General features: G+C 47.3%; 2 protein-coding genes and 2 pseudogenes across 2 annotated transcripts; 3 read left to right on the top strand and 1 right to left on the bottom strand.

The window, feature by feature from the left end:
• The first annotated feature begins 25,257 nt into the window (after positions 1-25,257).
• On the top strand, positions 25,258-42,139 carry LOC132250338 (olfactory receptor 51E2-like). The gene is made up of 2 exons (XM_059726989.1): positions 25,258-25,365; positions 39,503-42,139. The coding sequence occupies exon 2, from the start codon at positions 39,551-39,553 to the stop codon at positions 40,505-40,507; it is 957 nt and encodes a 318-aa protein (XP_059582972.1). The 5' UTR covers positions 25,258-25,365; positions 39,503-39,550; the 3' UTR covers positions 40,508-42,139.
• A 12,535-nt stretch (positions 42,140-54,674) lies between these two features.
• Positions 54,675-55,661, top strand: LOC132249597 (olfactory receptor 51E1-like). Its single transcript, XM_059725066.1, has one exon. The coding sequence runs from the start codon at positions 54,675-54,677 to the stop codon at positions 55,659-55,661; it is 987 nt and encodes a 328-aa protein (XP_059581049.1).
• Positions 55,662-59,642: 3,981 nt separating this feature from the next.
• Positions 59,643-60,605, bottom strand: LOC132249595 (olfactory receptor 52N4-like; annotated as a pseudogene).
• A 9,911-nt stretch (positions 60,606-70,516) lies between these two features.
• Positions 70,517-71,479, top strand: LOC132249592 (olfactory receptor 52N2-like; annotated as a pseudogene).
• Positions 71,480-71,901: the final 422 nt, after the last annotated feature.

Genomic DNA, 71,901 nt, shown 5'->3' with positions numbered 1-71,901 from the left:
GCAGTGCCCGGGGCTACTGCAGAGTTTCACGCAGCCGCTTGCTGCGGAGCTCTTTCAATCCTCTTAGAGGCCAGATGCTCATCTGGGTTGAACTCACAATGCTGCATGGACTTCGATCGCACCGTGTTGGTGTACATCCGTGGATGCTCTGGCCCTGAGAGTTAAAAGACCTGCCTTTTACAAGCTTCTCCAGCCTGTGCAGCAAAGGTCCTGGCTGTGCGTGTCTAACCCCAAGGCAGGGGTCTCCCCCACGCCCCCCAAGAGAGCATGCCCTTGGCTCACAAAGCATCTGTGTGATACCGAAACCTCGGCTTTGCCTTTTGGGGGGTCATTTCAGGGAATCCTCAAGGATCAACCCCTGTGCGAATGCCCATGTTGATCCTGCCTCCTGTGGGAAACCTCTGCTTTAAAACTGTTTTAAAAATCAAAACAAGGAATAATTTACTTGCTAAACTGCACTTGGGGTGCCCAGGCCTCCACGCTGTGGTCATCTGCTTTTGCACTACATTATTCAGTTGCTGAATATGGTGCTCGTTCACCATACAGCAAACTAATGGACGCCCAACGGCATGCTACAATGCATCTTGTGTCAGGCACGTTGCGCCCCGCTCCACTCCCGTGGCTACCGGTCCTCAGTAACATTGCTCCCCCTTATCTCTGCTGCACAAATGCTGTCATAAACTCACTTGATAAACTTTGTGATAATCCTAGACTGCCAGTAGGAGCTTCCACCCACCCATTGCTCAGCTCTCCTCAAGACCTCCAATATGGTCCACCCTTTCAAAACCCTTTGACTTTTCCTTACTTAATGACATGAAGAATGGTCATCACAAGCACCAGTCCATCACCCCATCATCTCTGACCCTGCAATCAGCCAACCAGGATTTAACTGGCCACACTATTATGGGGCACTTCTCACTGTTTTCAAACTGGACGGGGTCCCTATGCCTCAAAGCTATAGCAATGGGGCCTTTGCAATGACGGCAAATGCTCTTGTGGACAACTTCAAACTATATCTCACACACTTGTGGCCATTTACTATGCGACCTGGTGGTCTACAAGCTCTTCATACTGGAGATGACATCTCCAAGCTAAATGTGCCTAGTTCTCTCAGCCTTTCTGCATATGGCAGAAAGCACATTGCTTTCCCCCATCTTTATCATTTCTGTTGCCCTACTCACCTGCTCCTCATCCTTCTTTCAAGGTGGAGCCCAGACATGCACAAAATAGTGTGCGCCCATGCATGTGCCCTAGTTATGCCCATGTGCATCTCCCTTGAAAAAACCCTCTTCCCCGCTGCTGCTTGCACCTTTGGGACCTCTGCGGACTCTTGGCTTAGGTTTGGGACAAGATATGGCAAAGCCCAGCTGGCAGCTGCTTTGTTTTTTTAACAAAGCAAGTTACCCTGAGCACTGGCTTGTTCCTGAGTCATCTCTGGGTCATGGTTCACCATCAGCATCACTGAGGGAGTGATACGACCTAAGGGCTGGCTGAGGATGGCCGTTTTCTGTCCCGTTGTTTGCTTTTCCATCCGTGGCGCAGAAAGCAATGAGCGCTGCGCTCTTTCCATGAAGTGTCTCTCTGTTACCCATTGCAGCTCACCTCTGCACCCAACGTACCATAGCTGTTATCACAAATAGACACATCTGTCAATAAAGGGTCTGCTTCCTAGCACAAGACTGCAATTTTAGATTGAGGCAGCTCCAGTGATGAAGTAACTCCTGGATAAAGGCTGTAGTGATGCAGTAGTGACATACATCCGGGCATTACACTGTTATGCCACCCATTTCTCACTCCTGGGGCTGGTTTGCAGACAGCATTTGTTGAGTTTGATATTGTTCCAATGATAAATCTCCCTTTTTCCCTTAGGAAAAAAAAATGCACTTGTTCCATGTGCAGAATCAACCTAGGACTGAACCTCTGACAGCCCTGACTTCTGGACTTGCAGGTTTTTGTGCATTCAATAAAAAGGCCTCGACGGGCATGTTTTTTGCTGCAGTTTTTATTTCAGTGTCTTTAGTGCATTTAACCCTTTCAAGCCTTTTCTTGATTAGCTGATTCTTCTTTGATTCCTCTAAGGACAATAGCAAATGAGGACCCTTGTCTGTAGTTGCCAATTTCTGTTCAGGGAGAGAAAAAAAAAACTGAGTTTTTCGTGTGTGTTTGTTGTTTTGTTATTTGCACGTTTAGTTTTAGCGGGAATACATTGGATTCATGCAGAGTCTACTTATACCTGGAGCATGGTGGTGCTTAGTTCAGGGGTGTGATATTTTTTCACAAAGTGGTACAGCCTCACCCAAGGACACCATTATATCCAAGGTGGTTTATAGACGTTGAACCTAATGTGATTTGGGATTTCCCAGTGTGCCTTTAGCTGTTTTAGGAAATCAGGGTTTGTTTGATTTTTTATTTATTTATTTATTTTTGGTTACAGAGACTGATCCTAGAGGAGAAATCTGGAAACAAACCTTGTTTTACATCTAAACATCCTCTAAAAATGAAGCCTGGTCAGGGCTGGAGTTCTTCCTTTGGAGCCCTCCCTTGATTACTTTGTAAAGCAGAACTGTCTGATAAAAATGTTTTGGTTGCCAAGTTTAATTTAAGGAATGGTGCTTTAAATGAAAGAAATTGGTGTATGTTATATTGTATACATATACATACATATATACATATATACATACACACACATATATATGTGTGTGTATATATGAATATATATATGTATGTGTACATATATGTATGTATATGTATACGTATACATACACACACACACACATATTTATACACATATATATGTGTGTGTATATATATGTGTATAATATATATGTATATGTACACACACAATGTATAGTATCCAGGCTGTTGACATTATAACAGGGTTGCTGCATCTCTTCAGAGCTCCTTTCTCATGGACTGGTTTTTGATACTAAGACACTGAAGTATGTAGAGAATTTGGATGATCCCTGGAAATCTCACCAAGTGTAAAACATCTCTTGATCCTCTATTATTGCTATTCATTATCTGAAATAACACAGCAGCATGAAACCAGAGCTGAGGGGCAAGGACCTGCCCTGCACAAAAGCAGAACAACCCCCCTGAGCCCTCACACCAAAGGCCTACCAGTCAGTCGATAAAGGTGATATGGTACATTTTGACCCTATAAAACGAGTCTATTTTGACCTTTTCAAAGCAGACCATTATGATAAGGGCAAAGCAAAGGGTCATTTTAATATTTTCAAAGCAGAGGTTTGGAGTTTTGTTCTGTGAGAAATTGTAATCTGTTAGTATATACTCGACCTTATCCTTTTGTGGCCTGCACCTTGCTTTTCTATGCATCTTAATATCCAGAAAAGGAAGCAATAGAGATTTTATCCAGTGCATCTTAATAAGCACTGGATAAAATCTCCATTGCTTCCTTTCCTCTATTTTTCTTCATATGGAGAGAATTCAAGAAGCAGCTTCAAAGAGCAATGCAGGTTTCTACAGAATTATTTCAGGACAAGAAAGTAATAACTCAGCAGCACATCAAGTCCTATATAATATTAAACAATGCTGTTGAGACCAGCACAGCCAGACCTCAGTCAGGGCAGAGATGCTTCAGTAAGGGTAGAGATGCCTGTGGATTATCAGAGAGAGAAATATTCATAGATTCATAGACGTTAGGGTCGGAAGGGACCTCAATAGATCATCGAGTCCGACCCCCTGCATAGGCAGGAAAGAGTGCTGGGTCTAGATGACCCCAGCTAGATACTCATCTAACCTCCTCTTGAAGACCCCCAGGGTAGGGGAGAGCACCACCTCCCTTGGGAGCCCGTTCCAGACCTTGGCCACTCGAACTGTGAAGAAGTTCTTCCTAATGTCCAATCTAAATCTGCTCTCTGCTAGCTTGTGGCCATTATTTCTTGTAACCCCCAGGGGTGCCTTGGTGAATAAATCCTCACCAATTCCCTTCTGTGCCCCCGTGATGAACTTATAGGCAGCCACAAGGTCGCCTCTCAACCTTCTCTTGCGGAGGCTGAAAAGGTCCAGTTTCTCTAGTCTCTCTTCATAGGGCTTGGTCTGCAGGCCCTTGACCATACGAGTGGCTCTTCTCTGAACCCTCTCCAGGTTATCTGCATCCCTCTTGAATTGCGGTGCCCAGAATTGCACGCAGTACTCCAACTGCGGTCTGACCAGCGCCCGATAGAGGGGAAGTATCACCTCCTTGGACCTATTCATCATGCATCTGCTGATGCATGATAAAGTGCCGTTAGCTTTTCTGATGGCTTCGTCACACTGCCGGCTCATGTTCATCTTGGAGTCCACTAGGACTCCAAGATCCCTTTCCACCTCTGTGCCACCCAGCAGGTCATTCCCTAGGCTGTAGGTGTGCTGGACATTTTTCCTCCCTAGGTGCAGCACTTTGCATTTCTCCTTGTTGAACTGCATCCTGTTGTTTTCTGCCCACTTGTCCAACCTATCTAGGTCTGCTTGCAGCTGTTCCCTGCCCTCCGGCGTGTCCACTTCTCCCCATAGCTTTGTGTCATCTGCAAACTTGGACAGAGTACACTTCACTCCCTCGTCCAGGTCGCTGCTGAAGACATTAAAGAGTATCGGTCCAAGGACCGAGCCCTGCGGGACCCCACTGCCCACACCCTTCCAGGTCGAGACCGACCCATCCACCACAACTCTTTGGGTGCGACCCTCTAGCCAATTCGCCACCCACCGGACTGTGTCGTCATCCAAGTCACAGCCTCTTAACTTGTTCCCCAGTATGGGGTGGGATACCGTATCGAAGGCCTTCCTGAAGTCTAAGTATACGACATCCACCCCTCCTCCTGTGTCCAGGCGTTTCGTAACCTGGTCATAAAAAGAGACTAGATTGGTCAGGCACGATCTGCCTGCCACGAACCCGTGCTGGCTTCCCCTCAGCATAATTTGTCCTGCCGGGCTCTCGCAAATGTGAGCCTTGATAATTTTTTCAAAGACTTTGCCAAGGATGGAGGTGAGACTGACTGGCCTATAGTTGCCTGGGTCCTCCTTCCTCCCCTTCTTGAAAATGGGGACCACGCTGGCCCTTTTCCCGTCCTCCAAGACTTGGCCCGCGCACCACAAGTGTTCAAATATTCCTGCCATATTACCAGAGCTGTTACCAAAAACATGAACTTCCTAGACATATATCATCCCAGCCAAGGCTTTGTCTAACCAGGTCTTCAAAACCTCCAAGAATGGAGATTTCACCACCTCTCTAACCTGTTTCAGTACGTCATCACCCTCCTAGTGAGAAAGTGGATGACTTTCCCAAACCATGAGCATCCAATAATATTTATGGAAGGGAGAAAAAAAACCTTTCCTGCTCCGTACTTGCAAGCAGGAAAAGCCCTGAAGCCTGGGGTTTACCAGACATCAGCCTCACAGCAAGATCTATACCAGCATCCATCACTGTGAGGATTGTTAATAGTTGATACCACATATAATGCATACTTTTTACCAAAGTGAGCATGAATAAACCAAGTTTTAACTGGAAGGATGAAGAAAAGTAGGTCAGCAAACAAGGCCCTTGATTTCTAAAGGTAAACTTGGATAAGCAAGGGGAATTATTTAGTGAATCAGCTGGACCGAGGAGCTCAAAAGTTTAGGCATAACTCAAAGTTTTCTTTGAGTCCAAGGTGCAAAACCTGTCTGGGGCTTTTATCCCAAATCTAGATGAATACTTTGCCCCAACTTTCAATAAAGGAGATAACATTGAACCTGGGGCAAAGGGAAAAAAATGACTGATAGGAATGAAAGCATGGAAATGAAACCTAAAATAGCTGGGGTGGAAGCAAACCTTGGAGAGCTTAAAACATTATCTGGGACCCAGCTATTCTCTGGTCCTGGATTCTGGGAGAAGTGGTACAGAAGTGTTCGTGTGCACTGAGACCTGAATCGCGGGTCTGGTAGCAAGGATTGGGAACAAAGCTATCAGGTCATGAGTGTCACCACGCAAACAGACGATAGCAAACACAGTATCTCTGTTTAATAAGTAGGCCAGGCAATGTACGTGTTAGATTGACCTCAATAACACACAAGGTTAGATAACAGCTGCTGAAGGAAAAAATAATTAAAGGCAGGGAGATAAATAGAAAATGCAGTATCCTGTAACTGCAGTTGACACAACGTAGACCAGGTTGGATTAAAAACAAGCTTTTTTTTGCTAAGCAAAGGAAAGCAATAGCTCTAAACCAGTGATTTTCAACCAGGGGGTGCTTTGAGATCCTTTCAGGAGTACTGTGCAATGCCATACAGTGACAGGTGTGCAAACATCGTCAACAAGATACACCTAAGGATTTCAAATAAAAATAATCCACAGTTTAAATATATATATATATATATATATATATATATATATATATATATATATATATATATATATATTCTGAGCCTGTTGTAGGCTCTCTGGGTTCTTTGCAATGGAGAAGTTCCCACAGTCAAAAAATGAGGGAAAGCTTGTAAAAAAATGATTGAAAACTAAGAGCTGGCATTTTCCAAGGAGTGTCTTGAGCCTAACAAGGAGTACTTTGAGTCTCAAAACATTGAGAAACACTGATCTAAACTATCTGGACTTCCTTAAGGCATTTGTGCTTTTGAGGGTAGTGATGCTGAAGAACAGGGGGATTGGTACAAGTAAGGGGGTGGCTGGAGGAAGGTGAATGGGAAGTCTTGGGAACGAACCTGCTTCACATTTTCATGAATGACCTTGGCTCGGAGGGTAGGGGAATGCTGCAGAAAAAGGATGATGGTAACAAAGATGGGAGGCATTTGCTCTGCAGAGTGGGTTTCAGAAAACCTGGCTCACAATCTTCTCTTACCTTGTGCTGGAGGCTTAGGGCATCAGGAGCAAAGCGTCTCTGCTCCCTACATGCATGGGTGCAGTTGAAATGGCAACCAGGTCTGCTACCTGCAGCAGGTGGCTTTATTTCAGAAACTTCTACCAAAGAGATAAAGAAACCTGAAGTCAGGGGTCTTATTTAATCACTTGGTTGTGAAGGTGCCTCAGGCTAGACACATTTCTTCTTTTTTTTTTTGTTTTCCTCCTTTCTTTAGTCTGAAAGGAAATTTTACAAGTGAGCATTTCAGGACCCATGATTTTTTTTCCTTTCTTAATTCAGTTTGCAAGCCCCCAAAAGCAAGATGCTTACAATGCCTCAAACTACTCGCCAATTGTTTGTCCCTGCATGAGCTCATCAATAGACCAGTCTGACCAACAGAGAAATATTTAGAAGCAGATATATACCCTGTGTACATTTGCTGTGACTAATGTCTAGGCACAGATTTAAATTTGAAAAATAAAACTCTGGCAAAACATCAGGTTCAAAAGGCAAAGTGAGCTCAGTCACATGACAGGGGGCAGCTTGGAAAGCTACACTATTCCAAATTCTTATAATATAATATAATATAATATAATATAATATAATATAATATAATATAGATTCATAGATGTAGATTCATAGATTCATAGTACTATACTAGTATAATATACTATATACTATAGTATAATACAATGAAATATAATACTACACTACACTACACTATACTTGACTATAATATAGTAGGTATAATAAAAGGTGGGTGAGAAGCTGGCTGCAGGATAGGACCTAGAGAGTAGTAGGGAAAGGATTGGTGTCGTCCTGGCGAGAAGAAGTGGGCAGCATTGTCCCACAGGTGTTGGTGCTTGGTCCAGTACGTTTCAATATCTTTGTTAAGGATTTGGATGTGGGGGTGAACAGCTCCCTGGCCAAGTTTGCGGAAGACACCAAGTTATGGGGAAGCGTGAACCCACCTTGCTGGGGGTCAGGTGAGCCCACCTTGCTGGGCTCACCTGACCCCCATTTGTCTTTCCTGCTTCGTGCAGGGGAGCTGGACCCGATGATCTTCTGGGGGTCTCTGAAGATGAATCTATGAATCTATAATACAATACAATATAATACTACACTACACTACGACACAATACAACATGATACAATACAATACAGTATTTATTAACTGTATTTGTTGATCTTCCATCACCAGTGCACCTTTAACCATAGAGCAGAGTCATGTGCTCTTTTCTTCTCTTCCTTTCAGTCCCTGACACCTTTGAATTTCACAGTCCATCCTAAGCTTGTGTTTCTTCATCTCTATATGTAACCTGCTTAATAATTCACTCCTCTTGTGCTCAGAACGCTGCATAATGCAGAACCCACTATCTTCGACCCATCTCTTCTTTAAGGTTTCAAATCTATTCCAAATTTATTCTTAACTATTAGCTCTCACAGCTTGCACTCTCCTTCAATACGCAGCAAAGGTTTGGCAACAGGGGAAGAGATAGGGAAAGATCCTTTTTGAGCATATTCTAAGAACTTCCACCAAATTTCTAAGCAACCATCTGTTTTTTTACTAGTCCATATATGATGGACTAGTATCTGAATGGACATCATATATAGTGGAATTTGCCCAACTGATGGCATTCCCTCCAACACTTACCTGTTCCTGTACCATACCTATGCTGAACTGAGGTGAGATATGATGGATATAGGAGTTATAAATAATTGTCTTTTATTGTCTTGCATACAGATGTGTCAGGACCATTGATCCAGATGATCTCTCATTCTTCAGCTCAAATTTCTGAGCCAATGTCAATAGCCCATTTTGTCATAAACCATGTTTCCTTTACCCCCGTCCACCGCTTATGGCAAATTAAATATCGCTTAATATAGTACAGACAATAGGCCCATGCATTTTTATGGGTGTGATCAAATTCTGTCAAATTTCTCCTGAGGCTTACCTTTCTTTTGGGATGAGTTGAGAAGTCTCTCATTTGCGGGTATTGGGAAAAAATGGGTTTTTTTATTGTCTCTTGTAGTAAACTAATTTTTTTAAAGAGACAATATATACTTATTTTCAATAAATGTGTACATTTGATGATGCTGATATGTTCTCAGACGTCTCTTCAGTTGCGGTAATATATTAACTATGATTGTTGGACAGTGTGTTTGCTCTACCTTTACCCAGTGCTTACTGTGAATTGGTGTTATCCCATACACCACATTTCTGTGTTGCCTGGCTTGCTAGGAAGACTTAATATTTGGAAGAACCTGTCTCCTACAACCTTTGTAGGAAGGATTTTCAAGTCTAGTTTTCTTATTACCACAAAGAAATTGATTTATCATGACCTGTCGCTCATCTAAGAGATTCATTAGAACAAATCAAGTCTGGAACAGGAAATAAATTTAAGCCAAAATATTAATTTTAACTGATGCATTTCTACCTGCAATCACCTACTCTGGACTCTTTTAAGAAATGTTTGGATGTTTATCTTGCTGGGATCCTTTGACCCTAGCTGACTGCCTGCCCCTGGGACAGGGGACTGGACTCGATGATCTTCTGAGGTCTCCTCCAGCCTTAATGTCTATGACATCTATGAAGTCTAAGAAATCTACCTAACCATGACATAGAATAATACAAAATGAGGGTCTGAAGGTACCTCAGGAGGTCTCATCTAGTCCAGCCTCCTGCTCAAAGTAGGACTGGCCCCAACTGCATCATCCCAGCCAAGGCTTTGTTGAGCCAGGTCTTCAAAACCTCCAAGGATAGAGATTCAACCACCCATTCCAGTGTTTTACTAACTTCCTTGTGAGACCGTTTTCCCTAATACCAACCTCAATTTTCCTTACTGCAACTTGAGCCCATTGCTCCTTGTCCTGACATCTGCCAGACACGTTATATTTCGATTCTAGTTTCATTCTTTCAATCAGATGAGCACGACTGGAGCAGTACAAGTCCCACCATTTTATAAAGCATTCAGCCTAAATATTCTACTGAAATAGTTACCTACTGCTAGTTATACATTTTATCTCCTTCTGTGTGCTGTGTCTTACGCTGATATCTAATAGTTCTGATTTTTCACAGTTAATTCGAAACTTTGCCATGCTTTATGTTTTGTAGTTCAGATAATCTGTTAAGCGGTTTAGTGATGAATAGATTATTCTGATCTCAACTATGCCAAGGACTTCACTTGTGGATCAACATCCAGGCACTGCCAGATGAAATTCTGTAGTTCACACTTTCATGTTGGTAAGCCAAGGAGAGTTTCATAATATAGACCTTTCTAGTGTCCAGATCTATATGATCCCTACTGATGCCCAAATCTATAAGGCCTCAATGGCTAATGAGCACTTCTATGCACATCTGAGGAATTACAGTTCGATCCCATGGAGAGTGTATTGTAGTAGCACAGATAGAGATGCTTCTTCCTTTCTTTTTTAATTTTTTTAAAATTTTACCTGGGCTCTTTCTCTTTCAAGTCACACATACTGGCCAAATGTGACCCCCTCTAATAGCTGGTGATCAAGGAGGACAGCAGCTTACTACTGCTGACGGACAAAGTGGAAAGAGCCTGTGCTTTGGCACTGAAGGTCCAAGGGTTAAACCCTACTGAGGATGGGCTTTGAGGGCTGTCACAAAGGCTTTATGGGACAATAGTTGCACCAGGTTTCCTGCCCACCCTGCAGTGGAACAACCCCCAGATTTTCCTCTGAATCGCTCTGGTTCTCACACTGTAGATGATGGGGTTCAGCATGGGAGGGACCAGGAAGTGGAGATTGGCCAGGAGGACATAGACTTGTGGGGACACGTCCTTCCCAAATCAGTGGACCATGGACAAGCAAATCATGGGAGTGAAAAACAGCAAGACAGCACAAATTTATAGTTTCATAGGCATTAGGGAAAGAAGGGACCTCGGAAGATCATTGAGTCCAGCCCCCCGCCCAAAGGGCAGGATGTCAGCTGGGGTCATAGGATCCCAGCAAGATAAGCATCCAGTTTCATCTTGAAGGTGTTCAATGAAGGCGCTTGAACAACCTCCGGTGGCAGGCTGTTCCAGACCTTGGGGGCTCGGACAGTAAAGAAAGTCTTCCTTATGTCCAGCCTGAAACGATCTTGTAGTAGTTTGTGACCATTCGACCTCGTCATCCTTTGGGGCGCTCTGGTGAACAAACGTTCCCCCAGATACTGGTGGTCACCCCTGATAAACTTGTAGGTGGCCATCAGATCACCCCTGAGCCTGCGCTTTTCCAGGCTAAAGAGCCCCAGGGCTCTCAGTCTGTCATCGTAGGGTCTGCTTCCCTGACCTCTGATCATGCGTGTGGCTCTTCTCTGGACTCTCTCAAGCTTCTCCACATCCTTTTTGAATTGTGGAGCCCAAAACTGGATGCAGTACTCCAGCTGCGGCCTCACTAAGGCCGAGTACAGGGGGAGAATGACATCCCAGGATTTGCTTGAGAAGCATCTATGGATGCAAGCCAGCGTTTTCGTTGCTTTACTAGCCGCAGCATCGCATTGCAGGCTCACGTTCATCTTGTGGTCAATGATGACCCCCAAGTCTCTTTCTTCCATAGTGCTAACCAACATAGCACTGCCGAGCCTATAAGGATGCTGCGGGTTTTTTTCCCCAAGGTGGAGAACCTTGCATTTATCGGCGTTGAACACCATCAGATTCTCATCTGCCCACTTGCTGAGCCTGTCCAGGTCAGCCTGGATCATCCTCCTGTCTTCTGGTGTGGATGCTTTGCCCCAAAGTTTGGTGTCATCGGCGAACTTGGCCAGTCCGCTTCTGACTCCAGTGTCCACATCATTAATGAAGATGTTGAACAGTATGGGTCCAAGGACAGAGCCCTGGGGGACCCCACTGGTCACAGGACACCACGATGAGTGACTTCCATCAATTACTACCCTCTGTGTCCGACCACGGAGCCAATTTTCCAGCCAGTGGATCGTGGGGGACCCAAGGCGACAATTGGCCAGTTTCTCCAAGAGACGATCATGGGACACCAGATCAAAGGCTTTTTTGAAGTCAAGATATATGACATCAATCTCATCTCCCTTGTCCAGGTGATAGGTCACCTGGTCGTAGAAGGAAATGAGATTGGTCAAGCAAGACCTACCCACAACAAACCCGTGCTGGCTATCCCTTAAGATGTTGGCGTTGGCCAGTCCATTAAGGATGGCCTCCTTAATAAACTTTTCTAAGATCTTCCCCGGGATAGAAGTCAGGCTGATGGGCCTATAGTTAGCCGGATCCACTTTCCTCCCTTTCTTGAAGATAGGCACCACATTGGCCTTCTTCCAGTCTTCGGGCACTACACCAGAGCGCCAAGAGTTTTCAAAGATCCGCGCTAGAGGCTGGGCTATGATGCTCGCCAGCTCCTTGAGTACCCTGGGGTGAAGATTGTCAGGGCCAGCTGACTTGAAGGTATCCAGCTTCTCAAGATGTTCCTTCACAAAGTCAGCATTAATGGAGGGCAGGGGATCACCCTCACCCAGACTTCCTGGCCCTGTAGCGGGCACGGGCGTCCCATGGGGCTGATGAAAGCCTCCTGAGCTTGTCAAAGTCGGCTTTCCTGAAGTCAAGGACTTGCGTGTTGCTGACCGACTTGCCAGCTTTTCGGCAGATGGTGAAGGTGATCAGCTCGTGGTCGCTGTCACCCAGCTTCCCATCGATCACTAGGTCGCCGACTAGGTCATCCCCAGTAGCCAGTACCAGGTTGAGCAGCGCTTTGCCTCTCGTTGGCCCATAGACTTCTTGAGTCAGGTAGAGGTCATCCACGCACGAGAGGAAGCTCTACGATCGCTCAGATTTTGCTGAGCGATCCTACCATGAGATGTCTGGGTAATTGAAGTCACCCATGACAACCATGGTCCTGGAGCAAGCTGCCTCAGCCAGTTCCTGGGCAAACTCCTGGTCTAGCTCAGGACTTTGGGTGGGAGGTCTGTAATAGACTCCCACCATTGTGTCCCCAGTGCCGTGTTCCCCACGGATTTTGACCCAGAGGGTCTCCAGCCGTCCACCTTGGTCGCCAATATCGGCTTGCAGGGATGTGTAGCTTTCCTTAACATAGAGAGCTACACCCCGCCCCTTTTCTCTACACGATCCCTCCTGTACAGGGTATAGCCATCTATCCCCGTGGTCCAGTCATGGGTGGAGTCCCACCAGGTCTCCGTGATCCCTATGACATCGTAATTGTTTGCACTGAGCAGGAGGATGAGCTCCTCCTGCTTATTCCCCGGGCTCATGGCATTAGTGTACAGGCAGGCAAGTGTCCCCTGGGGGGCTCCTTCCTTGCCCACAGATTTTACCAGGGCTGGGGCTGGGGTGGGCTCCCTTGAGTGCCGTGATCCGCTGGCTTTGCAAGGATTGTTCAGCGGGCCAGCAGTGGCGGTAGTCCCCCCGTCCCCCAGCGGGCTAGTTTAAAGCCCGGTGGAGCAGGTCAGCCAGTCTGGCTGAGAAGAGCCTCCTCCCTAGGGGAGAGAGGTGGAGACCATCTCTTCCCAGCAGCTCACTGCCTCTCTCGCCAAAGAGCGGGCTGTGGTCATGAAAGCCAAAGCCTTCCTTATGACACCAGCGCCGCAGTCTTTGGTTGACCACATAGATCCTCCTGTAAAAATAGTGATGGGTTCACATTGTAGAGATTTTGGTCTGTCTTCCTTCTATGTGCACATATAGACACCTACTCCTATGTGCGCACACACACTCATGCTGAAAGCAGCATATAATGGTGGTTAACTGGGTCATCTCACGCAAAGGGCTTTGATGATGAGCTAATCCAAGTGGTGCAACCGTTATAAAAGGCAATGAGATATTTGGCTCTAAAAGGGGAGCTGGGGAATAATAGAAAAGCAAGGCTGGAAGGGACCTTGGGAGGTCATCCAGTCCAACCCCCTGCTTCAAGGAGGATCATCTCTGCCCAAACCATCCCAGCCAAGTGCTTGTCTAACCTACTCTTAAAATGACACAGTCCACCCTACCATTCAACTACAAGGCATATTGCCCCAAAATACCAAGAGCGCTTCAATACACCATGCAGGGTGAGGGATGTCATTGTCCTGCCACTGCAATGATTGTTATAATGCACTCAAACAATCCAAGGGAGAAGAAGAGAGACATACCTCCACTACTGAGGAAGGCAAAACCCATTATATCTAAGCCTATCTGAGGTTTAGGAGGAGAAACACTTTCTAATCCCAGCTGACCCTGAAAGAACAGGCAAGACACTCAAGCCAGAAACCTCCAGGTTGAGGTCCTTGCAGGACCATTGGCACAGCCCCATCAAAAACCCCATCTTGGCTGCAGTCAACACCCAATGTTGCTGAGGAAGGGTTAAAAACAAAACCCAGACCCCTGTAGCAACAGGGCAGAGGGAAAAAATCCTTCCCAACCCCATGTAGCAACCAGCAAAGCCCCAAAGCTTGGAGAAAAGCAAACACCTTCCAGTCTGTTCTTCAGCTCAGGGACCAGCAACACACCTTCATGCATTGCATCCTAACAGGAGAGCCTCAAGTCCCCTTTCTGGCCTCCTGCCACATCCACAAAGCCATCCCTTCATCATCTTCCTCACCATGTTGGTGGTGGAGCTTTCTTGCATTGCCCTCCTGCATATCACCAGACTCAGGCTGCTGAGCATGTCTCCTTACCTTAGTCTCAGGTCCTGCCTCTGGCAGCAAAGGAGAGGAGTCGTGCAGCTTTAAGGCAGCCTCTCCAGTACTTGAGAACTGCTCTCATACCCTTCCCTGCTTAATCTCCTTTTCTCCAAGCCTCATTTTCTCAGCTTCTCCTCATATGCCTCCCTCCCTTATCAGCCTGAGGCTCATCACCTGACTCTGCACCTTCAGCTTCTGCTTGTCCTTTGGGAAATAAAGAGCCCAGAGCTGCATATGGTAATAAACTGAGGCTATCTAAAAGATGGTTGCAAAAAAGGATGGAGCTGGACTATTCTCAGTGGTGGCAGGTGACAGAAGGAGCAATGGGCTCAAGCTGCACCAAGGGAAATTGAGATTGGATATTAGGAAAAACTTTCTCACTAGGAGGGTAGTAAAACACTGGAGCAGGCTATCTAGACAGGTGGTGGAGTCTCCATCCTTGGAGCTGTTTAAGACCTGGTTATACAAAGCCCTGCCTGGGATGATACAGTTGAGGCTGGTCCTGCTTGGAGCAGGGGGTTGCACTAGATGGGACCTGCTCAGGTCCCTGCCCACCCTCAGTCTCTATGATTTTATGATGCCCTGGCTTGGATTCAAGTTGAGGTTGCTGCAGGCACAAGGCAGGGTCCTGACCAAATCCGTACTGGAGCTGCTTTAGCCTAGAGGTCCTTCCCCCTCCATCTCTGGGGCAGGAGATCAGAGCAGCATCCCAGCCCCAGCCCTGCAGTGCCAGCGGGCTCCCACCTCCCCATGAACGGGTGCTTGGAGCCCCCAGTACCTGAGCTGGATTCAGCCATGTGTCTCTGACAGCAGGGGCTATCTGCTCTCTCCAGACAGGCCTGCAGAAAGGCTGCATGCTGAGCTCATCACCACGAGCACTTATAGAGGCTCCTGATGAGTCCAGTTGCCTATGAGAGCAGGGGTGCATGTGGGAGGGAGAAGGAAGGGGTTGAGGGAGGCTTCATCACCCTGGGGATCTCTGTTCCTCCTAACCATTCAGGGAAAAGCATTAACCCCCACAAGTGCATCACTCTCTGCTGCAGCTCTGGAGCATTTTCCAGCAATGGCTCAAGAGAGGTTTTGTAACTGCTTTTGCTCATGGCAGCAGCATCCAGGAGTGGAAGTAGGGTAGGCTGCATGTAATAAGGTGCCTTATTGATGAACAGTTCCTCTCGTATTGACAGGAGCTATATGGACTGTGTGGGTTGATATGGACTGGGAGGGCGGGGGGAGTTGGCTTCCTCTGTAGCCGGGGCATGGCCTCTGCCTGGGATCTCTTGAGCATCTATGAACAACCATTGCAGCTGCAGGACATTGGCCACCATGGTCCACCTGTTTTCCCTGTAGCAAATTCAGGTGTGATGCCTGGTGTTGTGTCAGGGGTGACTGTATCATCTTGCTAAGAGGTTGCACGATGCCTGTGCCTGGGCTGGTTTGGACAGGGATGATCCTTCTTCAGGCAGGGGGTTGCACTAGTTGTGACCTCTGGAGGTCCCTTCCAGCTCCATTGCTCTAGGATTTCTATGACTGTATGAGCAAAGAGGCAGGCCAGACTGCCCTGCTCTTGAGAAACATGCACACCACACTCATGCATGCAGCCTTGGAGCACCTACGTTAACCAACCAAAGGAAGCAGATAGTGCAGGTGAGACAGCATGGCTGTGCTGGCTCCCTGGGAACAGCCCAGCCCTGGGCTCAGCACAGTGTCTGGCACAGACAAGGTTTAACTTTGGTGTGGAGGCACCCATGGTACCAGAGAAGGTGAAATGGAGACCACACTCTGTGTCCAGGGACTTCAAACTCTATCAGCTACACTGGGCCAAGGCCACAGAGTACCTTGTCCTTGATCTTGGGGAACTAGTATAGGGAGATGAGGACATGTCCATTTGTGACTAGCTGGGGGTTGATGGCCATGCCCCACAGTCCCCATCCTGGACCCATAGGATCGGGCCTTCCCAGACAAGCAGCAGCATGGCTAGGGACGGCCAGGGCAAGGCACTAGGTTTAAGGCTGAGTCTCCATCTTCTGCAGAAGGAGCTGACGGGAGGACCATTGCTCCAACAAAACAAGTGTGAGATGTCGCTCGGGGTCTCTGGGACCGGGAGCTCACACAGCAGTGGTGGGTGAGAGAAACACCAACTCACTGCAGGAAAAAAAAAATGAGATGAAGGGGACTGAAGCTGGTGTTTTCCTTGAATTGTATGTGAAAATGTGAGGTAAATCACTGAAATGGGGGAAATCCCTCATTTTAAATGTTTTTTTTTTAACTTAATTTTTTCATACATCCAATTCAGAAAATAACAGATCCAGCATTCAAAAACACATCCAGTGCCCCAAGATATTGACAGATATTCATCTCCCACCAACCAACCCAAATCAATGTCCATAGTCCTTTCCCATCCCCACCGAGTCCCTGGCAGCTACACCTCCATCAATGCAAGTGTTTGTGTTTCTTCATCGCTATATAATCATGCACCCTCCGCCTCCCCAGAAATCCACTCAATACGAACCCCACTCCCCTCCACTCATGTCTATCCTCAAACTTCATGTGCACTCCCAACTCCTTCCCAAGGACTAGCTCGTGGAGCATGCACTGCAATTTTCCAAAAAGCTTCTCAAATTTCCAGGTCTGGAGGCAGGAGGAGATGCTTTTTTAGCAAACTCCACCAGATGTCCACATCAGCATCGGGCTGCCCACACCAATCTCTCTGCTGTCCTTGGGGTCTCTGCCATATGCCATCCCCATATCGCTGTTCCCAATCCCATACTCATGGAAGCTTGTTGCAACCTCCGTGTGCAGGGTTGAATTCAGGGGGCAGCACAAGGCCCCGCACCCTGCAGTACTCAAAGCAATAAATTAAACAGGGTTTAATCAGAGCAGACTGTACTGAGCTCACCTATTGGCTGCAGAGCAGGAAACAACCCTGCAGCATGGGGTAGGGTGATTCTGGGGTTCAAACCCTGGTGTAGACTCTGTGAGAGCTGGGCTGGAGATTCAGCTTTGCACAGGAGGCCGTTGTAGCCTTGGGCCAGGTCTTGGGTCTTGTTGGTGCTCCGTGCTATATAGTTGGTGTCCAGGTGAAGCACAAAATGATTTTGAGACTTCACACAAGGCACCACTGAGCCTCATTGTATGGAAATGGAGCTGGTGAAGCCATTATGGGGTCACTTAGTCCAAGCCCCCGCTCAAGGCAGGATCATCCCTAGCTAAACACTTCCAATGTTTGTCTAACCTGCTCTTATAAACAGGCACTGGTGGGAATTTCCCAGGTTTTGTGCGTAGCTGATGACAATAGTTAACTACAGTCATCATGAGACTGTGCACCACATTCATTGTGTGCCATTATTGCTTCTTAGTCATAATATCATAAGGTAGCAAGTCAAGGGCGATGCAGATATTTATTCTGCATTAATAGTGTGTCAATAAAATGAAAAGCCTGACAGGGGATTTGATAGCAGCCTTCAACTCCTTGCAGCGGGGTTGCAAAGAGGATGGAGCTGGGCTGTTCTTAGTGGGCGAAGATGACAGAAGGAGCAATGGGCTCAGGTTGCAGCCAGAGAAGTTGAAGTTAAATATTAGGAGAAACTTTCTCACTAGGAGGGAAGTTAACACTAAAACAGGTTACCCAGACAGGTAGTGCAGTCTCCATCCTTAGCAGTTTTTAAGCCCTGGCTCAACAAAGCCCTGGCTGAGATGATGTAGTTGGGGCTGGTCCTGCTTTGAGCAGGGGGTTGGACTAGATGTGACCCCCTGAGGTCCCTTCCAATCCTCATTTTCTGTATTTCTAATATGACATTAACAGTAATACCATCCACAACCAATCCTGTCATTGCTTAAAAAAAAATTGATATGGCATTGGTTAACAAGATCAATTTTTCCGAAGTCTGTATTCATCGGCATTACTTATATTAGTATTTTACCCTCCTTCAATTCCTTCTTAGTCAAGTTCTTTCAAAGAACGGTCATCAACAGCTCAGGGCCTAATTGCAATAAGGTATCATATGGGATTACTCAGCAGTCAGCCGTAGATCTCCTACTGTTCCAAACCTTCTTCAATGATGTGGAAGATGGGATGCAGTGCACATGTAGCACATTTGCAGGTGACACCAAACTGGGCAGAGTTGGAGACATCCTGGAAGGTAGGGCGAGGCTTCACAATGACCTGGATAATGTGGAAAAAGCATCTGAAATTATCTGTAAGACACTCAGTAAAGCAAGTGCAGATGCACAGAGTCTGCACCCTGAACCTTTCCTATTGTGGGGCACAGAACTGGCCTTCCGGCTCTTTTGCAATTGCACCTACTCATCCTGGTGCCCGACACCTGAGCTCTTCTCAGCCTTTTGCTGTGAAGGAAACTTCTGCCTGGCACATGGATGGTCAGAAATGCCCATGTGCTTCTGCCATGTTCCCTACCCCATGCCTGATAGCGCTTACCTGAGTCACGGCCACAGAGGCAAGGCAATTTCCCCAGGTGTGACAGAGCTCAGAGGCAGTCCCCCTGAACCCCATCCTGCCTGACTCTGCCAGAGCTTCTGCTTTAATGCAACCACATCCACCCTGGGGAAAACACTTACACTGCCATTTTTTAATTGAACACCCTGTGACAGCTCTGGTATAATGTATGGGGGTCTCCAAGGAGCTCTACAAGCATTGTCAGTGCATGATGAACCCATGCAAGTATTGTGCATACAGGAGCTGGAGCTAATGGTGAAGCCTAGTCTAGTTAAACTACAGGTAAAGAGATATCTGTGCATCTCTATGTAGCGGGCTTGCCATTTGGAGCTTGTGGTTGAGTCCCAGGCTTGAAATCTTGCTGTTTTGATTGGCGGAGCTCATCCCCCAATCAGGAGGCAGCAAGAGGAGTTCAGTCATGCCCCTTTCCCGAGGGGAGGGAGAAAGGAGCTCCCTCCCACCCCACTGGACCTGATTGAAGACTGCAGCACTCCTGTCTGGAAGACTTGAGGGGTGGACCCCTGGGGTGTATAAAAGGACCTCCATGCCTAGCATGGAGTAAACACATCAGGGCCAGAGAAGACAGAGGAGTGGGGCTTAGAAGAGCTGAGGAGAGTTGCTCAGCAGGGCGAAGCAGTAGCCCAGAAGCCCCCCTGAACACTTCCATCAGCAGCGAATGGCAGACGGCTCCAGCAGCCAGGCTTTTGGCATGCAGCCCGGCACATGGCGTCCCGACCCTGGGAGCTGTGTGAGCCTGCTCTGGTCTGCAACCTCTGGCGTGCGGCCAGAGACATGGCGCACAGGCCGGCGCATGGAGTGCTTGGGCGGCTTAGGTCCTCAACCCCCACAATGAGACTGGGAGCTCATTGCAGGAGGTGCTGCATAGAGGGTCAAGGAGCATACCGAGCCTGGTGCTACACGAGGCAGCCCAGGCCTCCAACCCATAGCAAAAGGTTGAGTCCAGGAAGCCAGATGGTGATCGGGCTACTCGGCCAGCAGACAGGGCCAAGCCAGAGGCCCCAGAAGCCCTGCATAGAGGAGCCCTGTTCCAGGGGACAGTGACGCCCCCTCCCCCCACCCAAAGCCCACCACAGGAGGGAGAGCAGCCTGGTGCAGAGGATGAGGACCAACCTCCAGGCCTGGGAGCTGTGAGTTGCAAGGAAAAGAGAATTCCTACAGTGGAGGGGAGTCCCCCCAGGTTAGTTAAGGGCTCCTGAAAAAGGAGGGTCCCCCTAAAGTTACCAGCTTCTTTGAAGGGCTTGGGAAAAGCCCAAGGGCTTTGGGGTTTCCCCTTGGGATTGAGTTTATCTTTGGGGTTTATCTGTCTTCACATCAGATACGTACCTGTGACTTACCTGTATCTGGAGCACTGGTATAAGGTTTTATGTCATTTACCCAGAGGGTGTTGTTTATGTTACTGGTTTAGACATCTCATAACTATATATCTATACATTGTACATGTGTTTATATCCACATTCCTTTCCCTTGTGATGAGTTGGTGTAAATAAATGTGTATATAGTTCAGTCCCCTGCCTGCCCTGGCTTGGTTCTGTAGGGACGGAGGGAAACTGAGTGGTCTGCAGTTCCCACCCCACAGCACACCTGCCAGCTAACAGTCCTCTTCAATTGGAGAAGGGGAAGATATACCCAAGTTACCTGGGCTACATCTGCATGCAGGGCAATTAGCAGAGGGACCAGTATTTCAAAGCCAGCCACAGTTACAACCACAGGCCAGTTGGATCTTCAGGTGGTCACATCCAGTCCAACCCTCTGCTCAAGGCACGATCATCTCTATCTAAAACATTTCTATCACCTATTGCTAGACCCATTGAAAACAATCCCCATGCAGAACTACCAGGTACCATGACCAAATAAAAACACCCTTTAAGTCACCAAAAGTAAGAGCAGGGAGGGCAGATGAAGGGCACTGTCCTGTCACGGTACTTGATGTGCTGCAAGGAGTTGAGTGTTATCTGAAAATACTCTCAAAAGAGCCAAGGAAGTGGACCATGTCTCCTGCTACAGGAGAAGGATACCCTGTCCCCTAGCCCACACTATCTGCCCATGAATTGAGCGATTCCCCTCTTGGAAGAAGGCAGTGTTGCCTGCCAATTAAATGAATCCCTCCAGCAAAGGACCCCAGGTTAGGACCTGTCTCCAAGTCCAAAGTGAGCAAAAGTCCCCATGTATTCAACCCTCCCAATGTGGCTGTGCCTCCATCCTGCATCCCCTGCTCATGCTCTCTTATGGCAAGGGGAGATAAACTATTAGGCAAAAGATAAGGGGAGCATGGGACATTAGAAAAGAGGAAGGGGAAAGGAACAGAAGGAAAAAAGAGGGAGAAGGGTAGGGTTCATTGTGGGGACATTGAGCCTTTCTTTCTGCAGCTGAAGCTGCTAGGACTGGCCCAGCCTGCTGTGAATAAGGTTATAGGGCCCAGTTGCCCCAGTGCTGGAAGAGTCCCTTTATTTTAAAGCAGATTTAAATTAGACTGGGCATCTGCTACAGTCACCCCATGGGCCGTGGCTTTTGTAAAAGGCCCCTGCATTTGGAAATGCTCTGCACCCAGGTATCCTCCAGGCCTGGTCCTGTCTCCCGCAGGTGCCAATACAATAAGCAGCCCTGCAGCACGCAGTGATGGGACAAGCTGCCCTGCGGGATGTCTCTCTCCCACTCCCCTTTGTCAAGTCCTCAGTCTGATGGCCCTGAGGGTGTGCATTCCCCCTCCAAGTCTCTGATCCTCTCCTGAGCCCTTGGGAGGTGGCGTTATCTCCGCTCATGACTGACTGGCTTTGAAAAACACCATATCACTGTTTGGCTTGTGCTGGGCCAGTCCCTCACGCTGCTTCCTCTGCTGATGGCAACAGCCTGACCTGGTAGGGAGGAAACAGCTGAGTGCCCGTTCCTCCTTCCAGACGGTTGCATTATTTTTATCCGGCCAAATGAACTAGGTTGCTGGCTGAAGCCAAAAGAAACAAACCCACTATGAACCAGCAGCATCTATTTTTGTCCAGCATGCTAACAGGATATAACCCTGAAGCCCCAGGATGCTTATTAAAATCACAGAAAATGAGAAATGAGGGTGGAAGGGACCTCAGGAGGTCACATCTAGTCCAACCCCCTGCGCAAAGCAGGACCAGCCCCAACTACAGCATCCCAGCCAGGCCTTAAAGAGCCTCTCTGTCGTGCTTTCTCCTTTCTATAGCCCCACTGATAGGGTAGGAATGTGTGTGGGGGGGAGAAGGAGGGTGGATGAGTGTATGAACTGACTCATTATTACGTATTTTGGAGTTTTTACCATCCTTGGCGGTTTTTAAGCCTTGGGTAAACAAAGCCTTGGCTGGGAAGATGCACTTGGGGCTGGTCCTGCTTTGAGCAGGGGTTGGACTAGATGTGACCTGTGATTTTATGATTTTTTTGCAGGGGGGGTGGGGACTTGCACCACTGCCACATTCCTGGAAAAGAGGCAGGGTTGAAAGGGACATGGTGCCCTAAGGCCGGCACATGACTACCCCTTGCTCACACAGCAAGAACCTGCTGATCCCATCGACAGTCCAGGGACAGGGCTCTCGAACCAAAGCACTCTTCTCCCTGATGCAGGTACTTTGCAAGCCTAGCAAAGTGAGTTGTTTCCTGCAAATCAAGGCAAGAACCACAACCCTAGCCAGAAGAGAAAGGTCCCTTTCAGGTCACCCCAAAGGTTTGGCAGAGCATGCTATAGGTTTGGCGGGCTGCTGCATTCAGACCTATAGGCAATAAACATTGGCTTGTCTTTGCAGGTGGTGCTTTGGCCCATCCATTCAGGTGCATGGGAGAGCTGGCTCTGCACCCCAGAAATGCCTAGGAGCATCGCTGTCAGCAACAAAATTTGGCCTTGCCGCCACGAGAGCTCAGCACCACACCAGTGAAAATTTCTCCTCTGGGCTGCTCACAGAGTCGCCATTCCCCAGGGTGATACCACAAAACCATTTCCTTATATGCAGACATCCAGAGCACACGCTTTCCAAACACCTTTTTTCACAAGAAATATTAAGCCCCTTCATTTCCCATGGGAGGCTCATGCCCTCCTGATCTCACACGGACATCCTCCACACGCTTCTCAGATCTCACTAGCTAAACTCGGGGCTGCAGCAGAAATATAATGAAGACTGGCCTCATGAATACTATATAAACACTTCCAGGCAAGGAAGGGGCTGCTTCTCTTCTGTGCTCTGTGGGTGGGAAAATGCCTTTTGCTTTAAATGGGAAAGTCAGTGGAAGAATTCCCCCGTTTCTTGCTGGCCTCTCTGCTGTATGCATACCCCTGGGAAAAGCAGCTGAGCATAAATACAGGGGCATGAATTGTAAAAGTGTCACAGCAAACAACGTCAGTGCATGTGTGAATTAAAGGATAAAGGCCAAAGGGGAGTGGTGCTGTCCAGAGACGCAGGCCCAATTTCCCTCTTCAGTGTATACCACATTTACACTGTGCAGTATCACAAATGCAGCTGCAGTTAGGTCAGATTTATACTGAAACCAGCAGGAAAGGTATTACACATCCTCTGCACAAAAGGACCTGGGGGGACAGGGGACAAGAAGCTGAACAGGAGCCAGCAGTGCGCCCTTGGTGCCAAGAAGGCAAACAGCATCTGGGTCTGCATAGGTAGGAGCGGTGCCGGCAGATGGAGGGCAGTGATTCTTCCCCTCTATTCAGCACTGCGGAGGCCACATCTGGAGTCCTGTGTCCAGCTGTTGACCCCCCACTACAGAAAGGTTGTGGACACATTGGAGAGAGTCCAGTGCAGGATCAAGGATGTTAGCAATTCAGAAAGAGCCCAACACAGAGTGACAAAAATGATTTGGGGGCCTGCAAGGCACGACTGATGAGGGAAGCCTGAATGAACTTGGATTATTGAGTCTGGAGACGGGAAGGCTGAGGGGAGATGTGATAACAGCCTTCAAGTACCTGAAGGGTGGTGATAGAGAGGATGGATATGGGCTTTATTCCATGACCATAGTGGACAGGACTAGGAGCAGTGGCCTCAAGCTGGAGCAAGGGAAACTGAGGATGGAGATTAGGAAAAACTTTCTGACTCGGAGGGTGTTCAGGCACCTCAAGAAGTTTTGGACTCTCCATCCCTGGAAATATCCAGAGCAAGTTGGACAGACACTTGTCTGCGATGGTTTGGTCAGGGTTGATCCAAACTTGAACAGATAACATCATGAGGTCCCTTCCAGCCTGATTTTCCTATGATTTGTATAGTTTTAGTAATAGGTTAGAGAAGGCCTGGTCTGGGATGGTTTATACAGGGATAACCTTGCTTCAGACAGGGGGGTGGACTAGATGCCCTCCAGAGACCCCTCCCAGCCCTACTTTTTCATGCTTCTATAATTAGGTTTGTGATTCTAACTCTTTTCACTCGGTCTGTAATTATCTCCTGTTGCTCCCAGCAGAAGTTATTTTTGTACCAGTTATTTAGTTTAAGCTCTTTTTGCTTCTCCCCAAACTCTTAGGAAGGGCTGAAAGCTTGTCTGACACCTTTCTCACCCATACAGTTAGCCAAAGAAAATAGGGCCAATGCAGCATCAATGCATTTAATTGGAAGGGTGGTCTCATGGCCAAAATAAATTCAATTTGCAAATAATTTGGGTTCAGCGTCCACCTTTGCCATGGACCTGTTGTATGAGGCTGCTAATTTGGAGGCTTATCTCTTCACTATCTCTGGGGTCCCCTCCAGCTCCATGACTTAGTTGCTTTGTGTCTGCAAAAGGGGAGACATAGCCCTTCTTTACCTGGCATCTGAAGTTGTGAAGATGCGTGAGTCCATGCAAAACATTCAAATTCAGCCCTGCCACCTGCAGATACAGAGAACGAACTGTGCCTCTTAGTTCAGCTCTGTACTGTTTGGTCTGCCTTTAATTGTATTTCATATTAGGCTTTATTTGAAGGTTTTAAATTAAACTTCTGCAGCTCGCTGAATGGGGCAGGGACAGCCAGTGCTGTTCCACCTCTATTATTTTCTTGGTAGCAGCTGGCAGCCACTTTGCTCACAATTTATTATTATTTGCATTACGGATTTGTTCGCACTATAAACAGGATTTGTATCGGCAGCTTTGCCAGCCGCCCATAAATCATGGCTAGCTGTAAACAGGCTGCCTGCCCAATAAAACCAGCAGGGAAACATGGTTTTCATTGGGAGAACATCGTAAGTGGAAAAAGAGCATTTACTTCGCATAACGGTTCTCCCTTGGACATTTCACATTTGTTTACAGTCGATGTGCTGAGACTGGTGATTGGATACGTGATCTCAGCTGGGTCGTTTTCAGGATGCATTATAAATACTGCCCTCCCCACCCCAGGAGACGGATACGAGTTTTCCCTGTGGATTGTAACTGGGTTGAGCTGCTTGATCATGTATGAGCAGGCCTTATAACCCGGCCCCTTGCTGCTGAGCTGGGTAAGTCATCTTAGTCTTCGTTGTCGTGTCTTCAATCCAACTTTTCTATATGGTCCTTTCCCAGTGTTTCCGGGTAAGTAAACTGGTTGCTTGACAAACAGAGGGGCTCAGTTATTGCTGTGGGTTTTAAGTTTGGTGTAATTTTTACAGAGAGGGTGTGCACCTTTCAATGGGGAAACGTGTGTCTGAAGCAGCACCTTGCCCTGCCACATCACTCATTCGGCCCAGCTGAGGTTTTTCACGGCTGGCGAGCATTGAGATGCATGATTGCTAGTGTATGATCTGAGAAATGCACACCCAGTGTGTGTGTCTTGGGCTCTTTTTCCAAGGAGCTTGAGCCTGATGAAGTGCGTGGGGCTGGGTTTGTAGGAAGCCCTCGACACTTTGCCTTTTCTATTCTGGTGCTCAATGCAGGGACCCAAACAGAGCCCAAATCACCTGCCCACTGCCTCCAGGCCCTGCAAAGCCAGTGGGAATAGCAGACACTTAAGTTTTGCCTGTAAAGTCAGCAGAGGTGATGCTGAAGGAGAACCACTGAAAGTGCTGCTTTCACCAACTCACTTGTTAACCATGTTTGCTCCCTAAGGCAGAGGTTTGCAGTCTGTGGTCCTGAGGTTTTGCACACTATGTCTAAGGCAACAGTTCCCAAAATGTGGGTCACGACCACAAATGGGGTCACACCATGAGCGGATGGGGTGGCTGTGAGTTGGGAGTGAGGAAATGGGGCCGCCAATGGTGTCATGCTGAGGAAAAGTTTGGGAAGCACTGCTCTAAGGCGCCCCCGAAAGATGACTATGATCGATCAAACAGATGTGAATACCCGCACTTACAATTCACAGGGGTCTGCACCTCCATTTGAAATCTTTTAGGGGTCCACAAATGGGGGAAAAAAAAGGTTGAAAACCATTGCCTTAAGAAAATGGCCAAGTCCTTGCTTTTTTCATGTGATGTTCAGGTTGGCAGTGAATCGGTAGTGGAGGGAAGGAGAAACTAGCTCTCGGTGGAAGATAAGGAGACAGACACTGCTTTCTGCCAGTCTATGATTGCTTATGATGGCATTCGATTTCCTTAAAGAGCTGATATTTGTTAACGCTTTAGCAGCAAATGGGGACAAACTAGGTTGGAGTTGACTGTAGGGGCATATGATGGACAACATGTGGACTTATCCCACAGACTTTCTTCTTCTGGAGAGCACCTTGATCCAGTCTAGCTCAGTCCCCATTGAAAGCCACTCAGAAATTGCTATTGAGCTTTAAATGCACACCCTATCATGGTCCAAACTAACTTTCATGTGCCTCAATCAGTGCTTCAATGCTGTATAGAGCAGCACCTCAATTGTCTGGAGAGATGGGCAGGAGCTGTGAGGGAGGCAACACAAAGCTTTTAATGCAGGAAAGAAACAGGTTGCTTGGAGATGCTTCCCCCTTTCACACCCAGGAGTCCATCATAAAAAATGAAGGCTTGAATATCACCAATTCTGCAGCAGCTTTAATTGGGATGGAGTTGCTCAGGCTACCCAAGGGTGTTTGCTGGAAGCAGCATTGCACTATACGACTGTAAGGAAATGCTCTACAGGATCAGCCCCGTGCTGCATCTAGTCCTTTCTCCTGCCTCTGAGGGTGAAGCACCAGTTGCTTCAGTGGAAAAGGTTCACCGCCTTTCATGTAGGCTCTTTGCATTTGGGCCATGTGCTGTTTTCTTTGCATGGTTGCCTTTGCACCTGACACTGCAGAGCCTGAAGCCCTGCTTTGTATGGTTTCTAGGGGCCGGTGTAACTTAGCACTAATAATAATAGCAGGACAGCTTCTTCCCAGTCTCCATCATGAAGAGAGCAGCTTATTATACCTTAAAGATTGATGTTGCCCCTCCAGGCTTTAGGATTTATGATCTTACTTGCCAGCAAGGTTGTAGTTTAATGGAACAAGATCTTATTAACCGTGAAATCCAGGCATTGCTGTTTATCTAAAGCAAACTGTTTTGTGTTAACCAGCCCCCTCTGTCAGCGCTGTCATGATTGAGCTGGAATTTCCCCTGGCTCTTACACGTTATGCAGACGGATCATGACTGCTAAACCCCAGGGTACTCAGTTTTCATACAGAGGTTGCTTTAAAAAAAAAAAAAAATTGCATTTGGGTGTGGGGGGCTGTAGGGTATTAAGACTGCAACTGGGACCCAACCCCATCTTTGTGCACGGCACTGTGCAAAATGCAAAATAAGGATAGTTTTTGGCCTGAAGAGCTGATGGTACTCTAAACAGAGAAGATAGATGAAGGGTTTCAGCAAAAAGAAAGGCACAGGAAAGAAAATGACTCGGTCATCCGTGTCAGGTGGGTTCTCGGGACCATGCTGTAGCCTCTAGATGCTGCCACTTCTCTTCCCAGATGCTTTTTTGCCAATGGCATGTAAGACGTTTAACCAGGATGAATGTGAAAAACAGATCTGTTATCCCCAGGGACCCCAGCACTGCCCTCTCTAGCTGTTCCCAGCTAGCAATCCCAGACAAGAAGGCTGCTCTTTCCAAACAGTTTTGAATGGGGAAATGTCTGCCCACAGATAATTATATCTGGGATCTATCCCTCATTTATTTTCCTCCCCATCACTGGTTTAGAGATGCCTGTGGTTCCAGAGGTGCTACAAACGGAAGGTTTTTCTCCTTTGGAGGAACGTAAGCATTTGCCTGTTGGAGGCAATAGCTGGCTTTGCAAACATTGAGAGCATAGGAGCTTTCTGAACTAGACGGGGGATGTGGCCAGTATGCAATCACTGACAGTGGCCAGTCCCAGATGCCTCACGCCGTGCAGCTTTATAGGAGGCTGTTTCAGAAAGCACTGGAAGTTTCAAGACACAACTGTTTTGCGTGCACTGATTATTTTGCTTCTCTAAGCCATCATAAATAATGGGGGCTTTCGACGAACATCAGTGTCTGCTGCTACATCTGTAGTTTCCACGTACCGCATGCAAAATGGGTCCTCAAGGTGCTTTCAAGGGGCATGGTGCTCAATAGCTAGATGTGTATAGATCCAGCTGAGCTGCCTGAGTTTCAGAGGTGTGCACCTCCTCACTTCGGAGGCCATTGAAGGTAGTGAGCACCTCTGCAGATAGGGGTTTACCTGCTTCTGCAAGCCAGGACTGTGAACACTGGCCCTAATATCTCTGCACCTGAAGCTGAATGGGTGCAGAGCTGCCATTCATGTGCTGGTTAGCATGCATCACAGGTGCTGTGCCTATGCATCTCTCATTTGGGCCATGTCCTTCCTCTGGAGCTTTTGCCCTGCAGAATAGATACAGACAGCATGGAGATCTGCATCTGCACTCAAACAAGCCAGGATACCCTGCAGACAAATTCAGAGTTGCATGTGTCGGTGGGATGAGAGACTCGTTTGGATGGCAATCCCCATGAAAAATCTGCAGAGGCATAATTGTTACATGGTTAAGCAAGGGTGGGCAAAATCCAGCCCACGGTGAACTCAGTTTCCCACAGTGATGGCGCCTTCTGGCTGCCAGTCCCAGCCCCACTGCCCAGGCACTCCAGCCCACCCCCACTGCACCTACCGCCAAGGGTGGGCCCCGAGCAGGCAGGGCACATGGCTGGGCACCTGGGATAGGGGAGCAAGACAGGCTGGCAGGGCCGGGGAGACCTCAGGATCTTGGGATGGTGAGAGCACGGGGCCAGGGCTGGGGCCAAAGTCATGATCCGCTACGTGCATGCCCTTGCAATGAGCATGGGTTTTGTGGGCAGGGGAATGAAGGGAGTGCATTGTGGCTCTGGCTTGGCCCCATGCTGTCACCACCCCAAAATCCCAGCCCCAGCCCTAGAGCAGCAACCTGCTCAGCCACATGCCTTGTCCACACAGCTCCTGGCCAGCCTCCGTGGAGACCCTGGGATTACAAGACTGTGACAGCACAAGCCTGGAGCTGGGGCTGGGGCTGGGGCTGGGGCTGGGGCTGGGGCAGAGCCCTCCTTCCTTGGGTAGGGGCATGCGGGAAGTGCATCACAGCTCTGCAGTGGCCCCACACTATGATGGCTTCACAATCCTAGGGTCTCCATTGACACTGGCTGGGAATTGCTCAGGCTGATGGGAAATCTGCAGACTGGATCTGCCATTTTGCCAGCCCCAGCAGTACAGCACTGTAAATGTATGGGTAATCATAATAGGGTTGAATATGCTCGCTATTTAAGCATATTATTATTATTGTTGCTGTCATTTTTTGTTGTCATTTTTGCTGTCACCATATCTTCATCATCATTATTATTATAGTATAGTGCTTTATTCAATAGAGCAGGGGTTGGCAACCGATGGCCTGTGGGCCAAATCCAGGTCCAAGGGTCAGCAGAGGGTCTTTGGGGTGTTCTTGTAGCTGGGGGCTTTGGTGGCATCACACCATGGCCACGTGATGGAGAAGCTCTCTCATGTCTCAGCTGAGCTGCAGGAAGAAGTGGTGGTGATGGCAGCAGCAGAGCCAGGTCCTAACACCAAGCCTGTCTTAGACCCAAACTGAGTCATTCCAGATCAGTACCACAGAAAAGTTGCTGTAGAGCATCTAGGTTGATGAGATGTGTTGGCAGGTGTTATGTGGCCTTATGCACCATTGCATATGCAGATGGGATGGGGATGCATGGCTACATGGTAGCATGCTTCATAAAGGATTTTATGGGCTCTTTGTTGTTGTTTCAAGCCTAGGACATGCAGCAATGGGGGTGGCATGGAGCACCCCCAGCCTGCCAGGCAAACTGGGAATTCCTCTTTCCATTAGCCCTCTGCATTCCTCATAACAGACATCCCAGGCCTGGAAGACAATCACCATTGGGTCTCCATCCCATTCTGCGTGCTGTATCTTATTACCCTGTCAGGGAATGATATAATGCTGTTTCCTTCACAAAGACCCAACGTCTTCATGAGCCCATGAAGTACTTCCTCTCCATGTTGGCCATCATGGACATAGGCTCGGTTCTTTGCATACTGCCTTCAACCCTGAGGATCTTCTGGTTTAACTGCAGGAAGATTAGGTTTGAAGCCTGCCTTACCCAGATGTGTTTCATCCATATCCCATTAGTGATCGAATCCTCTGTGCTTCTAGCCATGGCTTTTGTCCACTATTTCTATCTCCTATCCACTGAGATACTCATCCATGTTAAACAAGCCAACTGTCATAAAAATAAGGCTAACAATCATCATCAGAGCAGTGGTATCTCTCTCCCCTTTTCCCTTTCTGGTCAAAAGGCTAATTTAATGCAGGGACAACATGTTTTCCCATTCATTTTGCTTTCACCCAGATATCATGAACCTGGCTTGTGCTGATATCAACGTAATGTCTTCTATGGTTTAAATGTCCTCTTTTCAATGGTGGGCATGGACTCCTTGTTCATTGTGCTATATTATATTCTGATCATTAAGACTGGCATTAGTCTTGCCACCAAAAGGGAGTGCCTCAAAGCTTTGAGCACCTGTGTCTCCCATATCTGTGTTTTCCTAATTTTCCTCATTGCAATGATTGTGTTGTCTATGACCCATCACTTTGAAAAGGATGTCCCTCCATTAATAACTCTGTGGTGGCCTATGTCTACCCTGTGGTCCCACCTGCTTTGAATCCCATCATATACATCAAATCCATGCACATCCACAAGGCCATACACCGATCACTACCACCATGGAAGAGCAATCCAATATGATGAGTTTTCCCAGAAAATCTTTGTGCCCAATAAAAAAGGGGGAGACCTGCATGGTCAGAAGAAGAAAAATGCAACTCTGTGTGGATGCCAGATCCCATCTGGCTATGATGGTTTTTCATTGTCTGCCTGTAAGGCTCCCCTCACCCAACAGTCGCAATAGACCCCACTGTGCTAATCTCATGGCTCTGCATGAAAAAGTCATCGAGTCATAGAGAAGTGGGGAAGGAAGGGACCTCCAGAGGTCACATCTAGCCCACCCACCCTGCCTGAGGTAGGACCATCCCAATCCAAACCATCCCAGACAAACTCATAATCTAAATCTATACAAGACTGCTGTCGACCCTGACACAACCCAAAGGGGAGAATCTCACTGGCTGGAGGCAGGTGGAGGATTAAGGGCTAAACTAACGGAAGGGTCAATGCAGTGAGGAGTGATATCTATATATTTTTCAAAAGCTTCTAACCTTCAAAACCAATGCAAGCTTCTCACCACCCTCTTGCCCTGTATCACCTCTCCCTGCCTCCAGACTCAGCACATGGGGCATGGGCCACAGACTTCTCAGGGCAGGGCCTTTAACCAAGACTTTCAAAAGTTATGTTTCTGAATAAACCTAAGTATCGCTTGGTGAGTTGGTGGCACCTGACAGAGGCCTGTTTGTAGATTTCCAACACACATCTACTCATTCACTAATGCACCATAGTTACTGCACATTAAGTGTAGTATTGTATAACCAAATACTAAATCAATGCACAGTAACTGGTGCCACTGCACAGTAGTGCCAGCACACAGCTTTTTAGTGATGCTAACTGAGCAGAAGTCTAATAATACTGCACAGTAGCGTATTAGTAGGGTTAAATCTATTCCAGGAGGTTTTATCACATGATGTAATGACATTAATGACTTTATATCAGGAAGGAAAATGCACATTACTATTACATTTTAGAAACCCACTGGACGGCTGTATAAATCAGAGTCAACATTTAATATTTATTTTAATGAATGCCTTATCATTTATCTCCTGGGTGACTCTCAGCAGTCTCCTGGAGTTTTATCTCTAATTCCTGGAGACTCCAGGGCAATCCTGGAGGGTTGGCAACCCTATGTATTAACAAGGTTTTTGCCCTGCATGCTACTGAGCAGTAGGATCAGGTCACTGTGCAGTTAGCGTCTTGTGTAGATGCACCCCCTGTGTCTCAATCTGACTACCTAGCCTCACAAGCCCTTTTCAGAAACCTCAGCCAGTATCTTTGATTCTGTTTGTCAAACACTAAGCGCACATTGGTGGAGCTGTGTACAGCAGTGCCTTTTGCACCTTTTGTAGATATTAATGAGCCTCACTCTGTCGTGGTCTCTTGTTCTTTCCATGGTTATATACTGAAAGTTATATACTGGATGTTTCAGAATATGTTATGGATAATAAAGGAGATTTGCTTACATAAAATGGTTGTAAACTATACTTATATCATTCTCCTATATGTATACAGCAGGATTATGCTAAGATGGCTGTATTCACAGAGCAGTGAGAATGAAAAGCTGCCTGAAGGGAAGCTCCTCAAGCAAAGGCTGGATAGGCACTGGGGTGGGGTGGGTTAGGAACAGCTCATCTTCCATCAATGCAAGGGGTTGGACTAGAGGTACGTTGAAGTCCCTTGCAACCATAAGGTTCTCTGACTTCTTTTGAAACCAATGGTTCTCATCAGCTCTGAAAAGCAAGGTCTTTATGGCAAGTAAAGTTTATATGCACGTACATAGTATGAGTATGCACCATGCATTTATTGCCTAGATATTGTTTTGGCTTCCAGCTGTAGAAGACAAAAGATGAGATTTAAATGGGTGGTGAAGCACTGGAAGAGACTCCCCAGAGAGGTGGTGGATTCTCCATCCTTGGAGGTTTTTAAGCCCTGGCTAGACAAAGCCTTGGCTAGGATGATGTAGTTGGGACTGGTCCTGCTTGGAGCAGGGGGTTGGACTGGATGTGACTTCCAGAGGTCCCTTCCAGACCTAATTTTCTATGATTATATGGCTCTAAGAATATATTAACACCCTGAGATACATCTATTCAGTCTTAATCTTCTCCATTGCCACAATCAGACTCTTGAGGTGGGCTGCTTTGGGACAAGAGGCTGTCCATTGATCAGCTCCCTGCCCACCTCCTTCTTCCACTTGTAATCACCACTATGATATATAAAGTTGAGACAGATTTGGAGAGGGATGCTGGTGACATGCACCATAACTGTCCTGTAAGGGCTGATTGGGCTGTAGGCAGTCGATCCAAGTGGATCGTGCTAGGTCAGGGGTTTACCAGAGTGGAAGCCAAAGTCAAACCAAATGTCAATCCCAGTTTAGCTGAGGGTTGAGCCCAGGTCATGGCTACAGCATGCAATTGAACCAAAGTACAAGACAGGAGCAAGTAAGAGCAGGAAGGTAAGTCCAAGCCAGAGTTTCAGAGCATGGAGTCAGGGTGCAGAGTTTGAAGCACGCCAAAGGCACAGCAAGGTGGTCTGTTCCCAGACTTCTCACTGCTGCCTAGTTTCCATTAATATAACCAGTGTGGACAGGGCCTCTCCCAAAGGGACAACTCAACCTGATTACCTCCACCTATGGCCTTGGACCAGATCAACCTGGGCTTGTCCAGAGCTCATGATATGGTCCAGATGTTGCTCAGCCAGATGTGTGCATTTTTACAATCAGCTAAAACCAGGCCACAAGCTGGAGGCTGCTAGAATAAGTTGTTGTTGTTTTTTTTTATCCAAAATATTTACCTAGAGTTGAGTGTTGCTGCTTTGCTTCTTCACCTTGTCACCAATATATAAGTGAAGAGGTTTCAGCTCTAAATAAGACCACACGTGCACAAGGGAGTATGCAGTATGCACAGACCCCTTGACCAAGCTACTAGGACCCAAAGTTCAAAGCTGCTGGTATGAGAGATGTGATGCCCTGGAGTTGGCTCAGGGCAAACAGGAGGGAAGTTCATGAAGTCCTGTCTGCTCCATACCCACCCTACACTGAGATAACACAGTGGATAGGTGGTTTCCTGCTGGTCCCAAGACAACCTAAAATACCCTCCTGGGGGAACCAGAAGGGAGAGTTGTGATTCATGGAAACACAGAAAAGTAGGGCCGGAAGGGACCTCAGGAGGACCATTCTCCTGGAGCTGCTAATGGGATAGCAACACAAATGCAGCACTTATTTGCCCCTGACTGTGAATAATGGTACAAGCCAACCCTAGAGTTGCATGCATTTCTTTCTGGTATTTGCAACCCAACTGTTTGAAAAGTGTGTGGGTGTGCATTTGTGTGTGCACATAAATACAGGGGCTGGACATATATGAACTTGTCACATGTACCGTGTCTTGTCTGGGATGAGCACTTGCTCTAAGTTGCTGGCATCTTGGGGCCTCTCAAGTGGAGGACATAAGAAGTTGCCTGGACCAATGCAGCCCTGGGATAAAGATGAGGCAGCTCAAAATGGGTGAGACTCCTAAAATGGTAGAAACTAATTTTCACTAGGTTCAAGATGTGTTGTTAAGAGGTGCCCACCAGCAGGGCATCTGAAGCAGCCCCACATCCTCTGTGATAGCATGCAGAGCCATGTGTCCTGTTTTCTCTCATGCACACACAGAGGGAGGAGAGAAAAAAAACAGCTCCAGGGGCAGGGAACCCAGCCAGGCTGCCTCACAGCAGGATCCAAGCTGAGTTTCCATTCTGAGGCTGGGAGCTAAAATAAGATATCCTAAAAATGCATGCCTTCGCCACCACTGAGTCACCCCAAATCAACTCAAAGGGAGGATTCCAGCTTAGTTTCTCTTCCTAGGGTAATACTAAAGGTAAAGTTACACTTTACACTTAAGGAGATTTAAAACATGAGCATCTGCGTGTTAAAGCTCATTCAGCCATGCTAAGTGCCCTCTGAGCATCTCAAAGTTATACCGCTTGAGGCAAGAGTTAACTCTTGGCTGTGCTACCTAGCTTGTGTCAGGGTAGCTTCAGTCCGCTTCATGGAAATAAAATGAGCAATTTTCAGTCCTCCAGCATCCCAGGATGCACTGCTCCAACTCCCACCCCCCTTGTTCCCCAAAGCAGGTGTTGCAGCTCCTAGTCATGCCACTGCCCACCAGCCTTCGAGGTGCAATTCAGAGCTGTGCTGGCAACAGATTATATTAACCCTTTAAGTGTGACTGCTCACAGCATGTTCTGCTTTAACACCGCTTAACATTTCACTACAGTCTAAGTGCAACATGTAGCTTCCCCTTACCTGGATATACGCAACTGCCCTTTTTTAACCCCATGACACTTCTTATCAGGATCAGGTATAACCCCGAGGCTGTTACCCATCTCCTGCTGTGTCCATTCAACTGAGGACAAAATCATAGAAAAAGGCTGGCAGGGCCCTCTGGAAGTCATATCTAGTACAAACCCAGCTCAAGGCAGGATCATCCCCAACCAAACCATCCCCGACACGTTCTGGTCTAACCTAGTCCTAAAACTACAAAATTGACTTTGTTGCACAACTATAGGGCATATTGCACAAAGACACCAAAAACACCCTCACCTGCCACTCATAAAGCAGAAGGACAACAGGTACTGCAAGGGTTGTTAAAATGAACTCATAGACACATAGAGACACATGAATTTAGGCTGGACGGGGCCTCCATTGGTCACATCTTTCTGACCTCCTGCCTGAGGCAGGATCAGCCTTATCCAAACCATCCCAGACACACTTATGGTCTAACCTATTAATAAAACTATGCCGTCAACTCTGACACAGTACAAGATATAGTACCCAAACCTGCCACAGGTAAAGCAGACAGACCACAGTGGTCAACATCCAGCTGCTGCAAAGGGTGTTAAAATACACTTGAGAGATCCAAGGGAGAGGATCATTGTTGCCAGCCTTGGCCATTTTCAAGGGGCCTAAGCCAAGCTACAGAACTGCGGCTAAGCAGAAGGCCCCAAAGCCTGTTTCTGAGTGGCTGTAGTGTGCACTTTTGCAGACATAACAATCAGCTTGGTCAGCAAAGTAGAGGAAGCCATCAAACACAATTAAACAAAGCACAAGGCCTGGAAGGAGATAAGGGAGGACGATAGGTTAAATAAACCAAATACACTATAGCATAGTTTTATCTTAAAATATTAGTAGTAGTGATTGATGTAGCCAAATGTGTTAGATGTTCTTTTGCTGTAATAAATATATTTTTGTTAAGATGCTTATATAATTTGTTCTATGACCGTTCTATGAAATATATGAAATATCAATCCCAGCTAATTAATGCCTTCCAAGGCCACAAGAAAACTAGTTCAGTTCAGTTCTAAGTCTTGTTTCTTTGAAACAAAAAAAAGATAAGTAAAACAAATCAGACATAATTGATTAGAATATTAAAACCAGACATCTATCAATATTGGCCATAAGCTAGAAGGAAATTTGGAGAACTCAGCAAATTCACAAAGACCTGCTGTCAATCTCCATGCCACCCACCTCTCGATTCTCCCCAGCCAGTACAGGTGCGAATCTATGTCAGGCTGTCGCAGATACCCAGATAGACTTTGGGATGTTTGTTTTCATGTTTTAACATGCAAGAAAGTAAAAAGTTGGTCTGTAGACCTGTTTCTGCCTCTTATCAGTAGCATACCCACAAGGGTACCTGTGATCTGCGTAACAACATGCCCCTTCCTACGGAGGAAGGCAAGACCCCCCAAAGTCTGTACCAATCTGACTAGGGGGTAACAGTCCTTCCTGACTCCAAACACAGTGTTTGGCCTGACCCTGAGCAAAGGGACAAGCCCCTCTAGACACAAACATCTGGCTTTAAGTCCCTCCAGGAACATTGGCACAGTCACAATTCCAAGCCTGGTTTGCAGCCAACACCCAAAGCCTCTGAGAAAGGTTTAAATAACTCTGACACATGTAGCAGCAGGGGGGTGAAAATTCCCTCTAGGGCCCACCTGGCAACCAGCAAAGCCCAGAAGCCTGGGAAATACCAATAATACAATATAAGCATAGTACTAGCATAGTACCCATAATACTCCCCGAGGCATGAGAAAAGACTGGCATGGTATGGGCATGTCCATGGTATGGGCATGTTCAAAGGAGTGTACAAGAACATGTGGGAAAAGAAGCTACTGGAATGGCATTACCATGGAGAAGGGGCAGAGGAAGACTGAAGATGAGATAGAGAGATATAGTGGAGAGGGACATGGAGAAAAGGAGTTGAAGAAGAAGAGATGTATGACCAAAGTCAGTGGAGAGCCAGGATCCACAATAATGACCCGGTTTAGATGGGACAAATGAAGGGAGCAGAAGGAGACAGAGACAGAGACAACATAGGCATGGCTATACCTAGGTCATTGAAAGAACCACAATCCATTTGGAACTGATAAGGTGAGGAGTTGCATGCTTCAGCTCAGTGTGCCGCTGCTCCTGCCTCTAGCCAGAAACCGACTGGTCCCCTGGCTCCAGCAAACCAAGAGGAGAGTGGATGAACAGAAATGGCATGGTGCTCTAATGAGATCTGAGCTCAGAGAACTCTTCCTGACTGGCAGAACAATGGAGCAAGTTACTCCAGGGAGGTGGTGCGACCTCCAGGGAGGTGGTACAAAATTTTGGTTTCACATTTTGCTGGAGGTCATCAAGAGGAGGCTGAATTGGGAATGCTGAGAAAATAGTTCATCCTGCCTCTGGGCCTGAAGATGGACAAGATGACCCGTCTTCACCCTGGAAAGCTAAGAGGAGGGTTTTATAGTTTTCCTTTATTTGAATTGGTCATCTATTCAAAGTGCACGGGGACCCAATTTGAAATGTCTCATGATGTGGAAACATGAATCAAAAGAATTTGGCTTCAAAAACCCAAACCAGAAGCCAGGATCCTATGCCACAGAGTCAATGTCAAAGCCCCAACCTTAATTCATGCTCCAGTGGTATGGCAAGATCAGAGGCACAATCCTAGGCCCTCAAGGAGGGCACATCACTCTCCTCTCCTGGCACTGGGAATCCTATTCCCTAGGAAGACATCTAGCTCCTTTTGGTCTCAGTGGGAATCCTTGGCACAACCACAGCCAATTCCATCATGTTGGGGTCTGGCTGGATCCTGACAGATAAAAGAATGGGTTGATGGTGTTTGGAAGGGAGGTGGGTTGCCTCTCCCCCACCTCCCACAGGGGGGTATCAGATCCCGGTGCTCCGGGGCAAGTCCCTACGATCATCCTCTGAGGGTATCCCCTTTGTCCCCTGGGGGAAGGGTTCCCCTAGCCAGCTCCCTGTTTGCGTGCTCTGTTCATGCACGGCTCGGGAGCGCGGCTCCCTGCCAGGCTCAGCAAAGAGGGATCCGGGGGCTTCCCCTCCAGATCCTCTGCAGCTGTGCCGGCTCCTGCCCCACTTACCTTTGGGGGATCAGCTGCTGCTGCCCCCGCTGTTGCTTTTCAGCCTCTGCCGCCTCAGGAACGTTGCAGGGGCACACGTGTGCTGAAAGTCCGCACGTGTGCCCAGTCAGCCTCCTCTCCCTCCTACTGCACCCAACTGCACTACTGTCATCTGGTCATGTGCCAGGGGATTGATAACAATGGATCAAGTGATTGATCCCCCCGGCAGGGGGACTGGATCAAGTGATTGATTCTCAGGGAGATCCATCTTGCTTAGCAATTCAACTGAACTGGTGGACTGGAACTTAACCCAACTTTGGGGAGGGAAGGGGAGGGGAGGGTCTGGATGCAGCTCAGGCGTTAGGGACTCACCTGTCTGTATCAAGGGATGATGTCTGAAGCCCCCTGGGTGATAGGTGCTTTCCTGGCTGCGCTGTTCTCGGAAGCCTCCCACGGGCACTTCTCTGCATTTTTCAGTCCCCCTATACATGGCTATGAGTCAGTGGTGGAGATAGGAGTCAGGTTCCTAAACTCCTAAATCAAGCTCCTGGCTTACACAGATAATAAGTAAATGCCATATGTTTTACAACTGAACAAAAAGAGAATTTCTGTGTTGCTTGCAGTTTTGGAATTTCAACTGTGGTTTCTATATGGAAGAAAACCCCTGAACTATCAAAATGCTCCATAGGAATAAAATAGAATAACAGTTTAAAACCAAAACATATTTGGAAAGAGGGAAGCATGGGAAAGACACACATCTCACATCAGTCACCCAAAGACAACACCCAGGAGGCAACATAGCATCATACCACTGTGCAGTTTAAAAACTCCATACCAAGCCATTCAGATTAAAAGAGCATATTAAAGTCTAAGGTCCAAAAAATCTGAATGAAAGATTTCCTTTCAGTTTTCCTCACCGGGGACAGGGGTGGGGAATGTCCAATAACACTGAGATGTTTCCATTGAAATGTTTCATTTATTAGAAACCTGCATCTTCCATAAGGGAGAATGCTTGATCCTCTTCCATGGTGGTTGACTATCTATTTTGATATCATGGGGATGGGTCATTAGATGTGCTTTATAACCACATTGCTTCTCTTCCTCTTGCAGACTTGGACGTGACATGGAATAACAGCAGTGGGTTCCTACCTATGTGCCATGCCCTCCCACAACACTACCAACCTAAGCCCATCTACCTTCATCTTGGTCGGCATCCCTGGGCTGGAGTCTGGCAATTTCTGGATGGCATTCGTGCTCTGCTCTCTGTACATCATGGCGGTGGCAGGCAACAGTGCGGTGCTCTTCATCGTGAAGATGGAGAAAAGCCTACACATCCCTATGTATTTTTTCCTGTGCATGCTTGCTGCCATTGACCTGGTGCTGTCCACCGCTACCGTGCCCAAACTCCTCTCCCTCTATTGGTCTGACATGAGGGAAATCAGCTTTGGTGCCTGCCTCATCCAGATGTTCCTTGTCCACAGCCTCTCTGCTGTTGAGTCCTCTGTCCTGCTGGCCATGGCCTTAGATCGGTACGTGGCCATCTGCCACCCTCTGAGGCATGCATCCATCTTCACCAATGCGGTGACAGCAAAGATTGGGCTGGTGGCCATGGCCAGGGGGGTGATGTTCTTTCTCCCACTACCTCTGCTCATTCTGAACCTGCCATTCTGCGGGTCCAAAGTCCTGTCCCACTCATACTGTCTGCACCAGGATGTCATGAACCTGGCCTGTGCCGGCACCACTCCCAATGTTGTGTATGGCCTGACCGCCATCCTCCTGGTGATGGGGCTGGACTCATTGCTCATCTTCCTGTCCTACATCCTCATCATCCACACGGTTCTGCAGCTGGCCTCCAGCAAGGAGCGGCTCAAGGCCTTCAGCACTTGCGTGGCCCACATCTGTGTGGTGCTAGCCTTCTACGTGCCGCTGATTGGGCTCTCTGTGGTGCACCGGTTACAGAATGGCCACTCACCGCTGATCCATGTGATCATGGGGAATGTCTACATCTTAATGCCACCTGTGCTCAACCCCATTATCTATGGGGTGAGGACCAAGGAAATCCAGAGACGGATCCTGAAGCTCTTTAGGATGGAGAGCTATGGGGCAGCTCAGTGACTTGTCTTCTCCTCTTGACTTCTGTGCCTTTCTGCCTCCTCCTGTGTTTGATCATCAGCTCTTTGGGTCATGAAGCATCTTTTTGTTCTGTTCTCCCACAGTGCTTAAAAAAAAAGGGGTTGTGGACTATGACTGCAGCTCATAAACACTTCTGTTGTACATATAATAAATGATGGGCTCTCCCCAAACCCGACCCTGAAGAAGCCAGTAGCCATTCCACAGCAAGAATTAGTCCTGTTGTGATGGGATGATCCAAATGAGATATCTGGGAAGAGAGGTACATTCATGGGAAACTTGTGAGGTGTCAGAGACTTGAGAAGGCCAGACCCTCCTTCTAGGTACAATCAACCCCAGCCCATTCACTTGCATATCTTGGGGGATTCTCTGTGTTTTACCTCTTTCACCTGTTTTCCAAAAGTACTGTATTTGGACAAATTAATTTTCTTTCAGGAATGTTTCCAGAATCAGCACATGGTGTTGCTCAATCATTAAAAAATAAAACAACTGTGTAGGATCAACAGTTCACACTAAACAGATAATCAGGTCACATGGCTTCTCCCTGGTCTCCACATACCAGTCCCCCCACTCCAATTCCCCAAGTCAATCTTAGCAGAAAAGTCTCATAAGCAAAATTTTGCCTGTGACGTGTTGGTGAGAAGGATGTGGCAAATAATTTCAAATAATAAGAAAACACCAGAAAAATGCCCCTTTGCAGGTCAGGAAGCAGCAGAGAACACATATACGATGTTTTTCTTCATACCAAAGGAATCTTCAGCTTCTCTCTCACCCGCAGAATTGGCTTTCCATGGGTTTGCAAGAAGCTCAACCTCTTGATATTGGGAAGTATGAAAGGTGCTAATTCAAGCTGGGCCAGGGGGCTTGAACCCAAGACCTCCAGGTGGATACCCACACTACTGAGCTGTAGGGGCAAATGAGGGGCAGTCCCCACCAAAGCCCTTTTCAGATCCCAAGACTAAGTCTAGTTGTTAAAATCCAGATCTATGTAAAGGCACTTAAGTCCATTGCATGTCCACATAGGGCATGCATACGGGCTATGGCTGGTATAACACACAATCGGACTGCACAACCAGACAACCACATGCACAGGGCTATGCGTCCAGTCACAGATTTCCTCTGGACACCATGCCAAAAATGCCCTGTCCAAGATCAAAACATTGCAACTTCAACACCCAGGAAAGAAGAGCAGGCCAACACCGATGTCACCTCCACATTTACCATAGAGTAAAGTGAGTTTGCCGCATAGCAAATACACAGTGTGGCTCACTTGAACTCTCTTATTGAATGTAGTCCTAAGTGACTTTTAAGGGGGGCTTGTATTGTAAGGTCACTAGTGCCCTTCTGGAAACCCCACATGAGGTGTTTTAGTAAAAAAGCCCAAATAACCCCCAAATATCCAATGGGGAAAGGAAAGAAGAGCCTCTGTATCTGACAGCTGAACATTACCTCAGTCTGTGCCTTGCTGGCAGGTCCTCAGACACCACTGGGATGGGTGAGGCAGAAAAATGTAAGCAGGACAGTTTTGAATTAATGAGCCAATGAATATACATGTCTCATGCAGTCAACATCACATGCATCCCCGTTTTGTTATTTATGTTGTAGTTTTCCTTTACCTTTTTGTACAATAAAAATGTTCAATCAAAATGAAAAGAAAAAAAGAAAAAGAAGCAGTCTCCTCTTCAATGTTTGCCTTATACTGGGCTGCATTTCTTGGTTATATCATCCTTCTATTTTGATGGAGAAAAACTGGAATCTCTTTCCAGTCCTTGGTTGCTCTAGATTACACACAGAGCTCCTCCTAGCTGCAAGGGGTTGTGTCACTGTTAGTCCTTTTCCAGGGCGGGCTTTGTGTCCCTGCTGTGTGCAAGGGGGATTGTGTAGATGGTCTTGTGGGATCTGTTGGATAAACGGATGCCTACAAATACAGGGGACTTGGCTTGGATGTTTCTATCAAATACATCCCTCCGCATGCATTATCAATACAGGAGGGATCGTTCTGTGCAGAAAGCACTGGGCCAGAACGGAGTCCCCAGCAGGATAAACCACCTTCAAGTGGGCTGATAATTGATCCCATTCAGCTGACCCGACACATAGCAAATGACAAGGGACCTACCAGAATAGAGGAGCACACCTTACCAACAGCTAACTGAATTACCAGCCTCTCCCCAATGCTCAGCACCCAGACAAATATCCCTGTGTCTCCAGTGCGTCACCATTAAATCATCGAATCATAGAAAATCAGGGTTGGAAGGGACCTCAGGAGTCACATCTAGTCCAACCCCTTGCTCCAAGCAGGACCACCCCCAACTACCTCACCCCAGCCAAGGCTTTGTCTAACTGGGTCTTCAAAACCGTCAAGGATGGAGACTCCACCACCTGTCTGGGGAGCCTGTTCCAGTGTTTTAACATCCTCCTCGTGAAAGAGTTCTTCCTAATATCTAATCTCATCTTCCCTTGCTGCAACTTGAGCCCATTGCTCCTTTTTGGTCATTTACCCCAACTAAAAACAGTCCAGGTCCATCTCTTTCAAACCCGCTTCAGGCCAGCATGTGTCCCCCAAGTGCCGTGCATGTCCATGCAGTGCACGACTGAGAAGGGACCACAACTTGGCCCAGGCACAAAGTGATGCTAAAGCTGACTATGAGCCCTGTACATGAAGCAAACCAACCTGCTCATCCAAAGCGCTGCTGAGGCTTATGCACAAAGCTCTCTGTGAACATGCCAGCAAGGTGGGGTCAATCGTAGCCCTGCACATGCCATGAACCTGAGGCATAACAGGATCAAAAGCAGTTGGTATGTGTATATAGCAATGCAGTGTATTTGCCATCCTGCCTCCTCCTTTTCAGTGCCATGGGGCCTGTACATAATGCATGAGATCGCCCCTGAGAAATGTCCTGTTCTGGTTCTTTACCTGCAATCAAGGAGGAAGCTGAGGACATTTATGAGCAATGGGCTTGTTAGTTTGGAGAAGAAAAGAGTGAGGGGGGATTTGATAACAATCCTCAAATCTGTAAAGGGCCAAGACAGAGAGGATGGACTTTTCTCTGCATGCAACTGGGAAGGGAGGGAGCATAGCACGAGCCGGAGCAGAGACTAAGCATCCTGGATGCCAGATGGCACCTCCGTGCCTGCCAAGGAGACTTGACTTCAGGAGCCCTTCAGCTGTTCAAGGTAAGTGTCTGAAGGCAGCAGGTAGGTCCCACCCTCCCTTCCCTCCATGTATAAAGTGCAAAAGTCTTGGAAGAAGCTACTGTGTGGGAATCATCCCCTGCTCACGGAGTCCATCCGCTGTCCTACGATGCTCAGAAAGGGCTGGGGGCACTGCCCAAAATGAGCCCCACAGTATAATTGCTCCCAATTACACTTAATGAGGATTAGGAGGTAGAGCTGATTTGATTACTATTAATAATTCAGGTGGCGAATTGATGAAACCTCCAAGTTAGTGCAAGAGGCTGCAGAAAAGTCTGGCAATATAGTGACTGGTAGCTTATTTTGCATTATAACATTTGCATTTATACATGTTTCCTGAAGGCTGACCTAATTAAGAGCTGGTATAAGCACAGTGACAGGACCAACGTGTGAGAGAGAGGTTGTCAGCACGTTGACTGCAGATGAAGCTGTTCGAATGGTTATAAACGCATTCGCAGCAACAAATAGCTTGCTAAATATTTTAGTATCACCTTTCCATAATGAAATTATCTGTTCCCAGCCATCAGGATCTTAATTGTCAGAGCAAATTATGCAGGACAGGAGTAAGAAAACGAGCTAAGACCAGGCTGATTAAAAATAAAATGATGAAAAATCAGGAAGAGAAAATGCGAGCGGTACAACAGAAGGGTTTTGAGTCGAAGAGCATCTCTGCCAATTTTTTCAGCAAAACGTTTTTTGTGCCATTTCAGGCATCTGTTTTCCCACAATGGCCCCCAAGCAATTTGCAAAGCCTCTGTGTGAATCAGGGAGGAGAAGGGATTTGCAAAACCCATTTAACTGAACAGGGAGGAAAGGCGAGATGGTCACTGCATCCACCTGAGTTCGCAGCAGCTCTCCCAGGCCCAGAGCAGAAGCTGCAGGTCCTAGATGCAAGCACTGCTTCCGATGGGGCTGCCCCATCTTTCCCCAGGTGCTTGCAGACTCTCACAAAGGTGGCCAGACTCACAGCTCATTCACCATTATCCCTGGTGTCTCCCCAGCTCCTGATTCCCCTTCCTTTGCTGCATCCCCCTGGTTCTCAGGTCACATTCAGGGGCTCTGGCACTCTCCCCCCGGCAGGCACCGGTGACTTTCTGAAGAGCCTGGCTCTCACCGCTCTGGCAGGAGGAGCCAGCACCAGCTGAGAGACTGTTAACAATCCCCCAGGGCTCCTGCTTGCATCTTGTAGTGCCAAAATACTCTTGAACATCCTTCCATGTCCTTGTCTGAGGTCTGCTCTTTGCTTCAGAAAACATCACAGCTCCTTGTTATGTAGATCCTCAGACAAAACCCCCAGCAGAGAGACAGCTCTGCTGATGGAAGTGAGCTTTGGTTGTCTTCACACGTGTCATTCAAGGAGATGGGGTACAAAATCCTTGTGTCTGCTTTCGCTGCCCCTGCACCGATGGGCTCGGCCAACACAGCTCTGTGAACCGAGCAATAATGGCTCCATAAGGTGGACAAGCCCTAAGAGAGGGCTCCATGCCACTGTGTTGAAGGAGCTTTGGGGTCCTAAATGTGTATGGCCAAGTCCAAAACTGGAGTGCCAGAAACCCTGCTGGACATGGTGGCAGCAATGGGGAAAGGCTGTGAGGGGTGCAGGTTGTAGCCACATTGGTCTAAGGATGTACGCAGACAAGGTTTTTTAGGTCAACATGAGATCTTTTATTAAAGGTTGCGAGGCATGTTAGCACTGAAGTGCATCTCTGTGTGGTTATAACGACTTCTGTGTCTAGTGTCATGGGTGTTACTCCCAGGGATCGCTGTCTTTCCTGATAAGCTCATACGAATGAGTTAATGTCGTAGAACTGGAACTGGCCAGCTAGATAAAAAGGACGTGAAGCGTTATATGGTTCTTGCTCTGTAGAAATAGCTGCAGCACAGAAAGAGACCAGGGTCTGCTCTTCTGATCTCCTATTCATGAACAGCAGATGCAAAACCAGGGAACCAAAGAGAGGAAGACGCTTTGGGGATCACCTGGTCCTGATGAAATGCAGGACTTCTAACCCTACATCACCCCTGTCCAATTTGAATCCAGCCTCCCCTTGACAACTCCCAATGAGCAGGATGCCAGAGCTTCCCTGGGCAATCTATGCCAGTGCCTCACTACTCCAACAAAAAGGAAGTTTGGTTTGGTTTGGTTTTTTTCCTGAGAGCTCATCTAAATCTGCCTCTCTGCAAGTTAAAGCTATTATTGCCTTTCTCCCTGCCCACCACGGCAAGGGAGGACAGTTGTTCTCCCTTTTCTTGATAGCAGCCTTTCAGCTATTTCATAGAAGGATGCAAAACCAGGGCTGGAAAGGACCTTGGGAGGAAACACCTAAACCAAACTTCCAGCTCAAGCCAGGATTATTCCTGACTAAACCATGCCAATCCAAGTGTCTATCTAATCTGCTCTTAAAAATGCAGAGCAAAGGAGATACCACCAGTTTTCTGGGTTGTCCAGTCAAAAGCTTAACCTCCCTCAGAGTGATAAAATTCTTTCTAATCTCCAACTTATATTTTCTTGACTGCAATTTAACACTATTGCTCCATGTTTTGTTCCCTGCGAATCATTTATCTCTACCCCACCATGTAACCACCTTTCAGGGATTTAAAGACTGTTACCAAATGCCGACTCAATCCTCTTGTCTCCAGAGTAAATATCCAAGCACTTCCAAAACTGGAGGTGTTCAAGAAGTGGACAGGCATTGGGTCAGGGATGATGCAGACATAGCTATTCCTATGCTCTGCTATGGTATTCTCTCAAGCTGCTGCACTTTTCTTGTTGCCATATAGGGCTGGGAAGGATTTTTCTGCCCTCTTCTGCTTCTCCTTGCACTAGGGTTTTATTTTAATTTATTTTATTTTATTGGTGGGGTGGTGCAGGTGGTTCACCTTCCTCAAGAAGCATTGGGTGTTGGATGCTGGGGATTTTGACTGAGCTGTGGTCCCCCTTCTTTCCCTACAGCAGATTTGGGTGTTATCTTGTGTTGTGTCAGGGTTGACTGTGTGACTTTAGTAGTAGGTTAGACAAGGATTTGTATGGGATGGCTTGGACAGAGATGATCCTGCCTCAGGCAGGGGACTATATGAGATGAGCTCCAGAAGTCCCTTCCAGACCTACTTCTCTATGATTCCTCTTTCCTTCAGAGTCAGGCCTCTATTCAAGTTTTCACTCTCTGCTGGGCTATTGCTAATTTATTTATGTCTTTCTTGTAGGGTAGGGCCCCAAACTAGGAGCAGTACTCCAGGCTTTGGAAGACAAACATCATGTGCCCTCACCAGTGATATGTTTCCCATGAAGCGTGAGGCTATCTACAGACTGCAATCCCAGTCAATGCAGGATTATTAGACATGCCTCGTTGCCTTGTCATTTCCCTTTTCCTTGCAAGGGAGGGTGTCGGGAGGAGTCACATGGAATAGCATCACTGGATTTGAGCCAGCACAGCATGGCCTCTTCCAATGGTAACAACCTCAGCTCTCCTGCTTTCACCTTGGTCAGCATCCCTGGGCTATTTTGTGGAATAGGCTGACAATTGTGGAAAGAAGCATGGAAAAGGCATCATTAATAACATCTGCCAGTCATATCCTGTTATGTTATGAATTGCTGGAAACACGCTGATGCCATGGAGACGAGCATCACAGGAGAACTAAAGGAAAATAGGTTTTAATGATATACTCCATGTAGTATTATGGAGTACTCAAGTTCGCACTTTTTCCTATTTCTGTGTGCGTATTATTGCTGTTTTTTAACCTTTTTTGTACAATAAACACATGGGTTTGAAAGGAGAGAGACAGTCTCTCCTCTACTTTGTGCCAGGTGTTGTGTTGCCATCTGTGGTTAAACACTGGGGTCCCACTGCCTAGATTAAGGGACATTTTGAATGTGAAATCATGTTTTTCATCAAGCAGCAAGGGTTTTTTGGTTTTTGTTTTGTTTTGTTTGGCTGCGGGGGGGGGGGGGGGGGTTGTAATGTCTTGTGTTGAACCATCTGCATGGTTGAGAGAAAATTGGATAAGCTTTCGACGACATGTTGCCCTGCCTCAGGGTGAAAGCGTGTCATGCTTCTCTTCCAAATATACAGCTTCTCTACTAAAAGCTATCATTAAAAAAGAGAGGGAAAAAAAAAGAACCTCCCCCGGTTTGCTTCTTGTACATGTTCTGGGCCATCGGGGCTATAACAGCATGTCCACCCTATTACATGATTCCCACACGTGTGTCTAAAAAGCTTGTAATGTTGTCCCAGGTTCTGCACACGTTCTCCATCAAGACCCCATAACCTTTATACATTCTCCTTGAGTAAGGTCACATCAGGCAAAGATCCTAATAATGCAGAGCCCTTGGGTTCTTGGAGTCTAAGACCAGTAATTTAGGTCATGGCAAACCTTACCATCCCCATGGTCCTCCGATGAGCTGCCTGTGGCTCACCCTCATGGAGAACTGTACTCCTTTAGGGGAACAGAGTGCACCCAGAAATGACATGAAGCCCGGCACCCAGCCTGCCCAAACTTGGCAGTGTGTACTAGATTCATAGATTCATAGATTCATTGATGTTAGGGTCGGAAGGGACCTCAATAGATCATCGAGTCCGACCCCCTGCATAAGCAGGAAAGAGTGCTGGGTCTAGATGACCCCAGCTAGATACTCATCTAACCTCCTCTTGAAGACCCCCAGGGTAGGGGAGAGCACCACCTCCCTTGGGAGCCCGTTCCAGACCTTGGACACTCGAACTGTGAAGAAGTTCTTCCTAATGTCCAGTCTAAATCTGCTCTCTGCTAGCTTGTGGCCATTGTTTCTTGTAACCCCCGGGGCCGCCTTGGTGAATAAAACCTCACCAATTCCCTTCTGTGCCCCCGTGATGAACTTATAGGCAGCCACAAGGTCGCCTCTCAACCTTCTCTTGCGGAGGCTGAAAAGGTCCAGTTTCTCTAGTCTCTCTTCATAGGGCTTGGTCTGCAGGCCCTTGACCATACGAGTTGCATTGGATCAGCCTGGCTAAGCCCAACCTGAGCAGAGCCCAAGTCAATAAGGACAGGCCAAAGGGATGAGGTCACTTCAGGGTGCAAGCTGTCATCATGCCCCCCGTCGATGTCAGTCCTTGCAATGCAACTTCCAGTCATAGAGGCTTACACAGTATGAACCAAACATGTGTCCTTTGTAGGGACATAGCCCTTATCTACTTATTCATGGCTCATTCCCTGTTGACCATGAAACCTATGAGCAGAAACCAATGTCTCACCCTTCCCTGAGATGGGATGAAAGATCACCCAATCCTTCCCATTATAGAACAGCATATAATGAAGGGAGGACAATTAATGCATGCACACTTATCATAGAAATAATACAGACCACAATCTGTCAAAAGGGTGTTCTGGGATCCTTCCTCATGATGGGTGTTACCCATGATCATTTCTATACACTGGGTTTCAGTAAGGGAGAGGGGTGGAAGAGGTGACACATGTTTATCTGTACAGAGCACTGCATCACAGAGGACTTCTCCAGTGATGAACCCTCCTCCTCTCTTCTTCCCCTGGGTGTTTTTCAGTAGGCTGATAAATAAGAGCCTGGTGCCAAGCCAATCCAAGCTATATGCTGCATTCACTGAATTTTCCTCGCTGGTGAAACACAGAGACTTCTTCGCCTCATCTACTGGGGCATCTTGGTGAGTTTAAACAAATGTTTCCTGAAATGGCCTTAGGCTGAGTTTGACTGTTATTAAATATTAGGCTGACCATTAGACGCAGGTGCTTAAAGTTGCCTAGAGCTAGAAGTTTGTAGCCGGGAAGACTTCATGGCATAAAGACAAGGAGGCAGGCAGTTGGACTGAATGACCCCCTGAAGTCCTTTCCAGCTCTATTTTTCTATGATTCAGCTATTTATTCTCAAATCGCCTGGTATTATATTCCATGAGTTTAGTAAGCCACCTTCTCCTGCAAGATGAAGACAGTCTTGGACATGCTGAGCCCTTCCTGATTCCCAGTCACTGTAGAAAGAGTTGTGGATTGTGAGCTTCTCACAGAATTGACTTTTTGGTGTGGACAGGGTTTGAAGTTGAATGATGGAGACCTCTCACATGCCTCATAAGGCCTCATCAGGTGCCAGCTTGGTCAAGCAGTCCACCTTTATGCTATTGCAGTCCATCAAATCATACGAACACTTTCTTAAAGGGATCAAGATAGATTCATAGATTCGTAGATGTTTGGGTTGGAAGGAACCTTAGCAGATCGTTGAGTCCAACCCCCTGCCCCAGGTAGGAAAGAGCGCTGGGGTCATGTGACCCCAGCCAGGTGCACACCTAGCCTCCTCTTAAAGACCCCCAAGGTATGGGAGAGCACCATCTCCCTTGAAAACCCATTCCAGATTTTGGCAATCCTTACTGTAATGAAGTTCTTCCTGATGTCTAACCTAAATCTGCTCTCCGTCAGTTTGTGGACGTTGTTCCTAGTTACTCCAAGAGGTGCCCTGGTAAACAGAGCATCTCCTATTCCTTGCTGCTCCCTCCCCTCCCCCGATTAATTTGTAGGTGGTCACAAGATCACCTCTCAGCCTTATTTGCAGAGGCTGAAGAGATCCAGGTGCCTCGTAGGGTCTTGCCTACAGGCCCCTAACCACATGAATGTCCCTCCTCTGGACCCTCTTGAGGTTGTCCACATCCGTCTTGAAGTGCAGCACCCAAAACTGGATGCAATACTGCAGCTGTTGCCTGACCAGTGCCACATAGATGGGAAGTATCACCTCCCTGGACCTGTTCGTGATGCATCTGCTAATGCATGATAAAGTGCAGTTAGCATTACTGATTGCTTCATGACATTGACAATTCATGCTCATCTTGGAGTCAACAATGACTCTGAGGTCCCTTTCCACTGCTGTGATGCTGAGAGGGTCATCCCCCAGCCTGTAAGTGTGCTGGTGATTCCTTCTCCCCAGGTGCAGCACTTTGCATTTTTTTTCTGTTGAACTGCATCCCATTTTGTTCTGCCCAATTTTCCAACCTGTCCATATCCACCTGGATCCATTCACTATCCACAAGTGTGTTAACTTTACCCCATCATTTGGTAACATTTGTGAATTTAGACAGAGTACTCTCCACACCCTCGTCCAAGTCACTGATGAAGACATTGAACAGCACAGGTCCAAGACCCACGCTCACATCGTTCCAGGTCGATACCAACCTGTCCATCAACATTCTCTGGGTGTGACCCCCGAAGCCAATTTGCCACCCACCTGACTGTGTAGTCATCTACGTCACAGCCACTCAGTTTATTTATGAGAATAGGATGAGATACTGTATCAAAGGGTTTCTTAAAACCCAAGAAGATGACATCTACCTTGATTGCTGTGTCTAAACATTTTGTGATCCATATTGAAGAAGTTAGATTTCTTTCGTCCTCACTGCTCCTGGTATATGATTGTTCTAAAACTTCGTCCTAAGGAAAGGAAGGATGGAGAGTAGCAGAGTCAGGACCCTGGGCTTCAAAAAAGCAGACTTTGACTCACTTAGTGAATTGATGGGCAGGCACCCCTGAGAAGCCAGGCTAATGGGGAGAGGAGCCCAGGACAGCTGCCTGTACTTTAAGAATGCTTTACTAAGAGTGTAGGAACAAACCATCCCGATATCCAAGAAGACTAGCAAGTATGGCAGAAGACCAGCTTGGCTTAGGAGGGAACTCTTCAGTAAACTAAATCACAAAAAGGGATCCTGTGAGACCTGGAAACTTGGACAAATGACTAGGAAGGAGTATAAGAGTATTGCTGAGGCATGCAGGGATGAAGAAGGAAGGCCTAAGCATAACTGGAGTTACAGCTAGCAAGGGACATGAAGGGTAACAAGAGGGGTTTTTACAAGTATGTCAGCCACAAAAGGAGGATCCAGGAAAGTGTGGATCCCTTACTGAATGGGGGAGGCAACCTAGTGAGAGAGGATGAAGAAAAGGCTGAAGTGTTCAATGCCTTTTTCACTTCAGTCTTCACAGGCAAGGTCAGCTCCCAGACTATTGCACCTGGCAGCACACTTGGGGGAGAAGGTTAGCAGCCAACAGTGGCAAAAGAACAAGTTAGGGACTATTTAGAGACTGTGTAGACTACATAGGGTTTATACAAGTCCATGGGGCCAGATGGGATATACCCAAGAGTACCGATGGAAATGTGATTGCAGAGCACTGGCCATCATCTTTGAAAACTCATGGTGAGTGGGAGAGGACCCAGATGATTGAAAAGGGGAAAATATAGTGCCCATATTTAAGAAAGGGGGGAAAAAGGATCTGGAGAACTACAGACCAGTCAGCCTCCATGGAAAAATCATGGAGCAGGTCCTCAAGGAATCCATTTCTTAAGATTGAAGAAGGTGGTGATTAGGGACAGTCAGCATGGATTCATCAGGGGCAAGTCATGCCTGATTAACCTGATTGTCTATGATGAGGTGGCTGGCTCTGTGGATGCAGGGAGACCAATGGATGTGATATAACTTGATTTTAGCAAGGCTTTTCATACAGTCTCCCACAACATTCTTGCAGGCAATCTAAGGAAGTACAGGCTGGATGAATGGACTGTAAGGTGGATAGAAAACTGGCTGGAGCATCGGGTTCAGAGGGTAGTAATCAATGACTCTATGCCTAGTTGGAAGCTGGTGTCAAGTAGAGTGCCCCAGGGGCTCATCCTGGAGCTGGTTTTGTTCAATGTCTTCATCAGTGACCTGGAAGATGGGATGGAGTGCGCCCTCAACAAGTTTGTATATGACGCCAAGCTGCAGGGAGTAGCAGATACACTGGAGGGTAGGGCTAGGCCCAGACAAATGGAGGATTGGGCCAAAAAACATCTCATGAGGTTCAACAAGGACAAGTGCAAAGTCCTGCACTTAGGATGGAGCACTCCCATGCACCAGTACAGGCTGGGGACCAACTGGCTGGGCAGCAGCTCTGCAGAAAAGAACTTGGGGGTAACAGTAGCCAGGAAGCTGAAAAGGAGCCAGTAATGTGCCCTTGTTGTCCAGAAGCATCCTGGGCTTCATGGGCAACTGGTGCCGCCTTAGTCAGCACTGCTTTAATAGTGTTGGTGTTGGCACGTGTCGGCAGCGTATTGCATAGTAATTCCAGCCACTGCAGCAAATCTGATTTTCGTAATGTGCCTTAAATGACTTGGGGTGAGCAAAATAAAACTCCTCTGAGGAGTTTTAGTTCGCTGCCCTATAGAGGTGGAGAGAAGCACCGGGCTCCTTGCAGCACAGGGGCTCTGCAGGAGGCCCATGCAGGCAGCCTGACAGCAGCCCAGGAAAGCAGGCTTCACTCAAGAAAAGTGGAGAGCTGATTTTTTTTTTCTCTGGAGCCTGCCTGCCTGCCTGAGCTGTGCGGGGCCCAGTGCTTCCCTCTGTGGCTGTGGTGCCCCCTGGACCTGCCCGAGCCGCATGCCTGCAGGTGGGTGCCACCTGGGGGGTGACACCAGCCGCCCCCCCAGCCCAAGACCACTTCGCCCACCACCACTCCACCCGCCAGCAGCTCACCCTCCAGTCCCTGCTGCCAGAAAGGCAGGTAAGTTTGGGTGTGCGCACAACACAGGGGTTTAAAGGGTCCTAAATTGAGACTGTTTTTAAAAACACAGCACTTCAATTTAGGGCCCCCGTTTAATCTACACATGCCCCAGGTGCAAGAGTTCAAGCCCCAAAAAACATATTGAACTACTCTGGTGCCTAAGAGACTGAAGGCAGTGATTTTTCCCCCACTCGTAGAAGTACCTAGAAACATGCCTAAAAGTGCTAATTCACGAACTGGGCAGCTCACTCCCCTTGAGGCATCTGATTTAGTAGGAGAGCTCTCAGTATCTTTACTATGCCCACCAACCGCACAGGATTCATATCCAAGCACTAGCGTTGTTTTCATTCAGAACCAAAAGTGGAGAAGGAGGAGTCTAGTGGATAGAGACCTCACCCAGGTTGAGGCTGTTCATGCTCGCATTTGCTACCTCTTATGAGAGCTGTTATAACCGGTAGGCTACATCAGTGGGAAATAGGGGTGACTTTCCGCTTCTCTCACTACAGCTGTTCCTTCCTGAATGAGTGCACAAGTTAAAGGATCAAAGATAGAGTAAGAAAGAGGTTACCCCCTTTTTATGGCTGCAGAGAAAAGCTTGAAAACCTGAAGTCAGTGCACCCCAAAGCAAACCAGAAGGCAAGTAAAAAGACCCCAATATAAACTCATTTCTATATTTACAGCCTTGTGATTTTAAATCAAATCTCATGGTTTTCAGGGCATAGGATTGTGACACAGTTTGTGCATGAGGTTTGGCATTACAGCAGACTTGATTTACAAGATGGGGTCTTGCTTGATCCCACATCATTGGTCTCCAGGCAGGGATGCACTGAGTAAAACTCTCCTGTGTGCTCTTTGGAGGAGGTCTGGGATGATGACTGCACTGTCTCTTCCCAGCTTCTAGGTGAACTCACCCTAAATTTAAGATACCAGAAACTGTTGGAGAGTCAGAAGTGTGGGCCTTCTGCACCACAAACTTGTCCTCAGAAAGACTGGAGCCCATTTCCCTGCTCTTCTTTGAGATGCCCTGAAGCTAACACATCTCTAAGTGTGAAGACATGATTGCATTACCTGATCTTCATGATGACTGCTTATATGTCAACATTTTTGACACTGTCCAACGGCAAGAGAAATGTATCCCCAAGGAGCTGACACTGCCTATAGCAACAGGGAAGCGACACATCTAGTCCCCTGCAGTCTAACGGGAGGGGTTTTAGCAGAGGGTCTGTATGACACTGTGTTGGGAAGTGTTTCCAAGCCCCTTGAAACAAGGTGAGCTTCAATCCAATCTCACATGAAACAGTGGCATCAGTAGATTGAGCTCTAATTTACACTATCGCTGCACTAGCAGAAGTGAGATTAGGACAGGACTGACTATGCTATGGAGAGCTATTGCATCTGTTTTTCATTCCAGGCTTACTGAAGGCCAGCTGGACATTAACAGCAGATCGTAGGCATGCCAGCTTTCAACAGCAGTATCTTCACGAAAGCCAACTTCATCCTTGTTGGCATCCCCGGATTGCGAGAAGCTCATTTCTGGTTGGCCTTCCCACTGTGCTTACTGTACCTATTTGCTGTCCTAGGGAACTGCACTGTTATGTATATCATTAAAGTTGAGCAAAGCCTCCATGAGCCCATGTACCTTTTCCTTTGCATGCTCGCTGCCATTGATATACTGATATCCACGTCCACCATGCCCAAAATGATGGACCTATTCTGGTTCGACTCTCTCACCATTGATTTCAATGCCTGTCTCATCCAGATGTTTTGCATCCATTCTCTCTCCGGCATGGAGTCCACCGTCTTGTTAGCCATGGCTTTTGATCGCTATGTAGCCATCTGCTGCCCCTTGCGGCATGGAGCTATCCTCACAAACTCCAGGATAGCCAAGATAGGACTGGCAGCAGTCATTCGAGGAGCTGCCCTGATGGCCCCCTTACCCATTTTTATTAAAAGGCTTCCCTTCTGTAGGTCCAGAGTCCTTTCCCATTCCTACTGCTTGCATCAAGACGTCATGAAACTGGCCTGTGCTGACATAAGGGTGAATATCGTATACGGCTTAATCGTGATCATTTCTGCCATTGGACTGGACTCACTCCTGATCTGCCTATCTTACATCTTCATTCTCCGGGCTGCCTTCAGTTTGAGCCGGGAGGCACGGCTCAAGGCACTGGGCACTTGTATCTCCCACATCTGTGCCGTCCTCTTGTTCTACGTGCCATTCATTGGCTTGTCAATGGTGCACAGGTTTGGGAACATAAACGGTTCAGTTGTCCATATAGTGATGGCCAACATCCACTTGCTGGTGCCCCCCGTGCTCAACCCAATAGTGTATGGGGTGAAAACCAAGCAGATCCGTCAAAGGATCATGAGGCTGTTCCAAAGAGCAAGGAGATGGGACCATTCACCCGGCCAGGTGCACAACCGCTCTGAAAAACACTAGTGAATTTCCCACATATCAGAAGCAAAATATTATTTGCCGATGAGGGTCATTCCCCCATCCTATATCTGAAATAAACCTGAGGCAGGTCAAAATCACAAATATCCAGTGCCTGGAGATCTCCTTCCTCCCAAGAGCCACAGCAATGCCAGCGAGGGAACTGGAAATGAGTCTGAGGGAGTCAGCCCTCTCCCTGGCCCTGACATCTGATCCTACAAGAGTCCCCGGGAGGTAACAAGACTCAATAGCCTGGCTCCAGCCCCAAAATAGTGGACAGAAGCCCAAAGAACCCCAGAGAAACCTATAAAAACTACCCACCTCTGGACCTTCCCTTGAGTTCAACAGGATCTTTAGTCCATCACCAAGGACAAAACTTGACCTACTGATTTCAGTTCAGTTGCTGCCTCTGGGACATTACGTCATCTTGAAACCTTGAAGGTCAACCTGTGCTGGTGGGATACATCATACCCAGACACTCATGGCAAAAATAAGGAGAAATAAAACATGGTTGTATAGCTGGTTGGAACACTCTACAACAGGGGTGTCCAACCTTTTTGAATGTGGGGCCAGATCACAAACATTTTATCACCCAGTAGGCTGGTGAACCATATTCAAAGACCTCACAGGAAGCGGTATCACATCACCCTCCCAAAACAAAAGCACAGTGTTTACTTTCATTTCCCGTCGCAGCACCTCAGACCTCAGAAAACAGTTGGAGGGCCACATGGTGGCCCATGGACTGTATGTTGGACAAGCCTGCTCTACAGTCAAAGATGGCCACATCTTGCCCTTTTATGTTGCTGCCGACAGCAGGTGGCTGAACCACACCAGTCAAAACAGTTCCCTAGGCTCAGGCACAGCTTTGACCTGAAGTTGCATTTCAGACTCTCAAGTTTGATTTTTTTTTTTTTTTTATACATTGATGTATCCAGCCTTCATTGTGGCAAAAACAGCCTTGAAAAAGCTAGCCATGGGTACGCAAGGCAGGCAGTGCTACCCACCTGAGTTTCCTTATCTAGTAGGCAGTGGAAGGGCTATTTCACAACACCAAGTAGCACTGAAAAACCTAAAAGGTCTTGAATGAGAAACCACAGGCTCAACTTGAAATGCATCTGGTGCTGTTGACTTCAAACTTTCATTGGAAACCTTCCAAAGCCCAACATTTCTTCTGTGCTTTAATGGACTAAAATGTTTGTGTCTCGGTTTAGGCACATCGTTTAATCAGATGCTGTAAAAGGGGTGAAGGATGTCACAAATGAAACACTTGAACCTGAGATCACTCTAAGAAGAGTTTAAGAAATTTCCAAGTATTCAATAGAGGCACCATGATACTACATGTGCATCAAATACTTGTTGGGCTGGTTTGGATTTATCTTGTACAGCTTTTTATTTTGGTTACTGATTTTGAAATGATTGGGTATTAATATGAAACATTACTGGTATTTAAATCAGATTCCTGCACCTTATACTTATTAATTATTCTAATCCCCATGCACCTTGTTCATGATTATTAATGATTATTAATGATTAATGATTTTAATCCCCATGTAGCTTTTGCTTCTTTACTACATAAAATAAAGAAAAAAAGAGGGCCGCATCCAGATGAGCGAGCATGTGCCTGTTGCAGTAACTCATTCCTCCAAATTGTTTTTCCAAATCCTACACAGCTACAAGCCACAAACCAGAAAATAAGGACCTCCCTTAGAGATCTGTCCAGATCAGTTAGGCTCTCTCAAAGCCTTGAAACCCACTTTCTTGATTCTATTTTCCTTTCCATCTCCAGCCCACTGCATATAACATCTCTGTGTCCTCTCCCCCCCCCCCTCCCCGATCCCAGTCTTTCCATGGTCCTCTCCCTGAAACTTTTTCAGCGGAAAACCCCCACATATTTTAACAGGTAACCATTAAAAACTGGAAAAACTCTCTCACTAGGAGGGTGGGGAAGCACTGGAACAGGATAACCAGAGAGGTTGGGATATCTCCATCCTTGGAGGTTTTTAATGCCCGGCTCAACAAAACCTTGACTGGGGTGATGCAGTTGGGGCTGGTCCTGCTTTGCAGCTCAAAGAAAGCCAAGATCAAAGAAGAAGTCAGTACAGGCTTTGTAACATGCCTTCATTGAGCATGAACAAACTAAGGTTTCCTTGGCTTGTAATTTGCCCACTGGTTATCTCCTTTCCAAACTCCACGTTACTTTTTTCCAAATAATGGGGCACTGGAGCTTTTAAAAGAAGCAAAAAATGAATGGGAGGTAAACCGCAGTGTCCCTTCCACTCCTATTTTATGATGATTTCACACATGGGCACAATTATGTATTTTGTTCCCATACTTTAGCTGAAACTTCCCATAGAAAAAAGCCAAATGGTTTAAGATTAGCAAAGGTAAAGTCCACTGGAAATGCAATCCCAAGTGGGTTAATGTCAAGCAATCTTAAGTAAAGGCATCACCGATAATAATGGAAATGCAGTCCCTGCTCCAATGAGTTCAGTCTTAGAATAGGCTGATGCCAAAATGTAATACCACTTCAGCTCCCTGTAGCAGCCCAGCTTTGCAGGCCTTTTCATAGCCAAGACCCCATTAATACAGGAACTGTTATCCAGACACACCACTTTCCATCTGTGTCTGCATAGCATCCCCACAGATGTGCCAGTAACAGCTTGACCAAAAAGTAAATACCAGGAAAGAAAATGTGATTTTACAAGTCTAAACAAAGTGAAGTCAGTACCGCGATCAGTCTCAGTCAACATCTCTAACACGGTTTGCAGATAATCCCTTTAAGGAGTTGAAATCCCCTTAAAAGTGAGGGATTGTTGAAAATGCCCTGCAGCACCTAAAAGCAAGATAGGCCTGAATGTACGGATCGGTGGTACAACTGGAGGGGGGTTGGGGGGAAGGAAGGGAACAACTGGGTTGTGGTCAGCCCCACTTCAGCCAGTATTGCCCCACACATTAAAGCAGCCCCAGGAGCAGACCTGCCCTGCAATGCCTCTGGTCTGGATTTGAGAACTGGAGCCACTTTTAAGTGGAGCCCCAGTTTTAGGCTGCAAACTACAGGCTACAAATACATGCATTTTCTCCAGCAGACACTTCAGAGCAGATGTACGAGGATCTTCCTGTCTTTTGCCCTCAGTATCCTAACCTTCCTCATCTTTCATATGACTGACTTGGAGCAACAGTTATAAGTCCAGTTTAAGGCTAGTTAAACAGTATAATGCTCTTAAGGAAAGGGACTGTATCTCTGCAATGTCAAATTTGTACAGAGGGCAGAGTGTTGTTATGCTGTCCATAGTTGGATCATGATTGCCACAGTCACATTTGCAGAACTCCTAATACACTGTTTGTGCATCAGATGACCACAGCGGGATGAGGGTTGTTGCCTTCATCAGGTGAGTCTCCAACACAGCTACATACAGACCGAACACCCAACACAACAGGCATCTCCCTACCTGCAACCAACAAACCCCTGCCTGGGTATGAAGCCTTATTAAACACATGCACCCTGAAATGGCCTTGTTGGGGCTTGGGAGGATGGTAGGTGGGTGCTATTTATAGAGCCGGGAACCATGGGGGGGGAAGGCTCTGCTGCTGATCAGCTGCAGGCACCGTGATGAGTGATCTGTTCCCTGGCAATGCACCCCTGGCATCAGCTTTAGAGATGCCAGAAAACACCATCCTCATTCTGGTATTGAATAGCTCTCAGTAGACCTGTCCTATATGCATTTCTCCAGGCCCTTTTTGTACCTGGCTATACCCTGCCTCGTCAACCTCCTGTGGCAATAAAGTCCACAATTTAACTATGTTGGGTAAAAAAGGTCTTCTTCTTTGTGCTAAACCTGCCATCGACTAATTTCAGTGGATGCTCTACCTCCCCAACTCGCCCCAGCCTTCTCATATTCTGCTACTTGTACCTTGTTTCACATCAGAAAGTGAAAGACAAGTCATTTTTCCCCAACTATAATTAGCTTGATTTTTGTGTATTACTCATCACTTTTCACCAGTCTTTCCCCCCTTAAATAGCTTAATGACACTATCCCGGATCTGCTTGGTCTTTACCCCATAAACAATGGGGTTGGACATGGTGGGCAAGAGCATGTAAAGGTTGGCCAAGATGATGTGAACATGTTGTGCGATACATGATGCGAACATGTGGTGCGATACACCCCCAGAATGGTGTGTGAAGAAAGCTGGTGTGTAGGAGATGGTAACTATAGAAATATGGGCTGTGCAGGTGCTAAAGGCCTTCCTACGAGCTTCTTTGCAAGAGAGGCTCACCACAGCCCTGAAGATCATAATGTAGGAGATTGAGATGCAGAGGATGTCAAAGCCCCCAACTAACATGACAACCATGAGGCAACGGATGGCATCAACCCTGACGGTGGCACAGGCCAGCTTCACCACAGCCATGTGGTCACAGTAGGTGTGAGGGATGGCATTGGTGTGGCAGTACATCTTGGCCAAGTAGGGGAAGGGCATGATGAGGATCACCCCCCTGAGGAAAGTGATCAGCCCCATGGCAGTGATGACTGGGTTGGTCAAGATGGTGCCATACCTCAGCGGGTAGCAGATGGCAACGTAGCAGTCCAAGGCCATGAGCACGAGCACCCCAGACTCCATCCCTGTGAATGTGTGAATGAAGAACATCTGGACCAGGCAGGCATCAAAGTCAATCTCTTTCAGCTTGAATCAGAAGATACACATCATCTTGGGCATTGCAAATGTGCCCATTGCAATGTCAGTGAGGGAGAGCACAGAGAGGAAGTAGTACTAGGGCCTGTGCAAGGCTTCTTCAATCCAGATGAGGTAAAGGAAGCCACAGTTTCCCACCGCAGCAATGAGGTACATGGATAAGAATGGGATTGAGATCCAAATATGATCTGCTTCCATGCCAGGTATCCCATTCAGGCTGAAGATGGAGGGGGTGACATGAGTGAGATTGAAACCTGTCATGACAGTTGTGTGCTGATCATGTTCCCCACTATCCCACGCTCAGTGGGTTTTGATCTCTGGGAAGGAAGAGAACATACTGACAACAGCAACGCCAAATATTTCCATAGGTCCTTCTAAGCGTGCATCCCAAAACCTAAGGGACGTTGTACACTGTGTGCATGGGTGGCATGCATACCTGAGTTAGAGAGTTTCCTTTAAAACCCAATGGTTTAAGACTCTCAATGCTTTCACACTTTTGGCTGATATTTTCCCCACTGTCTTTTTGTGAAAACAATATTTCCTGCGAAAAATATTTGAGTAACAAGTCTATTTATGTGCTTATTTGAGGGAAATGATGTAAAAACATGGGTACACGGTGGCTCTTTTTTTCCCTTTTCACCTTTAATTGTTTTTTCCTAAAGACTGAATCACAGCACAAAGAGGTAAAGGACTTGCAGGCAACCTATGTTTGCTATTGCCACACCTTTTTCAGGACTTCCACACAACAATACAGTTATGTAATATTAGACATTTGTTCAGCTTAGTCAAGCCTTGATAAGACAAGGCCACACAATGCTGTGTAAACAGCAGAGTGGGCAGTAAAAATGGGAATTAAGAGATGTTATATGACTGCAATTGTTACACATTTATGTCAGCGATGTCTGTATCAATGAGCTGTCGACTCTGGCTATTATAAAAAAACAAAACACTGCTCTATTCTGGCCACACGCCTATTCTACCAGTTGTTGTTTTTTTTTTTTTTTTTCTTTCAATCATGTGCTTGGACATCATTGCAGCCCTTAAGGGCAGGTCTGTGGCAGGTAAATCTCTCAGGATATTATTCTTCAGCAAAGGCTTGGCTATTACAGTTTATATCTTTATCACTCATCTCTGCTTTGCTCCACAGAAGTTAGGGGGAGCCAGGGCAAAACAATCATAGTAGGTAGGGTCGGAAGGGACCTGAGCACATCATCAAGTCCGACACCCTGCCATGGGCAGGAATGAATGCTGGGGTAAAAAGACCCTGGGTAGGTGATTATCAAGCCTCCTTTTGAAGACCCCCAGGGTAGGAGCCAGCACCACTTCCCTTGGAAGTTGGTTCCAGATCCTAGCCACCCTAACAGTGAAGTAGCGCCTCCTGATATCTAGTCTGAACCTACCCTCTGCCAGCTTCTGACCATTATTTCTATGCACTCCTGGGAGTGCTCGGGGGAATTGGGGCTGTCCCGCTCCCTGCAGGTTCCTCCGGATAAGTTTGTAGACTGCCACCAGGTCCCCCCTCAGCCTTCTCCTGTGGAGGCTGAACAGGTTCAGGTCCTGTAGCCTCTTTTTGTAGGGTCTGCCCTGCTGCCCCCTGATCATGCAGGTGGCCTCTTCTGGACCCTCTCCATGCTGTCCACACCCATCCTGAAGTGCGGTGCCCAGAACTGGATGCAGTACTCCAACTGGGGCCTGACCAGTGTCATATAGAGGGGGAGGATCATCTCCTTGGACCAGCTTGAGATGCACCTGTGGATGCATGACAAGATGTGGTTAGCTTTCCTGACTGCGTCCTCGCATTGGTGGCCCATGTTCATTTTGGCTTCAATAGTGACTCCAAGATCCTATGCTGCCTCTGCACTGGCAAGAAGGGAGTTCCCCAGCCTGTAGCTCTGCTGCTGGTTCTTCCTCCCCAGGTGCAGCACCCTGCACTTGTCAGTACTGAAACCCAACCTATTCTCATCTGCCCTTCTAACCTGTCCAGATCTAGTTGTAGCCTGTCCCTCCCTTCTAGTGCCCACTTCTCCCCACATCTTAGTATCATCAGTGAATTTGAACAGGGTGCTTTTCACCCCCTCAACCAAGTCACTGATGAAGATGTTGAACAGTGCGGGCCTGAGGACCGAGCCCTGGGGGACCGCACTGCCCACATTCCTCTAGGTCAAAAATGACCCGTCCACCACCACTCTCTGGGTGCGGCCCTCCAGCCAATTTGTGACCCATCAGACTGTGTACACATCGACACAGCAGCCACCTAATTTTTAAATGAGAATGGGGAGAATCAGGGTCCCTTTTTAATACACTATGGCCACATCTACACGTGTGCACATTTACTGCACAGCAATTTAAGTTACAGTACAGTAACCAAAAGTTACAGTGCATTACAGGTGCACGTCTATATGTGCCTGCCCATAATGAACATTATCTATGGTGACTTATGCCGATTTGGGCATACATTTGATACCTGCAGGATGCAGGTTTCAAAATATTACACCCAGTTAGTTACTGTGCAGTAACACATGTGGAGATGCCTTATAGTGGACTAACACTGTGTGTGTGGACTGACTTGGGACTAACTTTAGTCCCAAAACAGCCCTCACACAGCATTACTATACTTTAATGGCTTCATGTGTGACATTGGCCTAAAAACCACTTACTGTGCAGTAAATGCATGTGTAAATGTGCCCTATCAACACTCTTCAGAGGAGAAGGCCCTTTGGCAACTCTGTGATGCCTGGTACTTTCCAAATAAAGCCTTCATTGGATCAAGCATGCACTGAGACCCACAGAGGCACTTCTAACTTCACATCATAAGCCCTGCCATTGCGATTGTGTACTGAGTTGCAGAAAACCTCCTGCCCGCACTTTCTTGATAGTCTTCGGGCTCGTGCAGTTCTCATGCATTAATAAGACCCTAAGCACGTGGTAATTTTGCTTTAAGGCAAAGATGAACTTGGCACCCTTCAGCTCAAAAGCCCTAAGCCCTTCACACAGCCAGCTCCGTGGGCACCTTATTTTTCACCATTTGCAAGCAGAGCCGCAGGGGGAATGAGAGGCAGTGATGCTCTGCAGTTTCCACCCATGTTGATAGAAGTGTTATACATGCATGCAACCGCTACATGATAAAAGCATGGGAGCTGTTTGGAGGTCTGGGAGACTAAACCTCTGTGCCTGCAGCGAGTGGGGCAGATTTTTCCTGGACTGCCCTGGGCATTCCCCAAGGTCCTTTTCTTCCTCTTACTCAACTTGGTAAAATAAGAGAGAAGTGTATAAACAGGCAGGCTCTTTAGAAGAACAGCTCAGGAACGGAAGGCAGTTATTTGAGACAAAGGATCAGGTAAGGAGGTCAGTGTCTTGAGGTGGGATGAGGTACCTCTCATCCTGCATTGCAGAGTTTCCTCTGTAAACAGGGCTCTCAAGAGAGGCTTGCAAAGAAAGGTCTGGCTGGGTCCCAGCATTCACGGAGCCTGGCTCATTTCCTCTTCGCCCACATCCAAGCTAAAAAGGGCCTAGTTACTAGTCTGGCAGGATGCCCGCACTTGATGTATAGCTTAATATTTCAGCAAAGGCTGCACTGAATTCCAAAGGAGACGGAAAAAGCACCAAGTGCCCTGTGGGCTTTCTCCCAGACACATATCAAAGACCTGCTAATAATGAAGGGTGATTAAGGGTTTTTTAAAGGAGAGACCTCAAAAAAATGGTTTATAGGAGCTAGTGTTCAGCAAACTTAATTTGGGGAGCAGGACTACCTCTCACCCTCCCCTGACACCAGGGGAAACTAGCTGAGTTCTCCAGCACAAAGTCTCCATAACTTCTCTAACTGTGACTACAGGGGATCATCACTTCAGAACAAAGTTTGTCCGTGGCAAGAGGCTTAACACTTCCCTTGGGCACAGCAGGGCTCTGGTTTCATACCTCATCAATGACATATCTGTTTTCAACCTGCACTAATAGGCGCTTCACAGGCTTTCAGATTTGGGCACCTTTTGGGTGCTCTTCTCCGACCTGCACATACACATATCAGGAAGGAATGGTGAGCACAAGTAATCCCTCTGCTGAGGAAGGGAGCCATAGGAAGGCTGAATATCTAACAACACAGTTCTTTGAGTAAATGTAATATCTTTTATTAGACCAATTCAATTGATGAAAAAAATTGTTCTTTGCAAACTTTTCTCTACAAACACCCTTCTTCAGGCAAGGGAGAGTTACATCTCATGAGATACTTCTCTAACTTTTGGCTTGTGCTTTGGGAAAGGTAGCAATACTCTTAGATTCCTTTTGCCCATCTCTGTCTGTGGGCCTAATCTCCCTATATCCCACTTTCTCCCTCTAGAAAATGGAAAATGGGGATGAATGCTGCCCATCTCCTCCCAAGTTGCTGTGGACACTAATTTATTAATGTCTGTCAAATCTTTGAGGCATGTTGGGAGGAAGGCAGTGGTAAAAAATGGGTTTATTAATGCAGCCCAGGATGCCGTTAGCCTTCTTGGCCCCAAGGGGACTTTGCCGGCTGCTGTTCAACTTTTTGTCCCCTGTCTCCCCAGGTCCTTTTCTGCAGAGCTGCTGCTTAGCCGTGTAACACAAACTGCCTTCTGCAACTGTCTTTTTTCAGTAAAGATTTCACCATGCAAATTTCTAGTAACTTCACTGCAGAGGTATAGGAGCAGAAAGCAAAGGCTGGGTGCATGGGGGAAACAGCTAAACCACAGCCTGTTTCCTGCACTTGGGAGCACAGTGTCATGGGAGCGGCAACCTGGCAGATTTACGGTCCCAATCTCTCTTACTGGTCTGAGTCCCTGGCTAAACCCCATCTCCCATAATCACCCAATTTTTCCCCTCTGGCTGAGTGACAAGGGCACCTGAGGAGTCAGGGTGAAAGCCATGGAGTCTGTTTCTAACCCTATTAGGCCACAGCCTGCTGCTAAATGGGTTGCCTCCCCCTTAAAGGATTCCCATGGCTTCCTCACCACCCAGGTCTGAGCAGTGATGCAGGAGTCCCAGTCCTGCACTTCCTGCCTCCCATTATCATGTGGGTTGAGGCCATTGCCTTCTTTTAGGCATGAGTTGCTCCCTTTGGAAACCTCACTGCTGAGGAAGGGGAGAGGAAATTACTTGGATGACTGAACCTGTCATGTGTCAAAATGCAACTGGAAACACACGATGATTGATTTGCTTGAGAGACCAGAGCTTCCTGGGCCTGGCCCCTTTGGAGGTCCTAAAGGAACAAGGCCTTTCTCAAGGTCTCTCGGTATGGGGGATGTAGATGCCAGGGACCTCACCCACAAATCAGATGATTTACCAAGCAATCCCCTCTGTGTAACACACCTGCATCCAACCTCTGAAATAATCCCCACTTTCTATCACTGCCTTCCTCCCAACGTGCCTCAAAGGTTTGACAGACATGAATCAATTATTGTCCATAACACCTTGGGAGGAGGTGGGCAGCATTCATCCTCATTTTCCATTTTCCAGAGGGAGAAATTGGGATACAGGGAGATTCAGATCGCAGACAGAGACGGGAAAAAGGAATAAGAGTACTGCTACCTTTCCAAAAGCACAAGCCAAAAGTTAGAGAAGTATCTTATGAGATATAAGTCCCCTTTGCCTGAAGAAGGGTGTTTGTACACAAAGTTTGCAAAGAACATTTTCCCCAACTATTGAGTTGGTCTAATAAAAGGTATTACATTTACCTAAAGGACCTTGTCATTAGCTATTTAGCCTTCCTGCTCTTTTAGCTACACCTCTCTTCCTCAGCCTCACGCCTATAGCCTTCAGATGCTGGTTGCAAGCCCTGACATCAGTAGAAACACGGTGCAGCGTGGGCCATTTAGTAGCACAGGAGACTACATTGGTCAGACATTTTGCCATGCACCCAAAGGGCCAAGAAGAGGTTAAAAACTTCTGCATGCTCTTTATCTGCAAATATTTTTAAGGTAGCACAAAATGTCCTCGTTACACTCAGGTGTCTCTCACTCCACACTGCAAATCTCAGTGGACTCAAAGGGACACAAGCAAATATGACTGCTGAGATAAAGAGCCCAGAGGGACTTTACATGGAGGCCTTATAAATGATCCCCACACTACAGGAGCAGTTCATAGCTTTACACCAATTGCACAACCTACCATGAGCAGAGAACTCAGATCAGCCTGGCCTTGGGTAAGTGAGCTTATTTTGGGAATGTGCTGATCCTGGTCCAAAAGCCTTCAGCTGAGTTAAGTGCATCAGTGCTCTGCACTGCTGGTTGTAGCTGCATTGACCTAAGGACTTAAGCAGACAAGATTATTTCGGTCAATCTGATAACTTTTATTAGACCAATTAAAATAGCTGTGAACATTTGTCTTTGCCAGTTTTAGGTACAAACACCCTTCTTCTGGCAGAGGGATTACCTGTGCTTGCCATTCCTTCCTGATATGTGTATGTGCAGGTCGGAGAAGAGCACCCAAAAGTTGCCCAAGTTTGAAAGCCTGTGAAGCGCCTATTAGTGTAGGTTGAAAGCAGATAAGTCTTTGATGAGGTCTAAAACCAGAGCCCTGCTGTGCCCAAGGGAAGTGTTAAGCCTCTTGCCACAGACAAACTTTGTTCTGAAGTGATGATCCCCTGTAGTCACAGTTAGAGAAGTTACGGAGACTTTGTGCTGGAGAACTCAGCTAGTTTCCCCTGGTGTCAGGGGAGGGTGAGAGGTAGTCCTGCTCCCCAAATTAAGTTTGCTGAACACTAGCTCCTAAAAACCATTTTTTGGAGGACTCTCCTTTAAAAAACCCTTAATCACCCTTCATTATCAGCAGGTCTTTGATATGTGGCTGGAAGAAAGCCCACAGGGCACTTCGTGCTTTTTTCCGTCTCCTTTGGAATTCAGTGCAGCCTTTGCTGAAATATTAAGATATACATCAAGTGCGGGTATCCTGCCAGACTAGTAGCTAGGCCCTTTTTAGCTTGGATGTGAGCGAAGAGGAAATGAGCCAGACTCTGTGCATGCTGGGACCCAGCCACATGTTTCTTTGAAAGCCTCTCTTGGGAGCCCTGTGTGCAGAGGAAAGTCTGCAATGCAGGATGAGAGGTACCACATCCCACCTCAAGACACTGACCTCCTTACCTGATCCTTTTTCTCAAATAACTGCCTTCTGTTCTTGCCTGAGCTGTTCTTCTAAAGAGCCTGCCTGTTTGTACACTTCTCTCTTATTTTACCAAGTTGAGTAAGAGGATGAAAAGGACCTTGGGGAATGCCCAGGGCAGTCCAGGAAAAATCTGCCCCACTCGCTGCAGGCACAGAGGTTTAGTCTCCCAGACCTCCAAACAACTCCCATGCTTTTATCATGTAGCGGTTGCACGCATGTATAACACTTCTATCAACATGGGTGGAAACTGCAGAGCATCACTGCCTCTCATTCCCCCTGCGGCTCTGCTTGCAAATGGTGAAAAATAAGGTGCCCACGGAGCTGGCTGTGTGAAGGGCTTAGGGCTTTTGAGCTGAAGGGTGCCAAGTTCATCTTTGCCTTAAAGCAAAATTACCACGTGCTTAGGGTCTTATTAATGCATGAGAACTGCACGAGCCCGAAGACTATCAAGAAAGTGCGGGCAGGAGGTTTTCTGCAGCTCAGGACACAATCGCAATGGCAGGGCTTATGATGAGAAGTTAGAAGTGCCTCTGTGGGTCTCAGTGCATGCTTGATCCAATGAAGGTTTTATTTGGAAAGTACCAGGCATCACAGAGTTGTAAAAAGGCCTTTTCCTCTGAAGAGTGTTGATAGGGCACATTCACACTTGCATTTACTGCACAGTAAGTGGTTTTCAGGCCAATGTCACACATGAAGCCATTAAAATGTAGTAACACTATGTGAGGGCTGATTTGGGACTAAAGTTAGTCCCAAGTCAGTCCACACGCACAGTGTTAGTCCACTATAAGGCATCTCCACATGTGTTACTGCACAGTAACTAACTGGGCGTAATATTTTGAAACCTGCATCCTGCAGGTATCAAATGTATGCCCAAATCGGCATAAGTCACCATAGATAATGTTCATTATGGGCAGGCACATATAGACGTGCACCTGTAATGCACTGTAACTTTTGGTTACTGTACTGTAACTTAAATTGCTGTGCAGTAAATGTGCACACGTGTAGATGTGGCCATAGTGTATTAAAAAGAGACCCTGATTCTCCCCATTCTCATTTAAAAATTAGGCGGCTGCCGTGTCGATGCCTACACAGTCTGATGGGTCACAAATTGGCTGGAGGGCCGCACCCAGAGAGTGGTGGTGGACGGGTCATTTTTGACCTAGAGGGATGTGGGCAGTGCGGTCCCCCAGGGCTCGGTCCTCAGGCCCGCACTGTTCAACATCTTCATCAGTGACTTGGTTGAGGGGGTGAAAAGCACCTTGTTCAAATTCACTGATGATACTAAGATGTGGGGAGAAGTGGGCACTCTAGAAGGGAGGGACAGGCTACAACTAGATCTGGACAGGTTAGAAGGGCAGATGAGAATAGGTTGGGTTTCAGTACTGACAAGTGCAAGGTGCTGCACCTGGGGAGGAAGAACCAGCAGCAGACCTACAGGCTGGAGAACTCCCTTCTTGCCAGTGCAGAGGCAGCATAGGATCTTGGAGTCACTATTGAAGCCAAAATGAACATGGGCCACCAATGCGAGGACGCAGTCAGGAAAGCTAACCACATCTTGTCATGCATCCACAAGTGCATCTCAAGCTGGTCCAAGGAAATGATCCTCCCCCTCTATATGACACTGGTCAGGCCCCAGTTGGAGTACTGCATCCAGTTCTGGGCACCGCACTTCAGGATGGGTGTGGACAGCATGGAGAGGGTCCAGAAGAGGCCACCTGCATGATCAGGGGGCAGCAGGGCAGACCCTACAAAAAGAGGCTACAGGACCTGAACCTGTTCAGCCTCCACAGGAGAAGGCTGAGGAGGGACCTGGTGGCAGTCTACAAACTTATCCGGAGGAACCTGCAGGGAGCGGGACAGCCCCAATTCCCCCGAGCACTCCCAGGAGTGCATAGAAATAATGGTCAGAAGCTGGCAGAGGGTAGGTTCTGACTAGACATCAGGAGGTGCTACTTCACTGTCAGGGTGGCTAGGATCTGGAACCAACTTCCAAGGGAAGTGGTGCTGGCTCCTACCCTGGGGGTCTTCAAAAGGAGGCTTGATAATCACCTACCCAGGGTCTTTTTACCCCAGCATTCATTCCTGCCCATGGCAGGGTGTTGGACTTGATGATGTGCTCAGGTCGCTTCCGACCCTACCTACTATGATTGTTTTGCCCTGGCTCCCCCTAACTTCTGTGGAGCAAAGCAGAGATGAGTGATAAAGATGTAAACTGTAATAGCCAAGCCTTTGCTGAAGAATAATATCCTGAGAGATTTACCTGCCACAGACCTACCCTTAAGGGCTGCAATGATGTCCAAGCACATGATTGAAAGAAAAAAAAAAAAACAACAACTGGTAGAATAGGCATGTGGCCAGAATAGAGCAGTGTTTTGTTTTTTTATAATAGCCAGAGTCGACAGCTCATTGATACAGACATCGCTGACATAAATGTGTAACAATTGCAGTCATATAACATCTCTTAATTCCCATTTTTACTGCCCACTCTGCTGTTTACACAGCATTGTGTGGCCTTGTCTTATCAAGGCTTGACTAAGCTGAACAAACGTCTAATATTACATAACTGTATTGTTGTGTGGAAGTCCTGAAAAAGGTGTGGCAATAGCAAACATAGGTTGCCTGCAAGTCCTTTACCTCTTTCTGCTGTGATTCAGTCTTTAGGAAAAAACAATTAAAGGTGAAAAGGGAAAAAAAGAGCCACCGTGTACCCATGTTTTTACATCATTTCCCTCAAATAAGCACATAAATAGACTTGTTACTCAAATATTTTTCACAGGAAATATTGTTTTCACAAAAAGACAGTGGGGAAAATATCAGCCAAAAGTGTGAAAGCATTGAGAGTCTTAAACCATTGGGTTTTAAAGGAAACTCTCTAACTCAGGTGTGCATGCCACCCATGCACACAGTGTACAACGTCCCTTAGGTTTTGGGATGCACGCTTAGAAGGACCTATGGAAATATTTGGCGTTGCTGTTGTCAGTATGTTCTCTTCCTTCCCAGAGATCAAAACCCACTGAGCGTGGGATAGTGGGGAACATGATCAGCACACAACTGTCATGACAGGTTTCAATCTCACTCATGTCACCCCCTCCATCTTCAGCCTGAATGGGATCCCTGGCATGGAAGCAGATCATATTTGGATCTCAGTCCCATTCTTATCCATGTACCTCATTGCTGCGGTGGGAAACTGTGGCTTCCTTTACCTCATCTGGATTGAAGAAGCCTTGCACAGGCCCTAGTACTACTTCCTCTCTGTGCTCTCCCTCACTGACATTGCAATGGGCACATTTGCAATGCCCAAGATGATGTGCATCTTCTGATTCAAGCTGAAAGAGATTGACTTTGATGCCTGCCTGGTCCAGATGTTCTTCATTCACAAATTCACAGGGATGGAGTCTGGTGTGCTCGTGCTCATGGCCTTGGACCGCTACGTTGCCATCTGCTACCCGCTGAGGTATGGCACCATCTTGACCAACCCAGTCATCACTGCCATGGGGCTGATCACTTTCCTCAGGGGGGTGATCCTCATCATGCCCTTCCCCTACTTGGCCAAGAGGTACTGCCACACCAATGCCATCCCTCACACCTACTGTGACCACATGGCTGTGGTGAAGCTGGCCTGTGCCACCGTCAGGATTGATGCCATCCATTGCCTCATGGTTGTCATGTTAGTTGGGGGCTTTGACATCCTCTGCATCTCAGTCTCCTACATTATGATCTTCAGGGCTGTGGTGAGCCTCTCTTGCAAAGAAGCTCGTAGGAAGGCCTTTAGCACCTGCACAGCCCATATTTCTATAGTTACCATCTCCTACACACCAGCTTTCTTCACACACCATTCTGGGGGTGTATCGCACCACATGTTCGCATCATGTATCGCGCGACATGTTCACATCATCTTGGCCAACCTTTACATGCTCTTGCCCACCATGTCCAACCCCATTGTTTATGGGGTAAAGACCAAGCAGATCCGGGATAGTGTCATTAAGCTATTTAAGGGGGGAAAGACTGGTGAAAAGTGATGAGTATTACACAAAAATCAAGCTAATTATAGTTGGGGAAAAATGACTTGTCTTTCACTTTCTGATGTGAAAACAAGGTACAAGTAGCAGAATATGAGAAGGCGGAGGGAGGGAGGGAGGTAGGGCATCCACTGAAATTAGTCGATGGCAGGTTTAGCACAAAGAAGTCGTTTTTTACCCAATGTAGTTAAATTGTGGAATTCATTGCCACAGGAGGATGACAAGGCAGGGTATAGCCAGGTACAAAAAGGGCCTGGAGAAATGCATATAGGACAGGTCTACTGAGAGCTATTCAATACCAGAATGAGGATGGTGTTTTCTGGCATCTCTAAAGCTGATGCCAGGGGTGCATTGCCAGGGAACAGATCACTCATCACGGTGCCTGCAGCTGATCAGCAGCAGAGCCTTCCCCCCCCATGGTC

Source organism: Alligator mississippiensis, chromosome 1 (genome assembly GCF_030867095.1).
Source record: "Alligator mississippiensis isolate rAllMis1 chromosome 1, rAllMis1, whole genome shotgun sequence".
In the NCBI taxonomy this organism is placed as follows: Eukaryota; Metazoa; Chordata; order Crocodylia; family Alligatoridae; genus Alligator; species Alligator mississippiensis.
This window is presented reverse-complemented; position numbering and strand designations above follow the sequence as displayed.

Bases quoted from the DNA above. Each gene is read 5' to 3' on its own strand.
- LOC132249597 (XM_059725066.1), top strand. From the start codon at position 54,675: ATGCCAGCTTTCAACAGCAGTATCTTCACGAAAGCCAACTTCATCCTT.
- LOC132250338 (XM_059726989.1), top strand. From the start codon at position 39,551: ATGCCCTCCCACAACACTACCAACCTAAGCCCATCTACCTTCATCTTG.